Below are 60,948 nucleotides of genomic sequence, written 5' to 3'. Positions count from 1 at the left end.
ATACTGTCCCAATTTCCCATCGAAAACCCCCGGAAACTCCTTGCATATGGCGTCCACGTCCACTTGTAAGCTCATGTGGTTCACCCCGGTGATGGCTAGTCCCAGTGGTCCAAACCATGCCAACCCCAGTAAGCTAATGTAGGGGCCCTTGACCACAAGCAAGTCCAGTTGCCGCGTCCGCCCTCGGTATTGCACCCTGAAGGTCCCCACCCCCATTGTGGGGACCTTACGTTTCTGGAAGTCCCGGAGGGTGAATGGGGCCGGCCTGAGTTTGGGACCCCCAGTAGGACACAGTTTCCTTAAGGTCCTTGCCGAGATTATGGATAGAGTTGAACCCGTGTCAAGCTCCATGCGGCATGGGGCCCCCTCTATCTGTACCTCTACATAAATTTTCTCTACGTTGGGGTGGGGCAACTGGTATACCTGGAAGTCTGTGAGCTCCGTCGAGTTGCCTTGGTGCGTTGGGCCCCGGGACCTGGGGCTCTTGGATTGGTCATCTGATGCCTGGCTTCGGGTGGGCCGAGCCCGACACACCCGGGCGATGTGTCCCAATTTTCTGCACTGCCTGCACTCTGCGTTGCGGAAACGGCAGGTCCTCCTCTCGTGACTTTCTCCACAGCTTGCGCAGTTCCCTCCTTCTCGTCGAGGCAGCTGTGGTATGTGGGCTGCTTGAGTGCGCTGCTGTACTCGGTGCACCTCCTCCCTGTCGGATCCCGAGTCGTTGGTGAGGTCTTCGTGGTGGACCCTCGGTTGGGACGGCTGGCTCAGCCGTGCCTCTTGCGTCGACCTCTCAGCAGCTTCCGTTGCCAGGGCCTCCTCCAGAGCGACCTGGAACGTTAGGTTCTTCTTAGCGTAGAGGCGTCGTTGCAGCTTCTCATCCTTCAGGCCACCGACGAGGCGGTCACGAAGCATGTTCTCCAGCTCTGAGAAGTTGCAGAACCGGGCAGCTTGGCGGAGAGAGGTCACAAACCCAGTTATGGTTTCCCCAGGGGCTTGCCGCTTTGCGTAGAAGGCATTTCGACGAGCCACCACTGAGGGCTGTGGCGAAAAGTGCCCCTTCAGCTGTTCCATTATTGTTTTGTATGGAACAGTAGCGACGTCTTCAGGCGCAAGGAGAGCCCGGGCGATTTCAAATGTCTCCTCTCCGCAGACGCTGAAGAATATTGCCCTCTTCTTGGCGTCTTCTTCATCGGTGACCCCTTTGGCTTCTAGGAGGAAGGTGAAACGGGAGGCGTACGCTTCCCAGTCTCCAGATGCTGAGTTGAATGGCGAGAAGCTGCTGTCAGTTGCCATTCTGAGTTCCTTGTGTCCCGGAGCTGAAGCCTGGATACACGGTGCGAGGCAGCGGTGCGGCAGGTGGCGGTGCTGCGGTGCTGTGTGTGGCAGTCAGCTCAGCGGGATCCCACCTTCGTCGCCAGTGAAATATACTCAGAGTCGCAAAGTGATTTCATGCTCTTTATTCAGCTCATAGTGGTGAGGAGGAATGAATGAATGTCCCCTCAAAGTATCTGCTTTATATACATTATTTACACAATGGGCTGCACATGATTGGCTAATTCCAGGATTCTACTGTAGGCCAATCAGGTTGTGGATTCACTTCTATCTGGAGCATGATTGGGTGGTTCCTGCTAACCAATCATACTGCTGCATTGTTCTAGGACCAATCAGACTGCTGCATTCTGAATCCTATTGTTCTAGGACCAATCAGACTGCTGCCTTTTGGAGCCTATTGTTCTAGGACCAATCAGACTGCTGCAGTTTGGATCCTATTCAACTCAGTACATAACAATACTATTGTACTTTTAAAGCACATCCCACCACAACCGCTAAGACTCCTGGAAACTGGAGTTGGGAAGCGTTCTGGGAATTGTAGCTCAGTGAGTTCCCAGAACTCTTGGAGGTGGGAAATGTGTTTTAAATGTGCTTTAGATGTATAGTGTGTGTGTGTGTGTGTGTGTGTGTGTGTGTGTGTGTGTGTGTGTGTAGCCTTAAAGTGAATTGTGAGCCTTGTCATTCTTTTTCATTGCACATCTCCCCCTTCAGGGGAAGTAAGCAGGATGCAGGGGGTGCATATTTTCTCTCTACCTCATACCTGTTTGCTGTACACAGACAAGCTATTTTGCCTGCTGCATCTGCTGCAGAATAATGGGGAGGAGAACTTGAGCTCTGTTTGGGCCGTCAATTGTGCAGGAGGCATGGAGGGCGGGGAGGGAGGGTGCCCCCTGCACCAGAACGTCCTTGCACCTGCCGGCGTCACAGGGCAGGTAGAGTTTCAACAGGGACGGCCGTGCCCAATCACAGCATCTCACTGTGGAATGTTTGCCGCAGGAGCTCTGCCAGGAAGCTCGGCCACACCGGCATTAGGACTGGGGAGCGGGGAGATCTCAGGTAATTGGGAGAGAGCCAGGAGTTTTACTGAGCGGCCGAGAGGAAGGATTCAGGGAAGCCGGGCTTCTAAGTTGCATCTCCACCCCCAGAACTCAGGGGGGCTCCTGTGAGCTCAGGGAAGAGGAAAATGCCTCCAGCCCTGCCCTTTCACCTTTGGACATGAAATTGTATAGCACAGGTGACCGAAACTGAAGCAAAACAGCTTTCACCAGGAACTGGTTGGAGCAGAACTATCTCGAGGACATGGCAAAAGAAGGACCACTGAAGCAAGCAGAGAAAGTGGGGAGCCAATGGCAGTTGTGCCCTCCTCACTGCTGCTGGGGCTGCTGCAACTGACTGTGCTGAAAGGTGATTGATGGGAAGATGGGGCGAGGGGGGGCGGGAATGAATGTGGGAGTCAGTCTCTTAAGTTTCCTGCATCTTTAAGAGAAGTAAGATGGAGGACGGTGTAGAAGGGAGTCTTTGAGTAATCAATGACACAGGTGAAACAAAGATACAGGGTTTGTGGCAAGTCAAGGGTGAACGCAGGCGCTATACAAACCACGCAATAAAAGTGTGCACACGCACACGCACACACAAATCCTGGGAACTGTAGTTGTTAAAGATGCTCTGTAAAGGGTAAACTACAGTTCTCAGGATTCTTTAGCTTTAGCTTTTTGATTTGTAGGCAGAGGACTCCTCTTCCTCATTACCATCTTTGATATGTAAAAGAAAATGAGACCACTAGAGAGTCATATATTCAGCCTTCTCCTTTATGGGGAGCTGGTTCAGCTAGAGACACTCTGCACACTCTCAGATGCACTCTGAAAACAAAGGGTGAAGAGATGTGGGCAGTATGTGGGGTTAAGGAGATTTTGACATGCATTCACTGTATTCTAAAACATTTGTTTTCAGGACAGAGAATCTGTTTTCAAAAGCCATTTCGAGGCACTTAGGATCTATGTCTATCTTCTTCACTCCAAAATGTGATGAGACCTTGGGTGCATTCACACCTGGGGAATATTGCATTAGTTTTCCTTTTTTTATAATGCTAGAGATTCTGTCCTGTTTCCTAATGTTCCTTTCCCACTGAAGTACATGCTGTGTTATGGAACTGTAGCTTTTTGACCATGTCTTGCCCAATTGCATTCACACCAGTGGGTGTGTACAACACAACAAGCAATGTTGTCAGGCAGTGCTTCTACTCCCCCACCCCTTCTGCACATGGGTGCTTCTGTTCCCCCATTATTCTCCCACAAAAACAGCAGGGCATCACTGTATGCTGATATATTGCCCCAAATTCCATCACTTTACGTCTGTGATTTTCAGAGTTAAGGAGGCTACAAACAGATTTTTTTTTCTACAATCAAATAACCCAGAAATGAACACTAAACATGTGCTATATTCCATTGTTTTTCTGAAAATGGCTTTTACACCATATTAAAGCTCAGATGTGGATATTAACAGTTAAGAAAACATCAGGAAAATGGAACAAACTACCTTGTGAATGCAACCCTTGTTCAAATTCATATCGTTTTCAGTCATCTCAGCAATTGGGGGAGGGGTATAATTTCTGCATTGTCTTAGTCTGTTTATTAATATATTCATGTCTGTGATAAATTAAAAGAGGAGGATGTGGAATGCACTTCTGTTTTCAGGATTATTTAGCTATTACGGTAATTTTCCTTCCCATTAGCCATGGAACTGAAGGTCACACGAGCAGGATTAACCGGTGGTCTCTCATCCAAGCACTGATCCCACACAGTCCAGCTTAGCTTCCGCAAAGTTTCTGTATCCTGTGCCTTTTTCAAGCCATGCCCTTGGCAATAGCAGTCACAGAGGCGGAGCAGAAGCATTTAGCTTGTGTCCTGTCAACTGTGTTGCCTTACCCTCCCCCCCCACACACACACCCAATACATCGCAGTGACATTGTTGATGGCCAGTCAGATAAGTGCCACCTCCCTGGCCCTCCAACTTCTACTACCTGGGATGGGCAGGGTCATCGTGACAATTTTCCTCTTATGCACACATCAACTTGTTCCTTTGACAAAGAAGGAAAACACATCCACTGAAGTGCAAAACTTGGAGTGTTTCCAGATGAACCTTTTATACCATTACCCAAACAGTTTCATTGCTGTGTTTGCACCATGTCCGCATGACATCACCATCATTTTTTTACAATCACCCTGCCCATATCTGACATTTATGGAAGATCTAGAGCAGTGTTTCCCAACCTTGGGCCTCCAGATGTTTTTGGCCTACAACTCCCATCATCCCTAGCTAGCAAGACCAGTGGTCAGGGATGATGGGAATTGTAGTTCAAAAACAGCTGGAGGCCCAAGGTTGGGAAACACTGATCTAGAGCATTAGCACTAAAATATTTAGATGTGGGTGTTTGTTAAAAATTGAATCTTTTTAAAATGGAAGCTGGGTGGTATGGTTCATCAAGGAGTAACTAACCCCACACCCAGACACCCATGGCTGCACATCCTCACCCCAGCTTGCTTCTTCTCTCTAAATTTCACCCAAGCTCTTTTTGTTTTGGCTCCTTGAGATAGCCAGACATGCTTTCACTTTCATTCGTACAAATATTGGTCCTGTAGAGCCCTTTGCTCAGGACCACTAAGTAGTCCTGAATGTGAACAAGTTCCTACAGCTTGCTGATTTAATGTTTAACTTTAACTGAAGACCTTCCAGCATTCTGCTATCTCTGAATAATGAACCACTGTAATATTGTTCTGACCTTTAGAACAAAGAGATATCTTCCAGTAATATTTCATATGTGTCATTTTATGGAATGCATAGGCTGGGTTTCTTGATCTCGTAATGCAAATTATGGTGTGCATGTATGCTTGCTAAACTTACCCTCTTTCGTGGCAAACCTGTTGGGAATCTGAGGTGAGATACCCCCACAGTAAAAGTTGTTCCCAGTACCAGTCACCGCACACAATCAAGAGAAAGTTTCAGATAGTTTACTCCTGCAGAAGATAAGGCTCAATAAGTTCTGGCTGTAGATATATACAGATTGTAGACTTTTGCAGATGTAGATATACAGTATACAGATACAGTACATACAAGTACAAAGTTACTCTGTTGCTCTAAATAAGTTCAGCAATTCACTGAACAAGTAACACCGACTAATAGGCAAATACACCTGAGATGACATGCATTAATCGCAGATATAGTCAGGGCCATCACAGATATAGTCCAGGTTAGTGGCCATCGCTGCCTCCTGGGGAAGCAAATCCCGTAGTTTAACTATGTGCTGCATGAAGTCAGGAGTATTAATTTTCTAACAAAATTGGGCAGGGTCTTCCTTCTGCTCTTACCTACAAACTTGTTTTTGTGCATTGTCTCTTATTTGAAATATATTTACTCTTTTTTTCCCCAGATGCTTCTGGCTCCGAAGCAGGTATGTAATATATTGGAAACTATTTCTGTACAGGAATTTCACAGGCCTGGGGGAGAGTGAATGGTTAAACAAAAATAAGCACTCTCAGAATTATAGTGGTGATACAAACCTAACAGCCATCCAGTCCAACTTCTGATCCCAGCCTATCACAACCTAGTGTCCTCTAGATGTTGTTAGATTCCAGTTCCCATCAACCTAAGCCAGCCTGGCCAATGGTCAAAGATGATAGAAGTCACAGTCCAAAAACATCTGGAGGGCCACAGGTTGTGTGAGGCTGCTGTAGATCCAATTCACCCATGTTGTACTGAATCTAGACCACTACAAATAGACAGCCAGAGCAAACAAGGTGTCCCACAGACATAACCATTTTTCCAGAAAGACTGCTTACCGCCAGACTGCTTACTGGTGCAGTCTGGTGCAGCCGAGGCACTTTGTGGCAGCCTTCTGGCTTCGACATGGCCAGGGGAGGACATCACTTCCTCCTCCATCAGCCGCACTAAGTGGTGGGGGTCACCCACACTTGCAGCCAATTACAGGCAACCTCGGGGGCATTGGCAGGGAGTGGACCAGAGGGGAAACTTCTTCCCTCTGGTTCACTCCCTGGCCATAAAAGCCAGTTGCACTTAGGCCCCAGCCTCAGTCATGGGCAGCTTCCTCCACCCACCCTTCAGTTGCCATATTTGGGACCAGGGATGAATTTGCCTTCAGACTAATTGGGCCTTTCAGGGAATTAGCCAACCTCATAGCAATTGTCACAACTTGATGTCAGATATGGCATTGGGTTGGATCTTTAGTCTATTGGATGGGGGGTGCCCTCCCTACTCCAAGGGTTCAGGCTATCCCCTAAAGAAATCCTAGGAATTTTGCTACCGCCAGTGTAATAGTATCAATCTTATCCTCAAGGAGAACCTTGACATGAAAAGAGTCAGCAATTCCAGGTTGTTCTGTTAGTATTGGTTTGATTATATGCTGTCTAACCTGTTTATACAGACGGCTATGTAATAATACGTGTTTCATACATTCAACATTGCAAGATAATGTGCATAGGATTGTGTTTTTCAGGGGAAACAAAATCATAAGGCTGCAATCCTTTCACACCTAGGAGTAAGTACCAAATGACTCCAGGGGGACTTACTTTTGGATAGGACACATATAAGACCGCACTATAAATTTTAAGTATTTACTTGCCGGGGGGAAATATTCCTCAATACCCAAAAGGAGCAGTCATTGGAAATGTTACTTAGAAATTATTATACAAATAAATTTGCCAAGGCAAATTGAGACGTTTCATTTCACATCTTGCCTTATAAGAATTCAGTTTTTGTGATCATTACAATCTACCTTTCTTTCTTCTCTCTTTTTCACAGTCTGTGGACAGTCTGTGATATCTCCACGTATTGTGGGAGGGAATCCAGCCCCCGAAGGCGCATGGCCATGGCAAGTCAGCTTTATGGAGAATAACCAGCCTATATGTGGAGGCTCCCTCATCAACGAGAAGTGGGTGGTGTCTGCAGCTCACTGCTTCACTAAGTGAGTATCCAACACCTGCATGTCACTGGGGAGCCATTATGCAGCTTTGTCCCAGAATAAGCTGTAAGGCCAGGCAGATGGAGGGAGGGAGGTCTTTAAGAGACCAGTTGCAAAAACGATGGAACATTTGAGAACCAAAAACCTGCTGTTCCATGAGGTGAGCCATGGTGTCAGGGCGGGCCCAACAATATTTTTCTGACTGAAGTGAAGAGGAAGATGGTATCCTCTCCAGACTATGTACCCAAGTGACTTAGACAGGTAGCTGAATCTTCCTACAACACAGGCAGTGGGACAGCTTCCTCCACCACACCTAAGGGAAGCAGGTTAGCTTAGGGGTCTGAGGCAAGCTACATGCTGCACACAGCCATGTCCACCCAACACCTGACAGACTCAGGAAGAACAGCTGCTGCCATTGCACCTTTCGCCCAAGGTGGCCACCTCCCTCTGTCCAATGATAGAGCAGTTCTTTCACAGTGTATATCCCACCAAGCCTATGACAAGGACTAGTGGAAAGTAGAGGCATGGGGTGACTTGCCCATAGAGGCAAGTGGCGCAGGGCGCCAGGGCGCCAAGTTCTGGAGGGCGCCAGGGAAGGGGTGGAGGCTGGATGCAGAGCCTCCTGGCATCAGGTCGCTGCCCTCGCCTATCTCCGCCATGCCACGCTGAAGCAGCGCCGTGCCCGGAGCCTCCACCTGCCGTGCCCACCATGGCATGGGCACCAGGGAAGAGGCGGAGGCTAGGCGCAGTGATTCCTGGTATCAGCTTGGCGCCCTCACCCGCCTCACTAAAGCAGCACCACGCCCGGAGCCTCCGCCTCTTCCCTGCTGGAGGAGCCACCCTCCAGCCGCTGCCTGCCTCCTCCAGCCCCACAAAGCTGCCGGTAGCGCCATGAAAAGGTTGGCAACTCTGGGAAACGGGGGGGGGGGCGGCAGAGGGATCTTTGCACCATGGCGCCGGATATACTTAAAACGGCCCTGAGTAGAGGTGAATGTTATGAATAGTGGCATGTTTAAAGATGTGTCGTGTTATAAGGCATGGTCAACAAAGCATAGCCACTCAAAGGAAGCAGTCTTGCTTGCGGACTCAGCAAGACAGGATCTCAGGTTGCACAAAAACCAAAATCCCTGCTTCACTTGCTTTTCACTCTTGTTTTCCCTCTTCCAGGGGTTACGAACAGTATGATGTGCTGCTGGGGGCCTATCAACTCTCAATCCCCCCTTCCAGCCTTGTGGTAACAACTGTGCAACAGGTTATTTCTCACCCGAATTATAACGGCAGTGATGGCTCTCCTGGGGATATCGCTTTAGTGGAGTTGAAGGTCTCACTGGATTTGAATGACTACATCCTCCCAGTCTGTCTGCCAGACTCTTCTGCACAGTTCTCTATGGACACATCCTGCTGGGTCACAGGCTGGGGGCAGGTTAAAGACGGAGGTGAGGAAAAGAGACAGGGCATGCTCTCATGCAGACCAGCCTTCCCCAACATGGTGCCCTCTAGATGGTTTGGACTACAGTTCCCATCATCCCTAGCCAGCATGGCCAATGGACAGGGACAATGGGGGGTTGCAATCTAAGTATCCAGGGAGAACCTGGTTGAAGAAATCTGTTTTAATTTTTGAGGGCCAAACTAAATATTATGTTGTTCATGCTTGCTTAGAATGACTACTTTTATTTTGGAGGGAAAGTATGCAACTGGGTTCGTGATCCACATTTGCAGGGAAGCGTTTCCAAACTCAATTACTGCTGAAAAATCAACCTTTCACAGCTGCTGTATTCCAAGCCAAGTACTGTTTACTTCTAAAAAGCAGTAGAACAGGCTTCCCCAGTGCAGGTTACCAGGGGTGGGGGTTTGTCTGAGTGTTCAAAGTGTGATGTGTTCTTCCACAATGTGCTCACTGTTAAAAGTATGTATGAGGCACCCAGAACTCAGTTACATTGGCAAATAAAAAGTGCTTTATATGCGTTATAACACTGTGACACCAGATGGCGCTGTGGGGTCCCGTCTTTCTTCAACGTGATTTCCCTTTATGAAGTTTAGAACGCATTTTCCTGAAACTTTTTTTTGGATTTGTCTAGATCCAGCCCCAGAGACCCTCTATTCCATTTCCATTCAGCTGTCCAATTTTTGTCTTCTGCAGAGGCCTTGCCACCCCCACAAACGCTTCAGGAACTGGAGGTGCCCCTCATTGACCGAGACACATGCAACTCTCTCTTCAACAGTGCCCCAGCGCCAGACCTGCCTCAGAATCCTGTCCTAGATGATATGATCTGCGCTGGTTACCCAGAAGGCGGGAAGGATGCCTGTCATGTAAGATACTCTCTATCCTACATGTCATAAAACCATTGCCAGTCTTGGGCCTAGTGTTATTAGTGAAAACAAACTGTTCAGAAGTGTTGTAAGTTTACTCAGTGGGAAGTTCTATCCCTGACTCTAGAGTATCCTGAGAAAAGACAGGGAACTAAATGCACTGTAAAAAGACGTGTGCCTATAGAACCCCAAGCCATGTCTTCCTGACCTGGACCTAGTCCACGGATCAGCCATACCCATCAACTGTCCCAGACACCCATGATTTACAGAAGCCACCTCAGCTTCTGATGAGCTCCTGGGATGTCCCAGTTTGGCTCCCACAAAAGCACAGCCCCAAAAGATGAACGTTGGAGGGGGCATGCTCTCAGAAGAGTCTCTTAACTTATGCAGGACCTCCGCTCCAAAAGGCGCATGTCCCAATTTCACTCAGAGGCATGTTGGAGGTTTGGGACCAGCAAGCTTTTTTTAGGGGATCAAGGAGCTAATCTTTCAATAGCAAACAGTACCGCCACTGGGTAGGGTCTGGGTCAACGTGGTGGGGCAGAGCCAAGAGCAAATGATTGCTCAGAGAAATGATTTAGAGGTGTATAAAATGATGCCTGATATAAAGAAAAAGTTACAGATAGGTAGCCGTGTTGGTCTGCCATGGTCAAAACAAAATAAAAAAATTCCTTCCAGTAGCACCTTAAAGACCAACTGAGTTAGTTCTAGGTATGAGCTTTCGTGTGCATGCACACTTCTTCAGATACCTGAAGAAGTATCTGAAGAAGAGGTATCTGAAGAAGAGGTATCTGAAGAAGTGTGCATGCACACGAAAGCTCATACCTAGAACTAACTCAGTTGGTCTTTAAGGTGCTACTGGAAGGAATTTTTTTATTTTATAAAGAAAAAGGATAGAGAGACAATTCGCCTCCCTGCCTCTCTCATAATACTAGAACCCAGGACCATCAAATTAAGTGGAATGCTGAGGGATGCAGGGTGGATGAAAGGAAATACGACTTCATGCATTGCATAGTTAAAACTGAAATTCGTTCTCACAAGTTGGAGCGACAGCCATCATCGTTGGTGGCTTTAAAGGGGGAATTAAACAAATTCCTTGAGGAGAAGGCCATGAGTAGGAATGAGAGTTCAGTTATTGGGGCTTGCAAGCACCTGTCTTGCAAGTGAGACCTGAGCTTTACTCCAACTTATTAACCCAAATCTGGTCTCAGGAGGCTTCCCATAGTCACGTTCTAGCTGCCATCTCCCCCTCTCTCTTTCTCTCCACAGGGTGACTCTGGAGGACCCTTGGTTTGCAGGTGTGATGCAGGTTGGACCCTGGCTGGGGTTGTGAGTTGGGGAGAGGGCTGTGCCGAACCCAAACACCCTGGTGTCTACACCTTAGTGCCTTACTATGCCAACTGGATCTCCGACAACGTACCCACCATAAGCTTTGTGGCGTGCAACCATGCTGGATGGCACAGTGCCCCCATTATGACACTCTTCCTTGCACCTCTTGCTCTGGCCCTCCCTTGAGGTGCCATCTCTCTGTTGGCCCGCAACCCAGACGGTACTGCCAACTGGACTCTGTTAAGAAATATCCAAAAGGACTGTGTGAAGTAGGGTAGAGTTTCTGGGAATCTTCTCCCACTTCTGTCAAATTAATTGGGGCACATCTGCATTACCCATTTTTAAAAGAAAAAATAAACTCTTTGATAGTGCTGGTGTTTAATGTCAATCACTCAGTTTTAAAGGGGAAATCCCCGAAGAGAGTTTAAATTACGCAAATCAATTCCGCAGCTGAGGTGGGTGAAAAATGTTGAATTTAATTTCTTTGAATTATGTGGATGTTTTTGATGCAGTCCAGGTTTGTCTGTGGTATGTTTGTTTACATCATCAATCTACTGCTATATTTACAAATGTTTTGGCTCTTGCACTCTTTGAATGCTCACGGACTCTTTTCCTCTCGTCACTCAGCTGCATACCTGGGATTACCAAAGGCAGTTTTGCAATCCAAACAGTCAAAACAAAACAAATTCCTTCCAGTAGCACCTTAAAGACCAACTAAGTCAGTTCTTGGTATGAGCTTTCGTGTGCATGCACACTTCTTCAGATACACTGAAACAGAAGTTTCCAGACCCTTCTATATAGTGAGAAGGTGGGGAGGGGTATTACTCAGAAGGGTGGTGGGAATGGGTGATTGGCAGATAGCTGTGATGAGCCTGTTGACGACTCTTAACGACTGCAATAGGTCTTACAGGAAAAAGCAAGGGGTGAAAAGGTGAAAAATGGCTTTGTCATGTATAATGAGATAAGAATCCAAGGTCTTTGTTCAGACCAGGTTTCTCCATGGTTTTGAGTTTGGTGATAAGTTGTAATTCAGCAGCTTCTCTTTCCAGTCTATTTCTGAAATTCCTTTGTAGTAAAACAGCTACTTTGAGATCTTGTATAGAATGTCCTGGGAGATTGAAATGTTCTCCTACTGGTTTCTCTGTCTTGTGATTCCTGATGTCCGATTTATGTCCGTTTATTCTTTGGCGTAAGGTCTGGCCTGTTTGTCCAATATAGAGAGCTGAAGGACACTGTTGGCATTTTATGGCATACACAATGTTAGACGATGAGCAATTAAATAGTCCCGAGATGGTATGTGTGATGTTGTTGGGGCCAGTAATGGTGTTGTCCGGGTGTATGTGGCAGCAAAGTTGGCATCTGGGTTTATTGCAGGCTCTGGTGCCAGTGTCCGTGTTAGGTCTGGTTGTAGTATTATTGTGGGTTAGGAGTTGTTTAAGACTGGGTGGCTGTCTGTAGGCAATGAAAGGTCTTCCTCCCAGAGCTTGAGAAAGAGAACTGTCATTGTCCAGGAGAGGTTGTAGATCTCTGATGATGCGTTGTACTGTTTTAACTTGGGAGCTGTATGTGATGACTAGAGGTGTTCTGTTATTTTCTTTTTTGGGTCTGTCTTGCAGCAAGTTCTCTCTGGGTATCAGTCTGGCTCTGTTGATCTGTTGTCTAACTTCATCTGTTGGATATTTTAGTTCTAAAAAGGTTTGCTGTAGATCTCTTAGGTGAGAGTCTCTGTCTGTAGAATTGGAACAGATGCGGCTGTAACGTAGTGCCTGGCTATATACAATGGACTGTTTGGTATGTTTGGGATGGTAGCTAGAGGCATGTAGATATGTTTGTCGGTCAGTTGGTTTACGGTATAAGGTGGTGTCTATGTGCCCATCCTGTATTTTTATAGTAGTGTCCAAAAAATGTATTTCTTGCATAGATTGATTCATTGTTAGGTTGATTGTGGGGTGAAAATCATTGAATTTCTGGTGGAAGGTGTCCAGGGTCTGTTGACCATGTGTCCAGATGATAAAAATATCGTCAATGTATCACAGGTACAAGAGAGGTTTGAGTGGGTAGGAGTTTAGGAAACGTTGTTCTAAATCTGCCATGAAGATGTTGGCATACTGTGGGGCCATGCGGGTGCCCATTGCTGTGCCGCTGATCTGAAGGAACAGGTCATCGCCGAATTTGAAGTTGTTGTGGGTAAGGACAAATTGGCAGAGTTTGGTGGCAAAGTCCGCTGTGGTTTTATGTAGGGGTAAGAAACAGAGAATTACAGCTGTAAATGTTTAAGTTAAGAAAACCTGAGGGAAGTTAAATATAAAAATGGAATGAAGGATTGCTAAAAAATTGGAAACAAGGGTGCAGTGAAGGGGAGGTATGGGGAAGTCATGTGTTGTTTGTGTATGTCTTTTTGTGTGTTTTTGTTTATGAAAATTAATTTAAAAAAAATTTTTTAAAAAACAAAATATCTGGGGAGCACCAGGTTGGCAAAAGCTGCCCTAACATCTGCCGCCTGGTCACTTTTGGACAAAAGCCACCAGGATATTCTCCCACGAAGGCTCCACCCCCTATGTCTAAATTACTTGTGAACTGGGAAAATGGTTCATTGTTACACAGAAAAGTACCCTTTTAATTTCAACCAGTTGAATTAACATTTATCTTTTACCAATCTGTATTTCATTTCATTTCTTTGTTATTCCTCTGGATTCTTTCTACTGCCATCCGCTAATCCTATGTACTAATATTGACCTCCTGCTCTGAGAGCTATGATCCTTATGTAACCAAAATGGCATTATCCACCCACAGCAGGGGTGGTACTTGCAGGTTTGAAGGCACACAAAGTTTTGCAGAACCAAAAAAAGTACAGTAGCCACAGAATGCTGATTGGCTGTTGGGTGGGGAAGGACAGAAGACAGATGGAATGGAGTAGCCTGAAAGAAGGCGTGCCTGGCTGGCTGGCACATTGAAGAAGAGCACCCCTTGCAGATCCATGTGCTCTGATCTTATTTTAATGGCTCTTGTCCCTACTTCTGTTTCTGTTTCCTCTTTCAGTTACACATTGTTTCTCTTCACCTATTGAACAAAAACAGGGCGATCTTTCAAATGGTGGCAAAGCTGTTTAAAATATTCAGAGGTGATATGCTTCTGAACACTAGTTGTTGGGAATCATAGGTAGGAAGAGCTGCTGTTGCAAGCTTCCCCTGGGCATCGGTTGGCCCTGATGAGAATGAGATGTTGGTCTAGATGGGTCCAGCAGGGCTCTTCTTCTGTCCTTGATGTCCTCTGCTTCAGGCTCAGCCTACAAAACCCCAGGGTCCGGTCACTCTGAGCTGGTTGATCCAACCTATCAACACAAGATGGCCATTCTGAAGCACCAAGTGTGCAGGCAGCATGGGTCACCAAAGGCTGTGGGTCAAGACCAGGAGAAGAAGTAGAAGCAAGGGAGTGGCAGAACTGGCACTCAAGAGTTGGGCATCGCCGCCACCATGGGCTGCTTTCTCTGCCATGGTGCGCTGAATCCAGTCCATGTAGGAAGTCACCCGTGTGTGGATTCCCGGCCGCTTGGGCTTTGCACAGTCCACCCCAAAACTCACCACTCCAGCCAGGAACCAGGTGCCATTCTGCTTGCAAGCTAAAGGGCCCCCAGAGTCACCCTAGAGAGAGGGAGAGAGAAAGACAAGGAAATATAACAGATTGCCTTATAAAAGGCCAGCCTTTTTGTGCATTCATTCATTCATTCATTTTCCAGTATTTGTAGATCTCTTTTCACTACTGTGTGATCTAGCCCAGTATTGTCTAACTGGCTGGCAGCAGCACCTCTCCAGGGTCTCAAGCAAGGGACTTTCTTATCACTTGCTGCCTGATCCTTAAAGTGGACATTGTTGTTGTTTAGTCATTTAGTTGTGTCTGACTCTTTGTGACCCCATGGACCAGAGCACGCCAGGCACTTCTGTCTTCCACTGCCTCCCGCAGTTTGGTCAAACTCATCCTGGTAGCTTCGAGAACACTATCCAATCATCTCGTCCTCTGTTGTCCCCTTCTCTTTGTGCCCTCCATCTGACCCAACATCAGAGGTTTTTTCCAGAGAGTCTTCTCTTCTCATGAAGTGGCCAAAGTATTGGATCCTCTGTCCTTCCAGTGAGCACTCAGAGTTGATTTCCTTCAGAATGGATAAGTTTGATCTTTTTGCAGTCCATGGGACTCTCAAGAGTCTCCTCCAGCACCACAATTCAAAAGCATCAATTCTCCAGCGATCAAAGTGGAGATACCAAGGGCAATTTTGTGTGTGATTTTCACTAACATATGCATCTATAGGCACGTTTTACCCTAGTATATGCATTTTTGCACATATTGCTTGGCTGGAGAACTACATTTCAGTCGACATATTGTTTCAGATGATGCAAATGTGGCAACTTAGCCTTTGAATACCAGTGGAATCAAATTTCTCCCCCATCTCTAGCTCCAATGGCCCATTTGCAATATCTGAATTTGCAATATTAAGCACTCATCTGGAAGCACCCACTGCCCCTCTTGCATTGGAAGGCTCCAAGATCTTGAGATAAACCTCTTGCAGAAACCAGGGGCGCTTCCAGACAACCTCTTTATTGCGCATTCTCATCCTGCTTTCTCTGCAGGGAGATTAGACAATGTTGGGTATTTAATGAGCATCCATTCTGATTTGTCTGCAGGGAGGCTAGACAAGGTTGCTTTGATACAAGTGTTATATCCCACACTTTCCAGTGCTTTCTTGATCGCAACAGTCTGATAGTGTTTTGGGAAAACTCCCAATCAATAATAATTGTACCACCTGAATTTGCCAGTATGTGACTTGAATTCCCACCTAAAAGCAGTGGCTTATCTGGAAGTGCCCCAAAGATCCACTTTTCTCGGAATCTGTATTTTTAACTGTATTTTGAACTGTTGTACTGAAGCCAGATTCTGGCTCTGCCCTGATCTATCCTAATCCACAGTCCCCCTCTCATCCTAGCTGCCAGTTGCTTCCTCCCTGACCCCTCCCCAGTTTCCATTGCCCTTAATCTGCTGCTCTGATCCACAATTACTTGGCAAGTGTCTTTATTTCCATCTGGGTACCCAGCACAGATCATGTCTTTGTAGATCAACCGGTGGCCCAGAGGCACAGTCTCGGTGCCATTGGAGTCCTCGTGGAACATCTGGTCACATTCCTCAGTGCCTAGGATTGGCACTTCCAGCTCCTGCAATGTCCGAGCCATGAAGTAGCCTAAGACAAGGAAAGCAAAGGATCAAGATCAGCCACAGACTCAATGTCCCTTAACAGGACATACCATTTAGATCAGACATAGTGAACCCTTTTTTTCAGCCCAAATGCATTTCCCCTTTTGGTAACTTCTAGTCACAGTCAGAGTTAAAAAAAGGTAAAGGACCCCTGACAGTTAAGTCCAGTCGCAGACAACTCTGGGGTTGCGGCACTCATGTCACTTTACAGGCCGAGGGAGCTGGCATTTGTCCGCAGACAGTTTTTCCAGGTCATGTGGCCAGCATGACTAAGCCACTTCTGTCACAACAGAACACTGAAACCAGAGCAGCACACGGAAACGCCGTTTACCTTCCTGCCGGAATGGTACCTATTTATCTACTTGCTCTGGCGTGCTTTCGAATTGCTAGGTTGGCAGGAACTGGGACCAAACAACGGGAGCTCACCCTGTCGCAGGGATTCAAACCGCCAACCTTCTGGTCAGCAAGCCCAAGAGGCTCAGTGGTTAAAACCACAGCGCCACCCTCATCCCTTTGCCAGTCAGAGTAGACCCATTTAAATTAAAGGACATGACCAACTCAGGGCCATTCATGTGAATGAAGCAGATGGCACTACAACCCGTTCTTACCGTCTGCTGAGATGAGGCCCCAGCCAGTAACCCAACAGGCCATCCCTACAGGGAAGGTGTCAGGATCCGAAGAGCTCGGAAGGCAGATAGGGGAGATGGTTCGGGAAAAATTGACTGCCTCCTTCAGCTGCATCAGGGCAATATCAGCACTAAGTCCTTCTCCAGCATAAGACGGGTGCACTATGATCCGGCTGACAGCAGAGGAGACCATGCTGGGCACAGGCTTGGGGAGCTCATGTTCTCCCAAGTTTACTCGGAATTCAGGTAGGTTCAGTGGCCTGTGAGAGACAAGGAACAATAAGCATCTTGTGCGGTAGGAAGGCCTGGATTCAAATCCCATCTCAGCCCTGATGAAAGACATTCTCTAATCCTACTCTGCCTCACAGGTTTGCCTGGTGGGTACTCGGGGTTATTAACCGTCAAGCACTTTGCACCCTAAGGCTGCAATCTTATAGCTACCTGGCAGGGAGGAAGCCCAGAGCCAGTCCTACCATTTGGTACAGTGAGGCAGCTGCCTCAGGCAGATTATTTCAGCTGTAATTAAAGAGCAGCAATTGATAGGACATTTGTTCTTGTGGCATTTTTACGCCCACACAGAGTACTTTTTAGGCCATATTTACAACATACATGTAAAGTGCTATGTTATCACTTTAAATAGTCGTGGCTTCCCCCTCACAGAGCTACAATTCTCAGAATGGTTTAACCATTGATCCCTCTGAGAGCCAGTGTGGTGTAGTGGTTAAGAGCGGTAGTCTCGTAATCTGGGGAACCGGGTTCGCATCTCCGCTCCTCCACATGCAGCTGCTGGGTGACCTTGGGCCAGTCACACTTCTCTGAAGTCTCTCAGCCCCACTCACCTCACAGAGTGTTTGTTATGGGGGAGGAAGGGAAAGGAGAATGTTAGCCGCTTTGAGACTCCTTCGGGTAGTGATAAAGCGGGATATCAAATCCAAACTCTTCTTCTTCTCTTCTTCTTCCCAGAAGGGAACTGTAGCTCCATGAAAGAAATAGAGGCCTCTTACCAGTGCTATTTTTCTAGAAAAGGAGGTGCCAGAACTGAGCTGCAGTGAGCTCTGACGGGGGGGGGTGGCAGGATGCCCTGCTCCTAACTTTTCTCAGCACACTTAATAAACTACAGCTTCCAAAATTTTGTGGGGGGGGGGACAGAGAAGCCATGACTGTTTAAAGTGGTATAATCGTGTTTGTCTGTATTGTGTCGATGTGGTCTAAAATGCTGCCCAGGGCTCCTTTGCAAGGAAAGGTGGGATATAATCAATCAATAAAAAAATAAAATAACTGAACTGAACTGACTTGGCTTGACTTGACTTGACTTGGGGAAGGAGGGAGTTGCCATTTGCTGCTCTACACCAGGCACCAAATTGTCTTGCGTCATCCCTGGGGTAACCCAACGGAACTTACTTCTGAGGAGCCGTTTATTGGATTCCATGTATGTTGGGTGGACAGGCAGAGAAAACTAATTACAGTTTTGTTCTCATCGTCCTCTTCCCTGCTGAGTTCCCTTAAGGGCATCACTGAGAGTGAGGCAAAGAAAGCCGACAGGCAGAGCAACCCCCATTACTGGCTGGAAAAAGGAAGGCAAGCAGGCAGGGGGCGCTGAATGAAGTCAGTGGGGCAATAATACACACATTCTCAGTAACTGAGATAAAAGAAGACCATCAGAGCCAGTCCCGTAAATATAGTCCTAAATCATTGCAAGCATCAGATCCGTCCCTTCCTGAACTAATATTGCTCCTTCTCCCTGACACCGTCCTTTGACCGCCCTCTAGTGGAGCACTGCAAAGCCGCGTCCTTTCCCTCTCACCCTTCAAAGCAATGAGCAGCCGTCACCACCCACTGGGACGAGACCAGGCTTCCTCCACAAATGTGCAGCCGGTTCCTTCGTATGCTGGCTTGCCACGGCCATTCCCCTTCGTCGGCCTTCTTCCCCCCGATGATCCGAGGGGCGAACAGGTGGGGCCGTCCGCAGGCTGCAAAGGAACGAGGGAGAGGCGTCAGGCATGGGGCAGAGAGCGGAGGAGAAGCGGGCGAGCATCACCCTCGATGCGGTTTCATTGCAGTTCTGCAGCAAATGTAAGCCACGCTAAATGTTGCGGCTAATAGTTTTGTCTTCCCAGGGCAGAGCTGTATCAGCTCTGGCTTGGGATGCTGCTGTGCAGAACTTGCCTGCAGGTGGAGGACTGAGATGGCAATAAAACGACACAAGGGTGTGCCAGATCACTGTCCTCCTGTGTTTTTCCAGTGGCCTTAGAAATATGTCCATCTTCAAACTGGTGGACCCACCAAAATTTTCTCTTGGTTGTTGTTTTTTTAAAAGGAGAGAGGTAGAAAGAGTTGGGGGGGGGAGAGGGGACCCGGGATATTAAACAAGAAGGGGTCTATCTCTCTGAGTCCAGGGAAATGGAAGCAACTTTTCCAGAGGCACCTTGGAGCCTGATCCCACTGATTTCTTGGAGGAGGGGGGTATAGGTGTCCCTTCCCAGAAATCCCCTCTCACCTCTTTGTGTGGAAGCATTTTCAGCACCTGCAAGAGAAAATGAGACAGGGTCAAAATAATGGGAGATGATTGGTATTAGAAGGCAGAGATCGGACCGAACACTTTTGTCCTATTCCTGACAGCCCCACCCCCTCCCCCATTCCAAAATCTGGTCCGTGGTGAAATGCCACTAAGCCTGAGGTGTGGCAGAACACCAAAGGGTTGTTTCTTCTCCAGCACTGGATTTCATTTATTCATTTATTCATTCATAATTAAATTTCTATCCCATCTTTCCTCCAAGGAGCTCAAGGTAGCATACGTACATGCTTCTCCCCACTCCATTTTATCCTCACAACAACCCTGAGAGGTAGGTTAGGCTGAGAGATACTGACTAGCAGCGCCGGTTTTACGTATAAGCTAAACAAGCTATAGCTTAGGGCCCTACTCTCTTGGAGGCCCCCCAAAAAAATTAAAGGGGGGGGACTGGATGCACATTTCCAAAATATAGGATTAAAAAAACAAATAAAATAAATCCTACATCATTTTAAGTTAGAGCTTAATAATTATTTCACTATTAATATAATTCTTCTTAATTGTATTTCACTATTAATATACTTCTTCTTAGTTGTATTTCAGTTCAACAATTACTTTGATAAAATACATATTTTGTTATGTGCAAATGGCTTTGGATACCTATTAGGTCATGGGTTGGCAAACTAAGGTCCGTGAGCCGGATCAGGCCCAATTGCCTTCTAGATCCAGCCCGCTGACAATCCCGGAATCCAGGCAGCCAGCACAGCACCCGTGTGCGATGATTTTTGTGACTCAGTCAGGCTTGGGGGTCAAAAGTGAGGAGGGCAACTGCTTGATACAAGCCCCTTCTCCATCTGCCGCACGCGTGCAGCAATCTTTTCCTCCAGGATGAGGGGTGGGGAAGAGGGAAAAGGAGCCACAGTTCGGATTTCCACCATGGAGCTGCCTGCGACTGACCTCAGGAAGGGCAGTTGCGGCGGCAGGGGCTCAGAGGCGCCTCGGGAGCGATGCCCACAGATGTCTGTGGCGGTGGTGCTCCCCGCCAAAGGAAGCGGGGAGCGCCTGGGCGGCTATGCACTTGGAAGCAGTTCTGCGCTCTGCTGGGGAGGCCGCTCATTAGCTACAAGGTGCAAGCCATGGAAAGGTAAATAGCCAACGCCTTGTCTTCCTTCACATGGGGAAAAGAACTTTTTTGCTTGAGCAGCACCGGCCTGACTTAACGTGGCCAATGGCTTTTCCCTTCACCCACGCATTTGCACATGCTCTCCAGGGCTGACAAGAATGGCGCACTTATCTCAGCCCCCCACCCCACCTTACGAGAAAATAATAACTGTCAATGCGTAAAATGCAAAGGAAGCAGCATAGGTATATGAAGGAACACCCCCCCCCCAAAAAAAGGATCACATTTGGGCAACATTGGGGTTAGTCCCAATAAGGGTTTTTGCCAGAAATGTGGGTCATAATCATGGCAACATATAGTCCCCCCCACACACACAAAGTCTGAGGGACAGTGGACCGGCCCCCTGCTGAAAAAGTTTGCTGACCCCTGTATTAGGTCCATAAATTACCATATAGCATATATTCAACAACAAAAAACAGTGGCAATTTGTAAAGGGCCCCATTACCTTCAATAGCCTCATCAAACCTAAATCTGGCCCTGCTGACTGGTGAAGTGAGCTTCATGACGAGTGGGTTCTAGTCTAACGTTCTACACCACACTGACAACAAACAACTCCTTCTCTCTATGATTGCATCACCTAACACAGAACACAGAAGAAACCCAAAGCTTTCATGAGGGGTTTGGAGGCAGAAACCATTTTGTTCCATTTGAGGCAAATCATCATACGCAAGCATCCCAGTATATCATTTGGGAATTTTATAGCTTCTAGGGTTCCCTGCTGTGGCCCATTCCCTTCTCATAAGAAGACCCCCGCTGGATCAGGCCAATGGCCCACCTAGTACAGCATCCTGTTTTCACAGGGGGCAGCTCTCTGTGGGAAGCCTGAAAGCAAAAGCTCACTTGAGATTCCCAGCAACTGGTACTCAGAGGCATCCTGCCTCCAACAATGGAGGGAGAGCATAGACATTGTGGCTGGCTCAGTTGGTAGAGCATGAGAGTCTTCATCTCAGGGTCATGGGTTTGAGCCCCACATAGGGTAAAAGGGTCCTGCATTGCAGGGGGTTGGACTAGATGACCTTTGTGGTCCCTTCCAACTCTACAGTTCTATGATTCCGTGCTCCATGAAATTGGTCTGATCTTTTAAAGCCATCCAAGTCAGCGGCCAATACTACTTCTGGAGTTTATGTGCCGTGTGGAGAAGTCCTTTCTTCTGTGTGTCCCAAATCTTCCAATATACTTCTTGTAGTAGCCTTGCTCCCAGATCCTTCCACCTCACAACCTACCAGAGCCCCCCAACTCCTCTCCCATAGAATTGGATCATCCAAAGAAAAGCAGAATGGACAGCCCAGGTGAGATGCGGAAGAACTGCTCCCCTCTGGGAAAGAACAGGGGTTGTTCTCACCTCCCCAGGTTGGTTAAAGGTTAAAAAAGGTAAAGGACCCCTGGACGGTTAAGTCCAGTCAAAGGTGACTATGGGGTTGTGGTGCTCATCTCACTTTCAGGCAGAGGGAGCCTGCACTTGTCCACAGACAGCTTTCCGGGTCATGTGGCCAGCATGACTAAACTGCTTCTGGCACAACGGAAAACAGTGACGGAAACCAGAGCGCATGGAAATGCCATTTACCTTCCTGCCGCAGCGGTACCTATTTATCTACTTGAACTGCTAGGCTGGCAGGAGCTGGGACAGAGCAATGGGAGCTCACCCCGTCACGGGGATTCGAACCGCCAACCTTCTGATTGGCAAGCCCAAGAGGCTCAGTGGTTTAGACCACAGCGCCAGCCCCCCCCCCCCGCCTAGTGGCTCACCTCTCAGCAACAGCAACAGCAGCACAATCTGGGAACAGCAGAAACTCAGCATGGTAATCCTGCTCCGAGGTCAACGAGGGAAGGAGAGAGCGCTGGGCTTGGTTGCTGAAGCACCCTTGGCACAAAGCCCAGAGCAGCCTCTTGGTGTCACTGGCTGCCAAGTAGCTAAATCCAAGCTGTTGGGTGCTGCCGTCCACCACCCGCCTACAGCCACCCAGTGAAGCCAGCTCAGCTGCCTACTTTTCACCACTGGGAGAGCAAGGCTCCCTAGCTCTTTCCATCTCCACCGCTGTCTCTCTGGCTGGGGAGCAAGGGCTAGTGAGCTCTTAGTTCATGAAACATGTGCACACCTACCTGTTTGCATGCATAGATGTGTGCCTGTTGTAGGATTACCATAGGCTACGGAGGATGGGGCTCCTATTTCTTTAAAGTCACGTGGAACAGAGAATTTCAGTTGGCGTAGTTCATTATTCAACAGAGAGGGGAAAGCTGCTCTGCACGCCCACCGAAATTCTTCCTTCAACATCGTACAAAGCTACACATTTGTTCCTGGGCTCCATTCAAGTTGCTGCGACTGACCTTTGAATGGTTTGCGATATGGGCACTCAAAGGAACAATCATTCCTGGAACCCTATGCCCAGGACCCAAATTTCAAAGTGATGGTTTGGAGGCACCCCCAATAAACAAAGGAAGGACTTCTCCAGCAAATGTTGCAACTCCCCACCCCTGGAAGAGGGTCTGCCCCAAGCTAGTCGATCCCTTTTTCTCTAGAAGAACAGAAAATCACCACAAGTACAGTATAGAATTTCAGTACTAATATTGGCTTATTGCAGGGAGCCAAGGTTGTCCCCATATTCAGCCATCAGGTTTTATTGGTATTACCTATGTTCTTTCTCTGGATGCTTTCTCCTATACAGCTAACCAACATGGTGCCCTTGTGACGATGTTGGACTACAACTCCCATCAACCCAAGCCAGCATTGCCAATGGTCAGAGATGATAGGAGTTGTAGTCCATAAAACATTTGGAAGGCACATTGGCTACCTTGTTTTGATTTGTGTTTGTGCCTTTAAAACTCTGGTTCCTCCTTACATTTCCAGACATTTTATTTTTCAAATCTAGCTCAGTCACTTCTCATCAGTTGAGCAAAACTAGGTAAGGGAGAAGGAAATACACAGATTGGTCCCCCAGTAGAAGCTCAGTCTTCAAGTGTCAGCATTCAGACCTTCCAAGCTTTCTCTGAGGACAGGCCAACTTGCACGCCAAAGCAAGATGGCCACAGTGAAACACATTGGGAGAAGGTAGGGTGGGTCACAAAAGGACATTGGTTAAGGCCAGGAGAAGGAGTGGAATCAAGAGGGTAGCCAAACTGGTATGGACATCAGTGGCTGCCAATTTCTCATGTGTGGTGTCTTCAATCCAGTCCATGAAGGAGGTGACTAGGGTGTAGATGCCGGGTTGAGAGCTCTCCACACAACCAAATGTTATGCTCACTCCCGTCAGGAACCAGACATCGTTCTGCTGACAGACTAGAGGTCCCCCTGAGTCGCCCTGGCAAGAAAAGGAGACAGGGTCTCCATTACTCTCTTGAGAAGAGGCACCAAAATGCACAGAGGGTTTGATAACCTGAAACAAATTGCATGAATGTGTTTATTTATCACACTGGTGTCCATTCCTGTTTCTCATTTTCCAAGTTTGAAGTTCAGTTCTCCATATTTCCACATCAGCTTGCAATTGTTTTTAATAAAAAAAAAGTCCTCATGAAATTTAATCAGCGTTTGAGAGCAAATTTCTCCTGATATGAATATTTTTGTACACCATTTTGCCTAATATGCACATTTTTTGCAAAGCAATTGCCTCTGATATAATTCAATTTTACATGTTATTTTGACTAACGTATGTATTAACGCGCACACTTTGCTTTGGTACATGCATTTTTGTACATATTACTTGACTGGGGAACTACACTGCCAAAAAAAGCCCCCCAAAAACATATTTCAAAGGATGGCTGTGTTTGTTTTGCAAAGTGCAAATAAGGTAGCTTTGCCTTAAATGCAAACCGAAAAAAAAAATTCCCTTCTCTATCCTAACAAACTGGCATTATATTATGTGACATGTTGCTGCTATTCTTTGAGATAATATAAGATCAACACAACTGCCTGTATTTCTGGACTCTCTTGGAGTGTGGTGGGATGGCACGGTCATGACACATACCACAAAATTTACCACTACACCACCGTCTATATTTTCCAGGGCTGGACACTGCTACTGAAAACAAGTTTTGGTTCAGCTGCGATGACCACAAATTCACAATATTTCTGCCATCGTAGCCTCACAGGCTGCTCCTGTCCCCGCCCTGCAATATCCTACATCATTACTATAATACTCTGGTTCATGATTCTTACAAAGCAGGCATGCTTCCCAACTTCTGAATACCCAGCACATATCATGTCATCATAGATGAACCTGTAGCCCTTGGGGATGGTCTTGTCACTACTTATGTTGTGATAGACTCCGTTGCAGTCTTCAGCTTCTAGGATCAGCACTTCCACCTTCTGTAGGGTCTGAGTGACTAGGGAGCCTTGGGCAAAAGAAAGGAAGCATAAGGCACAGTCTCAAATTTCACCAGACAACATTCATTACAGCCTTACTGGTTTTTAAGAGCTGACCAGCACGTAGTTTGCTGGTTTGGAACACAAAGTTGCCCAGCTTGTACAGTGGTGCCCCGCAAGACGAATGCCTCGCAAGACGAAAAACTCGCTAGACGAAAGAGTTTTCCATTTTTGAGGTGCTTCGCAAGACGAATTTCCCTATGGGCTTGCTTCGCAAGATGAAAACGTCTTGCGAGTTCTTGTGAGTTTCCCCCCTTTTTTTTCCTTTTTCTAAGCCACTAATAGCCGCTAAGCCGCTAAGCCGCTAATAGCCGTGCTTCGCAAGACGAAAAAACCGCAAGACGAAGAGACTCGCGGAACGAATTAATTTCGTCTTGCGAGGCACCACTGTAAAGGATGGGCATGTTCTGAATCAGGCTTCATTCCCCACAAAAAAATTCTGCAGCTCAGTGATACAGACCACGCTAGCTCTTTCATCAAATCACAACAAAGTGATTAACAGTGATACCTGCATTGCAAGGGAATGGACTAGGACTCTTTGGGTCCCTTCCAACTCTACTATTTTATGATTCTATTGGGAACCAACTTGTGGTCAATAGCACTTCCACCAGGCTGGAAGGCCAGCTCACTAGCTGTGCAACTACGCCCCTGAGAAGTGAGGGAAGGGCCAGAAGAGGAGGTGGTCTGTATCCACCTGCGTTCTTTGGGTCATGCTCTCTGCCAAGGCCAGGTGGAACTTAGACTAGCTTCAGGGCGAGGTTCAAGCTGGGCACCAGGCAGCATCAAAGCTGAATGCAGGGACCCAGGCTATGCTCCACAACCACAAAGCTGCTATGTTGATTCAGCAGGGAGCAAGCTAAGTCTCAGCCCTCTAGAATAGCAGCACAGCTGAGTCTTCATGGTGAACCCCACCCATCCTGGAAGATGCTACCTTGCTTAAAGGAGGCCAGCTCTCTCCACTAGCCTCATGCTGTGATGGGGTTGGGTGAGTCTCTGGTCACGCTTGGCCCTCCATGGAGTCTTCCCAGTCCAAAGATGGCAGTACCACCTCCTTTGGCTGGGGTCATGCTGGCCCTACAGGTTCCTCTGGTAGAACTGCTTCTGGGGACACTGAAACCTGGTCCCTGGCCATGCTTTCCCCTACTTGTGATCATTGTTATGGGGCGCTCCTGCCATCTTCCCAACTTCTTATCAACACAGATTCCTGTCTTCCTAGTCAATATGATTCCCAGCCTCCTGCCTAAACCCTTCTTCTCCCCTAAAGCCACAAAGCAGTGCCACCATCTCCAATAAGCAGCATGACTTAGCGAGACCCCAAGCTTGTTCTTACCTCCTTTAAAGGGGGCGCCCCAGCCAGCAATCCAGCACATCATCCCTCCGTAGAAGACAAAAGGTTGAAAAGTATTTGGGAGGCAGACAGGCAAAATCATTTTGGAGAAATGCACTGCATTTGCCAGCTGCACCAGAGCAATATCGGCACTAAGGCCAAAACCAGCATAAAACGGGTGTATTATGATCTTGTTGACATTGGATGAGAACATGGCAGCTGTGGGTGCAGTGAGCTCATATTCCCCCAGGTTTACTCTGTACTCACGTACATTCAGTGGCCTGTGGGAGACAAGGAGCAATCAGTGACTTGCGCAGTGGGAAGGCTTGTGTTCAAATCCTTACTCAGCTCTGAAGTTCTCTAGGAATCCTTTGGAAAGGAGCCCACTCTGTCTTCAAGGGGTTGTTGGGAGGCTAATCATCAAGTAGTTTCCTCAGAAGAAAACCCATCCCCCCCCCACACCCACATAGGATTTACTTCCATAGAAACATGTTTAGATATTCAGAGAAAAATGGATGAAGTAGCCAAGCACTGTTCCTGGCTTCTGACACATGCTCTAAACCATTATAATACACCAAATAAGGATTTAAATCAAGCAGACACTGTGCACTCTCCTTCCTCGGAGGTTTTTAAGCAGAGGTTGGATGGCCATCTGCCATGGATGTTTTAGCTGAGATTCCTACATTGCCGGGGGTTTGACCAGATGATCCTGTGTGTCCCTTCCAACTCTACAATTCTATGAATCAGTTGCCAGCATAATAGTGTTAATTCTGCATTTGACATGATGAACTCTTAACTATGTGTAACTATTATAACTATTATTAATGTTGTATTTTATTAAAGTGAATTAATATTACACTTTAGAAAGTCACATTTCAAGTTATTAACTCTAAACATAGTTTCCAAATTTTGCCATTTTTGGTATCAGCAACATGGATTTCTTGCACTGAAGAATTTCAGTGGTGATGTTGGATCACATGGTGTTGATGATGATTTGTAATCAGGCCCTTCATCCCAAAGGAGCTCAGGGTGGCAAACAGCAAAATGTTAAAACAGTGCAAATTTAAAATCAAGTAAAAGCATTTAAACACAATTTAAAACCGTCTGAAAGAATTTAGAGCCTCTAAGAATCATTTAAAAGCAATTACATACCCTCATCAAATTCAGGGTTGCCATGTCTTGTACCTCTCGGCCATCAAATGCCTGAGTCAACAGGAATGTTATTAAATTTCAAGTGAAAACCAATACAGAGGGAAACAGGAGCATCTCACCAGGGAGGGCATTCCATAAACGAGGAACCACCAGTGAGAAGTCCCTGTCACACCGTGTCATAGGTCAGTGCTAACTGGGCAGCAGCCAGAAGTGGCACCACCAACAGACAATAATAATAATAATAATTTATTATTTATACCCCGCCTATCTGGCTGGGCTTCCCCAGTCACTCTGGGCAGCTCCCAACCGAATATTAAAAACACAATACAGCATTAAACATTAAAAACTTCCCTAAACAGGGCTGCCTTCAGATGTTTTTTAAATGTAAGGTAGTTGCTTATTGCCTTGACATCTGATGGGAGGGCGTTTCACAGGGCAGGCGCCACTACCAATAAGGCCCTCTGCCTGGTTCCATGTAACCTCTCTTCTTGCAATGAGGGAACCACCAGAAGGCCCTCTGTGCTGGACCTCAGTGTCTGGGCTGAACAATGGGGGTGGAGATGCTCCTTCAGGTATACAGGACTGAGGCTGTTTAGGGCTTTAAAGGTCAGCACTAACACTTTGAATTGTGCTCAGAAATGTACTGGGAGCCAATGCAGATCTCACAGGATCAGTGTTATATGATCTCGGCGGCCATTCCCAGTCACCAGTCTAGCTGCTGCATTCTGGATTAATTGCAGTTTCCGAGTCACCTTCAAAGGTAGCCCCACGTAGAGCGCACTGCAGTAGTCCAAGCAGGAGATAACAAGAGCATGCACCACTCTGGCGAGACAGTCTACAGGCAGGTAGGGTCTCAGCTTGCATACCAGATGAAGCTGGTAGACAGCTGCCCTGGACACAGAATTAACCTGTGCCTCCATGGACAGCTGTGAGTCCAAAATGACTCCCAGGCTGCACACCTGGTCCTTCAGGGGCACAGGTACCCCATAATAATGGTTGGCTGCACGGATCTTCCCAACAGGTTGCTTTCGACTCACCCGTCAAAGCAATGGGCAGCTGTCACCACCCACTGGGATGAGATCAGGCTTCCACCGCACACATGTACCCTGTTCCTTCGGATGCTGACGGTCCACGGCCATTCCCCTTCATCAGCTTCCTGCCACCCAGTTAAACGAGTGGTATGCTTCACTTCAGGCTGGCCGCAGGCTGCAGAGAGGAACCAGGAGCAGTCAGAGGGGCAGGGAGCAAAGCTAAGATTGGTGAACACCTGCCTCTTGTAGCTATGGACTCACATATCTTCCTCACCTGGTTGAGCAGAATTTTTATTGGTACCTGCAAAAGGAAAGGAGACAGGAGTCAAGAAGGCAGGGTGGGAAATTGTGAGCATTAAGGTGGAGCAGTGGTGGCTGGTCCCCATTGGGACTGATAGGGTGGGAGGCAAGGAGGCCAACAGTAGGTGGCGCTAGAGCTGGCAGAGCCAACTAATTTTCATTTTTCCCCCATCCTCCTCCCTACTGAGTTCTACAAGGGGCAACACCAAGACTAAAGAGGAGAAAGCTGCCAGTTAGTGCTACCTTCAGGACTAGAAGCAAGGAAGGGGAATGAGACTTTGTGCTGACCACCAGGAAGGGCTTTTTCCACCTTGCTTGCCCCACTCTCCAGCTCAGGGGACCCTGGGAGCTTTCAGAATGGAGGTGCTGCCACAGGCATTATGTGTGTCTTGTGATGAACGGAGTGGAAGACCATGGGTCACGGGGGTGGGAAGAGAGTGTGAGTGAATTCAAACATGCTTAGCTCATTTTGGTTCTTTGTTTGCTAACGTTGTTAATATTGCTTTACAGATGTAGTGCTTTGAATTTTATAATATGACTTTTATTGTGGTTGTGCTGTTTAGCTTCTTTTTTAGTTGTTTTGTTAATTGTGTTTTACAGAAGGCAGTTGTTTTGCTGATTATTTGTCATTACTCACTGATGACTTGTTAATTATTTTATATGATTTATGTTGTAATTGGGATGTTCTATTATGTTTTTGTTAATTAATTAAAAGACGCCTTCTTCTCGGGAGAAAAGTGATGACAAACTTAGACAGCTTCTCAAAAAGCAGAGACATTACCTTGTCAACAAAAATCTGTATATTTTAAGCTATGGTTTTCCCTGTAATTATGTATGAAGTGAGAGCTGGACCACAAAGAAGGCTGATCGCCAGAGAATTGATGCTTTTGAACTGTGGTGCTGGAGGAAACTCTTGAGAGTCCCATGGAATGAAAAAAGATCAAACCTATCCATTCTGGTGGAAATCAACCCTGAGTGCTCACTGGAAAGACAGATTCTGAAGCTGAGGTTCAAATACTTTGGTCACCTCATGAGAAGAGAAGACTCCCTGGAAAAGACCCTGATGTTGGATAAGATTGAGGGCACAAAGAGAAGGGGACGACAGAGGATGAGATGGTTGGACAGTGGTATAGAAGCAACCAACATGAATTTGACGAAACTCCAGGAGGCAGTGGAAGACAGAAGCGCCTGGCATGCTCTGGTCCATGAGGTCACAAAGAGTCAGACACAACTAACTGACTAAACAACAACATTATGTTATTGATATTTATTGTTTATAAGCCACTTTGTGACTCGTGTGAATGAAAAGTGGCATAGGAAGGAAGGACCGTCTTCTGGACCGTCTTGAGGGGCTGGGAGCTGGGGGCACTGTCATACAGTGGTTCCGCTCCTTCCTCCTGGGCCGTGTTCAGAAAGTGGTGGTGGGGGATGAGTGTTCAGACCCCTGGGCTCTCACTTGTGGGGTGCCTCAGGGTTCTGTCCTCTCCCCCATGCTTTTCAACATCTACATGCAGCCGCTGGGAGGGATCATCAGGGGGTTTGGGCTGGGTGTTCATCAGTATGCAGATGATATCCAGCTCTACCTCTCTTTCAAATCAGAACCAGTGAAGGCGGTGACGGTCCTGTGTGAGTGTCTGGAGGCGGTTGGAGGATGGATGGTGGCTAACAGATTGAGATTGAATCCTGACAAGACAGAAGTACTGTTTCTGGGGGACAGGAGGCGGGCAGGTGTGGAGGACTCCCTGGTCCTGAATGGGGTACCTGTGCCCCTGAAGGACCAGGTGCGCAGCCTGGGAGTCATTTTGTTTTTATATATATATATATAAATATTTATTAAAGTTTTTGTTTTGTTTTTTAAAATAATTTTTATTGATTTTACAACATAAACAAAAAACAAATAAACATAACACGACTTCCCCGAACCTCCCCTTCACTGCATCCATATTTTAAAATTTTTAGCAATTCTTCATCCCGTTTTTATATTTAATTCTCTTTAAAAAAAAAAAATTCTATTTTATAAATTTCGATTTATAGCTGTAATTCTTTGTATCCAATCCCTTGACATCTTAACATTCCGAAATTTTACAACAATTTTTAAGATAGATTTTAAATTTTTTCCAGTCCTCCTCCACTGTCTCTTTCCTCTGGTCACGGATTCTGCCGGTCATCTCTGCCAGTCCCATAAATTCAGTCACCTTGGTCTGCCATTCTTCCAGAGTAGGTAATTCTTTAGTCTTCCAATACTTCGCCAAAAGAATTCTTGCTGCTGTTGTTGCATACATAAAAAAGGTCCTATCTTTCTTTGGTACCAATTGGCCGACCATGCCCAGGAGAAAAGCCTCCGGTTTCTTTACAAATGTCAAATTAAGGATTTTCTTAATTTCGTTATAGATCATTTCCCAGTAGGCCTTAATCTTTGGGCAGGTCCACCAAAGGTGATAAAAAGTTCCTTCACATTCATTACACTTCCAACAATTGTTATTGGGCAAATGATATATCTTTGCAAGCTTGACTGGGGTCATGTACCACCTATAGATCATTTTCATTATGTTCTCTTTCAGGGCACTGCATGCCGTAAATTTAATACCTGTGGTCCATAACTGCTCCCAGTCAGCAAACATAATATCATGACCAATATCCTGTGCCCACTTAATCATAGCTGATTTAACCGTTTCATCCTGTGTATTCCATTTTAGCAGCAGATTATACATTCTAGACAAATTCTTAGTATTGGGTTCTAGCAATTCTGTTTCTAACTTTGACCTCTCCTTCTGAAATCCTAGTTTTCTGTCCTGCTTAAAAGTTTCATTGATCTGGAAATAATGTAACCAATCTCGGACTTTAGGTTTCAATTTCTCGAAACTCTGTAGTTTCAACTTTTCACCATCATATTCTATAATTTCACAATATTTTGGCCAATCTGTATCCATGTTCAGTCTTTTTACCGCCTTGGCTTCCATTGGTGACAACCACCTAGGGGTTTTACTTTCAAACAAATCTTTATATCGATTCCATACATTATACAATGCTTTCCTAACAATATGGTTTTTAAAATTTCTATGTACCTTTACCTTATCGTACCATAAATATGCATGCCAACCAAAGTTATTATCATAACCTTCCAGGTCTAGAATGTCTGTATTCTCAAGAAGTAGCCATGGTTTCAGCCAGCAGAAAGCTGCTGCTTCATAGTAAAGTTTTAAGTCCGGCAGGGCAAAGCCCCCTCTATCCTTTGCATCAGTTAGAATCTTAAATTTTATTCTGGGTTTTTTGCCCTGCCAGACAAATTTAGATATGTCTTTCTGCCACTTCTTGAAACAATCCATCTTATCTAGGATTTGCAATGTCTGGAACAGAAACAACAATCTCGGCAATACATTCATCTTGATAACAGCAATTCGGCCTAACAAGGAAAGTCTCAATCTTGACCATATATCAAAATCTTTCTTCACTTCAGCCCAACATTTCTCATAATTATCTTTAAATAGGTTCACATTCTTAGATGTTAAATTCACCCCCAGATATTTTACCTTTTTAGTAATTTCCAAACCAGTTTCTCTTTGAAAACTGTCTTTTTCCCCCACCGTAAGATTTTTTTCCAACACCTTTGTCTTATGTTTATTTAATTTAAAACCTGCTACCTGACCAAATATTTCAATAAGTTCCAAAACTCTTTTTGTACTGGTTTCTGGCTGTTGTAATGTCAAAACTAGATCATCTGCAAATGCTCTTAACTTATAATGTTTAGTTCCGACCTGTATACCTTTAACCAGCTGGTCTCTTCTAATCATATTTAGGAAAACCTCCAGTACCGATATAAACAATAGAGGAGAGATTGGGCATCCCTGTCGTGTCCCTTTCTCTATTGGAATTTCGTCCATAACCATACCATTTACAATTAGTTTGGCCTTTTGCTCAGAGTAAATTGCACTTATACCATTTTCAAAGTTCTTGCCTACCCCCATCCCTTGGAGATTCCTCTTCATAAAGCTCCAACAAATATTGTCAAAGGCTTTCTCTGCATCCACAAAAATCAAAACAGCTTTTCTATTTATGTCAGTTTCCAGAAGTTCTAGAATATCTATAATATTCCTCACATTATCTGACAATTGCCTGCCTGGTAGAAAGCCTGTTTGGTCCCTGTGAATCTCCTCTAACAACACTTTTTTGAATCTTTTTGCTAAAATGTCTGCAAAAATTTTATAATCCACATTCAAAAGTGATATAGGGCGATAATTCTTAACTTGATGTTTCTCAGTTTCTGTCTTCGGTATAAGTGAAATGAATGCTTCCTTCCACGATTCGGGAGCCTTTTTCCCTTCCAAAATTTGATTGCAGACTTCTTTCAATGGTTGTATTAACCAATCCTTCAGTACTTTATAATATCTCGCGGTTAGTCCGTCTGGTCCTGGTGATTTTCCCAGCTGCATATCCTGAATGGCGCTCTCTATTTCTTGATCTGTAATTTTCTCATTCAAACTCCTTCTATTATTTTCAGAGATTTTTGGTAGGCCGTATTTTCCGATAAATTCTTCTATCTCCTGTTCGTTTTTTGGCCCTTGTTTGTATAATTTCTTGAAGAAACTTTGAAAACAATTGCTTATCTCATTTGGTTTATTAATAAACTTCCCATCTACTTCAAGTGATGTCACTGTATTCAATTTTTGCCTCTTTTTCAGTTGCCAAGACAGTAGCTTCCCACATTTATCTACGGACTCAAAAGTCTTTTGTCTCATTTGTTTAATTTTCCATTCTATTTCCTGATTCATCAATTCCATATATTGTGTTTGATAGAATTTTATTTCTCTTAATATCTCATGAGATTTAGGCTTAGATCTCAATTTCTTCTCCCCTTCTTTTATTAGGTTCCAAATTTTCTCTTTCTTCTCATTCTGTTTTTTCCTCTTTATTGAATTCTGTTGTATTAGGAAGCCACGCATCACGGCTTTACTTGCATCCCAAATAACTCTTTTTTCGGTGTCTGATCTCATGTTAATCTCGAAGTAGTCTTTAAGTGTTTTTTGGGCCTTTTTACAAATTTCCTCATCTCCAAAGAGGGTGTCATTCATTCTCCATCTAAAGGTTCCAGCTGTTGTCAGTTTCATTTCCATCTTGACAGCATTGTGGTCAGAACAGGTCTTTGGGCAGATTTCTATTTTTTTAACCTTCGATGCCAGATTACTAGAAGTCCATATTTGATCAATTCTAGTCCATGTCATTTTTGCTTCAGAGAAAAAGGTCCCCTCCCTTTCCAGAGGGTTCCTAGTTCTCCAAATGTCAATCAGGTCCATAGTGTCAGTCAGTTCAAAGAAAGTCTTTGGTAGTCTTCCATCATTAGATATTGTTTGTCTTTGGGCCTTGTCCATGTTTGTGGAGACGACTCCATTCATATCACCCATCATTATGATTTTAAAATCCAAAAAGTCCATTAAAGTCTCGTGCAACTTCTTGAAAAATTCAGCCTTCCCCTCGTTTGGTGCATAAACTCCAACAATCAACATCTTTTCTCCATAAATTTGAATTTCCACTGCCAGGTATCTTCCTTGGTCATCCTTAAAAATCAGTTTTGGTTCAAATTTTTCCTTAACATAAATCACAACTCCTCTTTTCTTAACTCTATCTGATGAAATAAATTCTTGTCCTAATCTCTTGTTTATTAAAAGTTTTCTATGTATCCTGGCAATGTGGGTTTCTTGTAGGCAGATTACATCTAGATGTTCTTTCTTTAATAGATGAAATACTTGGCCCCTTTTTCGAGGGTGGTTCAAACCATTACAATTCCAGCTGTAGAGTTGCAGAGACATTTTTGTTATTGGGTAGCTCTTCCACCGACTGCACCAAGTTGTTGTTCCTCCTCGGTCGGTGCTCGGTTCAGTCCAAATGATAGATTTGAAATGTCCGGTACTTCCCCCTCACTAACAGTTCCTTTCTGAAGATCCTCTTGATTTCTTTCCAAAAAGAGTTCTTTATCCTGGTTTGATTTTATTTTAATTTTCTTCCCTTTAAAGTTAAAGGACAGCCCTTGTGGAAATTCCCACCTGAATGGGATATTATTCTGTTTAAGTAGATCAACTAATTCTTTAAATTAAACTAATTCTTTAAGTTTTTGAATATGAATGCACAAATAATAAACAATCTTACTTCTGTCACAAACATAGTTTCATCACTTCTTTGGACTCCCTCGCATCTCCCGCTCCCATTTACATCATTAAAAGGTTTTTCCAAACAAATTATCAACTTGTTTACAATCTCGTGTCCACTCATTCAAATATAATCTAGCAATTCTTCCAAAAAATTTTATATTTTCTTTAGTCTCACTTATCATCAAATAAATCTAATTTAGTGGTGGCCAATTTTTTATAATCTAGCATCCTTCTTAACATTCAACCAAATTACAATGTTTTTGTAGATACATCTTAAATTTCTTCCAGTCTTCCTCAATCTTCTCTTCTCCCAGGTCTCGGATTCTGCCAGTCATCTCGGCCAGTTGCATATAGTCCATCAGCTGCATCTGCCACTCTTCCAGTGTGGGTAGATCTTGAGTTTTCCAGTTTTTTGCGATGAGTATCCTTGCTGCCGTTGTTGCATACATAAAGAATGTTCGGTCCTTCTTTAGCACCTTCTGGCCGACAATACCCAGAAGGAAGGCCTCTGGTTTCTTAGTGAAGGTATACTTAAATACCTTTTTCAGCTCATTATATATCATTTCCCAGAAGGCCTTCACCTTAGGGCATGTCCACCAGAGGTGAAAGAATGTTCCTTCATTTTCCTTACATTTCCAACATTTATTATCAGACGAATGGTATATTTTGGCAAGTTTAACTGGGGTCATATACCATCTATATATCATTTTCATTACATTTTCCTTCAGAGCATTACATGCGGTGAAGTTCAGCCCAGTGGTCCACAACCTTTCCCAATCCTCAAACATAATGTTATGCCCAATGTCCTGTGCCCACTTTATCATAGCCGATTTAACCATTTCGTCTTGTGTATTCCATTTTAACAGCAAGTTATACATTCTAGATAGTACCTTAGTCTTTGGTTCTAACAATTCTGTTTCTAACTTCGATTTCTCCACCTGGAACCCTAACTTTTTGTCATTTTTAAAAACTTCTTTCATCTGAGCGTAATGTAACCAGTCTCGCACTTTATCCTTCATTTTCTCCAAACTCTGCAATTTCCAATTGTCTCCATCTTTTTCTAATATTTCCCAATATTTTGGCCATTTGGCCTCCATATTGGGTCTTTTTCGGGCCTTAGCTTCCAGAGGTGAAAGCCACCTTGGAGTTTTATTTTCCAGTAAGTCTTTATATTTTGTCCAGACGTTAAACACTGCTTTCCTGACAATATGGTTCTTAAAGGCCTTATTGATCTTAACTTTGTCATACCATAAGTATGCATGCCAACCAAAAGCATTGTTAAAACCTTCCAGGTCCAGTACGTCAGTGTCTTCGAGAAGTAGCCAGTCTTTTAGCCAGCAGAAAGCTGCGGCTTCATAGTACAACTTTAAGTCTGGCAGGGCAAAGCCCCCTCTTTCTTTCGCATCTGTTAATATCTTAAACTTAATTCTGGGCTTTTTGCCCTGCCAGACAAATTTAGATATATCTTTCTGCCACTTCCGGAAGCACTCCGTTTTGTCCACAATCTGTAGTGTTTGAAACAAAAATAACATTTTTGGCAATATGTCAGGGAACTGCCATCGGAGAGACAGGTGGTGGACAGGCTACAGGAGAAAAGGAGAGAATCTGCAGTAGAAGAGGGAACCAGCAGGGGGAGTGCAGGAGTCACAGCGGAGGGGAGGCTCTGGGATGCTTCCAGTGAGAGTAGTGGAGAGGTAACGGGACCCCCGTTGGGAACGCCCACCCTTCGCCGGAAACTGTCACGCAGAGAGTCTCGAAAGCGCATGTCTGTCAAAGAGCTTTTATGTTGGCGTAAATTCCGTAGACGCCCACTGTCAGATTCTACCAGCGACTGACGGAGTCATGCTTTGGGGGCTCCGTTAGTGCATCGGTTTGGATGACCAGCCAAACCCCAGAGGGATCAAGCTTTTACGCACAAGCAGCTCACTATCCCATCACAGCAATCTGACAGTCTTTGAAAGCAGCTTGTGCAAGCAGAAGGCATCATGAGCGAACCATCCGGAACCGGAGGAGCAGGAGCGGGAGCTGGCGCAGATCCAAGCCTGGAACAAAGGTACAGGGCGTTGGAGGTCCAGCTGGCACTGCAAACGGCGAGGCTCGAGGAGAGGAGGGCTCAAGATGCAGATAAGGGGAAGACCACCCCACTTGCCAGACGGGTGCCTGGACTGGTGCAGAAATTTGGGGGGGATCCCCGGAACTATCAAGCCTTTAGGACAGAGATGCAATATGCTCTCAATCTACTGTTTGATGACTTCCCCGACGAGAACTCTAGAGTGGCGTACGTGATTGGCCATCTAGAGGGAGGGGCGAGGGACTGGGTTCGGCCCCTGATGGCAGCCAATAATGAAATCTTAAAGGACACAATGAAGTTTTTCCGCGCCATGGACTTGATGTTTTCCAGCGAGATCGAGCAGGGAGTGGTGCGCAGGCAGTTAATGGCGTGTAAACAGGGGAGCCGATCTGTACGTGAGTACTGGACTGAGTTCACCATGCTGATTCATAGACTTGGGTGGGACCTTGCTAGTGAACCTATTCAAATGCTGTTTGAAGAAGGTCTCTCTCCGGCAGTGAAAGATGAACTTTCCCGGGCGCCTAGGGCGGAGTCTATGGATCAGCTGACTAAATCAGCGCTGTCCATTGGGGCACGCCAGGAAGCTAGAGCTATGGAAAAGCGGGAAGGAAAGGGGGAACGTTGGAAGGACTTCCGCATTCCAGAGATTCCGGAGCAGCCTTTCCCGCCAGCAGAGCCGATGGAACTTGGAACAGCGCGCGCGCGCGCAGTTTCAAACACCAGTGAAGGGCGGAAGAAGGAGGGAAAGAGCGGCAAGAGATGCTATCTCTGCCAACAGCCAGGTCACTTTGCCAGAGTCTGTCCGCAAAGGAAGGAATGGCAAGGGATGGCGGGAACTGTTGGGGGGAAGGAGGAAGAAGAAATCACGGAGCCAGTAAAAGCCAACGCCTGGTTGCCAACATCAGGGCACAGCAGCCAGGCCAGGGAGTAATGAATGTGCCCACGCCGGAACCTCCAAGACCAGCGCTTGTGATAGAGGTGTTGCTGGAACTGGCAAACGGACACCCACTGAAGATAAAGGCGCTATTGGATTCAGGTAGCTCATGTAATTTCATGAGCAAAGAGTTTGCAGCTGCACACCAAATACAGACTATCCCATTGAGTAAGCCTTTGCAGGTTACCACGATTGATGGGAGGGAGCTGTTGGGAGGAGAAGTGAGCCAACAGACTGTACCAATGATAATGAGGGTGGCACGACACACCGAACTGATAGCGTTTAACGTAGCCACCTTGGGAGGAGCTCCTATTATCTTGGGTATGAGCTGGCTGGCGCTACACGATCCGCTAGTAGGCTGGCATCAGAGAGTGGTTTCCTTTGGATCAGCACATTGCCTAGAACACTGCAAGGAGGGAGAGGCTCAGGCAGGCGCCAGGGGCACTCTAGCAGGGATGGAAGTGATGGACAAAGGGAGGGTGCCACCACAATACGCTGACTTGCTTGACGTATTCAGCGAAAAAGAAGCAGATAAACTGCCCCCGCACAGACCCTTTGATTGTCAAATTACCTTACTCCCAGGAGCACAATTGCCAGTGGGCAAGCTGTATGCAATGTCAGACAGTGAGATGCAGGAGTTAAGGGAGTTCATTGACAAGAATCTCAAGCGAGGTTTCATCAGAGAGTCACGAGCGGTGGGGGGCAGCCCAGTGTTCTTTGTGGACAAAAAAAACACGGGCAAGCCTAGGCTTGTATGTGATTTCAGGGCCCTAAATGCAGTGTCAGAACCAGTGACTTTCCCTATGCCCAGAATTGATGACATTCTAACACGGGTGAGAAAAGGGAAAAATTTTACCAAGCTGGACCTTAGGGGGGCATATAACTTGATACGTGTGAGAAAGGGGGATGAGTGGAAGACCACTATGTTCACCCCCTTGGGGGCCTTTGAGTACACCGTTATGCCTTTCGGATTACAAGGGGGCTCCGCCTGTTTTCAATCATTCATGAATCACGTCCTGGGGCCACTGCTCTACAAGAACTGCGTAGCGTTCTTAGATGACGTTCTGGTGTACTCAGACAATGAGGAGCAGCATGTGCGAGATGTAAGAGAGGTACTGAGCAAGCTGCGAGAAAACCGGCTGTGGGTGAAACTGGAGAAGTGTCAGTTTCATACCAAGGAGGTGGAATTCCTGGGGTACCGGTTGTCTGACAAGGGATTGGCCATGGATCCCAGCAAGGTTCAAGCGGTACTGGAATGGAAAACACCAAAGACCAAGAAGGACGTGCAAAGGTTCCTGGGCTTCGGAAACTTCTATAGGAAGTTCATCAAAAACTTTGCCCATTTAACAGCGCCCATCACGGATTGTCTTAGTAGCAAAAAGAAATTTGTTTGGACGGGAGAAGCGCAACAAGCGTTCAAACGCTTAAAGCAGGCGTTTGCGTCGGAAGAGCAACTCTTGCACGTGGATCTACAACAACCAATGAGAGTGGAGACGGACGCGTCAGACCGAGCGGTGGGGGCCGTTCTTCTCCAGCCGGGAAAAGATACGTCTGAATGGAGACCGTGTGCATTCTTCTCGCGGAAGTTGAACAAATCAGAGAGGAACTACACAGTGTACGACCGAGAACTGCTCGCCATTCATGAAGCATTCCGGAAATGGCGGCACTTGCTGATTGGGGCGCAGCACAAGGTTCAAGTCCGAACTGACCACAAAAATCTGGAATACTGGAGAACAGCCCGAGTGCTGAACCAGAGACAAGTGAGATGGGCCCAGGAGTTCTCCAAATTCCACTTTGAGATTCGTTACGTGCCCGGCTCCGAGAACGTGAGGGCGGACGCTCTTTCCAGGAAACCTGAGTACTTAGAGGGGGAGGGAGCGCCTGAGGCAAGGCATGTAATCCCTGAAGACCGCTGGGTGTGTGGGGCGGCATTGGTGGGGCAGAGGGAACTGATAGAGGGTACGGAGAACGATGAATACGCCCAAGAGAAACTCAGAGAGCTCCGGAGGACAGAGGGAAACAATTTACTTCCAGGTTCTGGAGGAAACTTATGAGCTTACTGCACGTAGAACTCAATTTCTCAACTGCCCGGCACCCAGAAACCAATGGGCAAGCGGAAAGGGCAAATGGGGTTTTACAACAATACCTGAGGTGTTATGTAAAAGACAGAGAAAATGATTGGGTGGATAAGTTACCTCTAGCAGAATTTGCCTACAACAACGCGGAGAACGTGTCCACAGGGATGAGTCCCTTCCTGGCAAATTATGGGTGTCACCCCCGGGCATTCCCAGGAGAGGGAGGGGAGAGGTGGAGCGTGCCGGCGGCGGAATATTTTTTTGAAGAGATGGAGGCGATCCACCGTCAGCTTCAACTTAACTTAGAGAAAGCCAAGGAAGAATATAAGAAGCAAGCAGACAGAAATAGGAGGGAAGGTGAAACTATAAGGGTGGGGGACCGGGTGTGGTTGTCCACCCAAGGGCTACCGTTCAAGGGCGGGAGTAAGAAATTGAGGCCCAAAAGATTGGGACCCTTTGAGGTCATACAGCAGGTCAACCCAGTGGCATTCAAACTCAGGCTGCCCAGTCACATGAAATTACACCCAGTATTTCACAGGTCATTACTGTCGCCGTACCGAGAGGGACGCGAGTGGGGGGAGCGTGAGAGAGAGGCCACCCAAACGCCCGTGATAGAAGAGAGAGAGCGCGACATGAACGTGGCAGGAATCATTGATTCCAGGTGGAAGGGGAATCAGGTGGAATATCTGGTAGAATGGGAGGGGGAAGCAGAGTCGGAAAACACTTGGGTACCAGCAGAGGTAGTCAATGACGAGGTTTTAATAGAAACATTTCATCAGCGTTTCCCAAGAAAACCGCAACCCGTGGCTCGATTTAGAAGGGAACACTTTGGGACCACCGATGAGGAAGGAGAGTTTGAAGGGTTCCCAGAGTCAGGGGTGGGTGAAGAAGCCGACTCCGACGAAGAAGAGGAAGACGGGGAGAGAGACGGTACGCCGTGGCTGGAAGTGTTAGAATCCTCGGGCGACGAGGAGAGTTCCTTCAGGGGCTTTCCGCCCTCACCGCCAGTGGGAGAGGAGGCGGGAGGGGGTGAAGGGGGCCCTGGGGGGGAGGTGGATGTCAGGGAACTGCCATCGGAGAGACAGGTGGTGGACAGGCTACAGGAGAAAAGGAGAGAATCTGCAGTAGATGAGGGAACCAGCAGGGGGAGTGCAGGAGTCACAGCGGAGGGGAGGCTCTGGGATGCTTCCAGTGAGAGTAGTGGAGAGGTAACGGGACCCCCGTTGGGAACGCCCACCCTTCGCCGGAAACTGTCACGCAGAGAGTCTCGAAAGCGCATGTCTGTCAAAGAGCTTTTATGTTGGCGTAAATTCCGTAGACGCCCACTGTCAGATTCTACCAGCGACTGACGGAGTCATGCTTTGGGGGCTCCGTTAGTGCATCGGTTTGGATGACCAGCCAAACCCCAGAGGGATCAAGCTTTTACGCACAAGCAGCTCACTATCCCATCACACAATACATTCATCTTAATAGCAGCAATTCGGCCTAACAAAGAAAGCTTCAGTTTTGTCCCACTATCCAAGTCTCTCTTAATTTCAGACCAACATTTTTCATAGTTATCCTTAAATAGACTCAGATTTTTTGCTGTTATATTTACCCCTAGGTACTTTACCTTCTTAACCATAGTTAGTTCTGTTTCTCTCTGAAACCGTTCTGACTCTGTATCTGTCAAATTTTTTCCCAGCACCTTGGTTTTCTGTTTGTTTAATTTAAATCCCGCCACCCGACCAAAGTCCTGAATCAATTGTAATACTCTTTTCGTACTAGATTCTGGCTCCTGCAGGGTCAAAACTAGGTCATCTGCAAAAGCTTTAAGTTTGTATTGTTTCGCTCCGACCTGAATCCCTTCCACCAACCGGTCCCCTCTGATCATGTTCAAGAGTACCTCCAGAACCGAGATAAATAACAGAGGGGAAATCGGGCAGCCTTGTCGTGTTCCTTTTTCAATTTTGAACTCTTCTGTAACCACATTGTTAACTATCAATTTGGCCTTTTGTTCTGAATATATTGCATCAATCCCATTCTCAAACCCCCGTCCCACTCCCATTTCTTTTAAGTTTCCCTTCATAAATTTCCAAGAAATATTATCAAAGGCCTTCTCCGCGTCTATAAAAATTAGCACTGCTTTTGTATTTATATCTGTTTGCAAAAGTTCCAAAATGTCAATAATGTTCCTTGTATTAGCAAACATGTGTCTACCTGGGAGAAAGCCTGCTTGGTCTTTATGAATTACCTCGTTTAAAACTCTTTTAAATCTACTTGCCAAAACATCTGCAAATATTTTGTAATCCACATTTAAAAGGGAGATGGGACGGTAGTTCTTAAGTTGTGTCTTTTCAGTTTCCAGTTTAGGTATCAATGTGATAAAGGCTTCCTTCCACGATTCCGGCGCCCTCTTCCCCTCCATAATTTCGTTACAGACCTCCATCATTGGTTGGATCAAGTAGTCTTTTAATATCTTATAATACTTGGAAGTCAAGCCGTCTGGCCCTGGAGATTTGCCCAGTTGCATGTTCTGAATGGCTTGTTCAATCTCTTGTTGTGTTATTTTGTTGTTCAGGATTAATCTGTTTTTTTGTGACAACTTTGTTAGTCCATTTCTTTCCAAAAATTGTTTAATCTCAACCTCGTCTTGCAGCCCTTGAGTATATAATTTTTTGAAGTATCTCTGGAAGCACTTTCTAATTTCCATGGGGTTCTGAATATTTCTTCCTTCAATTTCTAGATGTGTAACTGTATTTAATTTTTGTCTCTTCTTCAACTGCCATGCAAGCAGTTTCCCACATTTATTCGCCGATTCAAAAGTTTTTTGTTTCATTAATTTAATCTTCCACTCTATTTCCTGGTTTATCAATTTAGAATATTGTGCTTGGTATAGTTTAATTTCTCTCAGAATCGGCTGTGACTTCGGATTTGATCTTAATTTCTTCTCCAATTCTTTAATTTTCTGCAAGATCTTATCTTTCCTTTCATTTTGTGTCCTTTTCTTTACGGCGTTCTGTTGTATCAAGAACCCCCTCATCACAGCTTTGCTTGCGTCCCAGATAGTTCTTTTTTCCACCGTAGTGTTCATATTTATCTCGAAGTAATCCTTCAGAGTTTTTTGGGCCTTCTTAATAATCTCCTGGTCTCTAAACAAGTTGTCATTCATCTTCCATCTAAAGGAACCGGTTGGCAATAGTGTCATGTCCATCTTCAGCGCATTATGGTCAGAGCAGGTCTTTGGGCAGATTTCCACTTTTCTAACCTTGGGTGTCAGACCTCTAGTTATCCATATTTGGTCGATTCTTGTCCAAGTCAGCTGGGCTTCAGAGAAGAATGTTCCCTCTCTTCCCAGGGGGTTCTTAGTTCTCCAAATGTCAATCCAGTCCATATTGTCTGTCATTTCAAAAAAAGTCTTTGGTAGTCTGCCGTCTTTTGTAACATTTTGGTTTTGTGACTTATCCATGTTAGTCGATACGACCCCATTCATATCTCCCATCATGATGATGTTGTTGTAGTCCAGATAGTCCAGCATAATCTCATGCAACTTCTTATGAAATTCCGATTTCCCGTCATTTGGTGCATAAATTCCTAGTATCAGAATCTTTTCTCCTTGATTTTGTATCTCAATTGCTAATATTCTTCCATGTTCATCTTTGAATAAAAATTTAGGTGACAGGCTCTCTTTTGCATATATCACCACCCCTCGCTACTTTACTCTGTCCGAAGATATAAATTCTTGGCCAAGTCTTTTGTTTATTAACACCTTTCTATGGAGCCTAGTCACATGTGTTTCTTGTAAGCAAACAATGTCCAATTGTTCTTTTTTTAATATATGAAAAATTTTCCTCCTTTTTTCCGGGATGTTACAACCATTAATGTTCCAACTCAAAAGTTGCAGAGACATCCTGAATAAATCTGGTTATTTTTCGGGGGGTGGTACCTTATTCAAAGGATCTTCGGGATCCAAGGGTGCAGGTACCTCTGGTGTTTCAGGCCCTGGAAGTTGATCAATTCCTTTGTGAAGGTCCTCTCCGTATGCGTTCAGAAATTTATCTCTATCTTCCAATGTTCTGATTTTGATCTTCTTCCCTCTAAAGGTGAAAGATAATCCTTGGGGGAATTCCCACCTAAAGATGATTGAGTTGTTCCTTAGCAATCTTGTCAGCTCCAATCTTGTCATTTTGGACTCACAGCTGTCCATGGAGGCACAGGTTAAATCCGTGTCCAGGGCAGCTGTGTACCAGCTCCATCTGGTACGCAGGCTGAGACCCTATCTGCCTGTGGACTGCCTCGCCAGAGTGGTGCATGCTCTGGTTATCTCCCGCTTGGACTACTGCAATGCACTCTACGTGGGGCTACCTTTGAAGGTGACCCGGAAACTACAACTAATCCAGAACGCAGCAGCCAGACTGGTGACAGGGAGCGGCCGCCGAGACCATATAACACCGGTCTTGAAAGACCTACATTGGCTCCCAGTACGTTTCCGAGCACAATTCAAAGTGTTGGTGCTGACCTTTAAAGCCCTAAACGGCCTCGGTCCAGTATACCTGAAGGAGCGTCTCCACCCCCATCGTTCTATCCGGACACTGAAGTCCAGCGCTGAGGGCCTTCTGGCGGTTCCCTCACTGCGAGAAGCCAAGTTACAGGGAACCAGGCAGAGGGCCTTCTCGGTAGTGGCGCCCTCCCTGTGGAATGCCCTCCCACCAGATGTCAAAGAGAACAACAACTACCAGACTTTTAGAAGACATCTGAAGGCAGCCCTGTTTAGGGATGCTTTTAATGTTTGATGTATCATAGTATTTTAATATTCTTTTGGAAGCCGCCCAGAGTGGCTGGGGAGGCCCAGCCAGATGGGCGGGGTATAAATAATAAATTATTATATTATTATTATTATAAGGAAGGAAGGAAGGAAGGAAGGAAGGAGGCAGGCAGCTGGGGTTTGCCTGAGGGCAGACTGATGTCATGGATAGCCTCCATGGAGATGAGCCCACAAGAACACCAAGCTCGTCTATGGTGAAGTATGGCCATGTCAAGAGCATGACAGAGCAAGCCACTAAAAAGCCAGCAATGGCTCCAATAAACACAGCAATTAATCTGCCTCTGGGGTGTTGATAAGAAACATTTTCTGAGTTCGGTAGCACAGAAATAGGTGCACGGAGGAAATCCAAACCTCCTAAAAGTCGTTGAAAGGCAGACCATGTTTTGGTCCAGCTAAGAATTAGCCACAAGTCTGATCATACAGTACCAGAAAACAGAATTCAAGTCCTCCCACGTTCCAGACTCTGGGCTCCGAATACACAAAGACATCTCTTCTCAATCACACATTTCCCCACATTAGAGTTGCCATCCGGATTCTGGCAGGGTCCCAGTGCATTTGATTTCTGCTTGCAAGGGGTCGACAAGTGAAATCTTCCCCAATATTGCATCTCCAAAAGAAAAGCAACCCATTTGAATGTTTGCATAAGATGCACTGGGTCTGGCAAGGGCAAAAAGTGCTCCCAGAACAGAGGATATAGTTTAGGTATTTAGGGCCCTGGATCTCATTTCTCAAGCCCCCTTAATTCCCACCAAACTTTCACCCCATCTACTAACACAACTGCTTTAACAGCTAGAGTCCGCACCTAGGAATCTGCATATCCCCTGGCTTCTAGGGCCTCTTGCTATGACCCACTGTCCTCTCAGTTAAAGTATCCTTGCCCTTTTGCTTCTTCCACTTTGTATCCCATCCCCAATTCCTCTCCCCCCCCCCCAAGAGAATCCAGGAGTCCTGGATCATTCCTTCCCAAAGAACGAGCAAAATTGGCAGCTCAGATGGGACACAGAATGGCTGCCATGCGTGGAAGAGAACAGGGGTAGTTCTCACATTCCCAGGAGACCACACAGACAAATATACACCACTCCTGATGCCTCACCTCTCAGCAACAGGAGGAGGAGCACAATCTGGGAAGAGCAGAAACTCAGCATAGTCCGGGCAGCCCTGGATCATCCAACTCTGATGCCAACCAGAGAAGAGACTGCTGGGCTCGGCTGCTTAGTCCAAGCAACCTTTGCAGGATCAGTGCACCAGGGAAAGGGCACAACCCAAGAGCTGGTGGTTATTGTCCTGGTGGAGTCTGCTTAGCTGTTCCTTCAACATCTACCATTCCATTCACGATATTTATTTGCAGAAATTTCTACACCACCAATAATGAGAAAAAGGATAATGTTGGTGAACAGCATAAAACAAACAATAAAATAAAATATGACAGTAATAATACTGACCTATCTCATAGGTGGGGGGGTTAGGAGAAATGAGGTAATATAGAATTTGGGGGAATAATATAAGGTAACAGCAGCAGGCAACGGGGTAGATGAATCTGTCATTTCAGCTTTTCCTAGTCATTACACATTCCCTCCTCAAAAATGAACATTTCTCCTAATATTTGTATAGTTGTGCACAATTGTTCCTAGTAGAGGCATGTTTTGCAAGCAAAACCTCCTTAACAGAATGCATTTTTGTACATTATTTTCACTAATACACACATTTTTGGATGCACATTCTTTTGAAGAGCTGCATCTGACTATTCAGGCAAGTGCAATTTTCAAAGGAGACAGCTGTGTTCCTATTCACATATTGGTTCAGAAACTTCAATTCATTCATTTTTAACCTAACCTTGCTACAGAGTGCATACCAGATTGCTGTTGAAACTCTTATTCCCATTCCAAGATAAAAAACAGCAACTGACACACACGGGATATGAGGGAAACTTATGCCAGTTCCTTTTGGAGGGTTTACCACTGCTACTGACCCACTCATGGGGGCTATGAGGTCAATTTAGTATCTGCAAGCTGCCTTGAGTCCCATCAGTGAAAAAGGTGGGGTACTAATAAATTTATTATTACTATTATTATTATTATTACTATTATTAGTTATGCCAAGTTACTGCTCAAAGTGAATTGAGCATGCATAAGAGGAGTTTGGACTAGATGACCCACAAAGCCCCTTCCAACTCTGCAAATCTATGATTCTTTGATCCCTTCCTGCCTATTTTCTTCTCTCACACAGGCAATACACTTCTTTTTGTCACCATTTCCAAGCTACTTGAATCAGGAGTGCCAACTTGGTCCCGCAACTGTGGGTGCCCAGGGCCGTGGGTGCCATGCAGCGTGCATGGCCTTGGCCCCGAAATTTGTGGGTGCCAGGTCCCTTCATGGGGAATTTTATGGGTGCTTGGGCACCCAGGGCCCCAGGGAGTTGGCACTTATGACTTGAACCTCTCCCAAGTCCAATCTTTATTTCTAACACACAAAACAATACGACTGCTTCAAACCAAAGTGGATGGAGTGTGGGTGGAGGAATGGAATGGAGTGGAGTGGAGTGGTGGGGTAGGACAGGGCATGGTGGACTGAACACCCCACTCCACCTCCCACTGGTCAAATAAAATATTGATTGGACAACATAGTGCCTGCTGGCCCCTGGTGGCGAGATGTGGAGGCACATGCAGATATGCTTAGCAGCCATTTGGTTCCATTGCCCAACTTCACTGTATACTTCAAAAGAGTCAATAATTTGTACTATTTTTGGATTCTGGAAGGTGGCTTCATGGCTATGACATCAGCCTGATGAACTCCCCCCACCCACCCCATTTTGCCTCATCCCCTTGCTTCATATAACATTTTGCCTGATGAAGAGCTCTGCGGAATCCGAAAGCTTGCCACACTTCTGTGGCATTTAATAATGTATTAAGATTTTAGAGGAGCGTGGTTCCTCATGGGGCAACATGGCTACATTTGTTTTGTTTTTTTTACAGAACTTGGTTGTATTTGTATGCAGATTAATATTTTCAAAAGGCACTCCCAACATTTCTCCGGATGTTTTCAAATGTACACTTTGTTGAACCTTGAGCCCTAAATTTAGGCTCAATACTGTGATTGGGAGCTTAAACTGGTTTGTTAAGCAGGGTCCTGTGCAGCTCCCTGGCTGGGGTTTCTCCTAGGCTAGAGGAAAAGAGAATGTTGATCCATACAACACAATAGAAATAGCAATTTCCCAGTCACCAGGACAATAGGCAGAAGCAAGTGCAAATCTCACGTGGGATCACAAAGCGTACATGTCAGGAGATGGCCTTTTCCTGACATGCAAGGTTTACACACGCAAGCTTGTGGCAAAGGGAGAGGTTGTGCACAGGTGTTAGGGAATCCTCACCTCCCTGCAGTCTTAACTGACCACACATTGGAATAATCCCTTATCATTGTGACTCCAGTAATTTTGTAAAAAGCTGGCCCTTTCTACCTGTAGTTGTCAGATTATGGCTACATGTAAATGAAGCGATGCATTTTGTCACGCATAAAAATCGCACAGGGACTCCACAGGTCTCCTCCACAAGCAGTAATGAATGAGTAAAAGATTGGTGCAAAGAGAAGAGCCTCTTTTCTCCAGCCAGCATCCAAACTGTCAGTTGGCTGCCGTTATGAGGGAGCTATGGACTCTATAGAGTCCATGAAACACAATGCTACAAAATGGTGGTCCTTCCACGAAGTGAAGGGGAGGGAGTCCTTCTCAAGATGGCAGCAGCCTCAGTCCACAGTTACATAACGATCTTGCGCTTGACCACCTCATCCCAGTGGTCGTTGGGCAGCCTCCCTTGGCTCGGGGATGCGGAAACGCCCTTCCTAAGATGGCTCCCGGCGATCGCCGTTTCTCTCCTTCCTTGCAAGGTTAAATAGGGTTAAAACACCAGAGATAAGGATTAAATGCTACCCGGAGACCAGAGAGACGCCGGAGCTTTGACAGACGGGTAGCATGACGGCAACCTTTGACCTCCCCCAAACTGGCGGAAGCAAGCCTCATAAAATGGGGCTTGGGAAGAGGAGAATTATGTGCGGAGGAGACCTTCTCAGCATGGCTGGGTTTGAGCGCGCCCTTCGCAAGATGGCGGCGATTCCTGTCATAACCCGCCTGCCTTCCTCGCCCCGCCCGCACCACCACCACTCTCCGCTCTCTCTTTTATCTCTATGGTTCCTTCTCGAGCGTCCCTTTGACTTAGTTGTCTATGGTCTTCCGCACCCAATCGAAAGCAGCCGAGCGCTACCGAAGCGCATGCGCCGCTCCGCTCCTTCCGTCAAACCCGGCTGGGCCGTCCCGAGGTTGCGGTGCATGTTGGGATACTGGGGGTTCTGCTGCTTTTTCCTCTCTGGGGGGTCTGGGCTGAGGTTGCGGCTGCAGAGATGGTGAGTAGGGGAGGGGGAGCAGGAGAGGAGGGAGGGGGGCCGTCGGCAATAATAGCAATAGTGCTGGTAGTAATAATAGTGGCAGGGCTAGGATACTCTCCCTCCCACTTCCTCCGCCGGCCCCCGTCCCTCCGCCGGCTCCCTTCACCTTTTTCTACACCCCCCATACCCCAGGTTTAAGCATCTCCCTCCCGACCCCCAGCGCCTCCCCTGTGGCTCCCCCCACCCCGCCCCATCTTCTTCATATATTCATTTCTTTTTGCCCTCTTACCCTCCAGTCCCCCTGTTCTCTGCCACCCCCTACAATCTTATTTCGTGGCAACCATCCCTTTCCCCTTTTTGGGTGGCAACCCTTTCCAGCCCCCCTAGTCAAAACGGGAGGAGGTCCCTCCGCGTCTCGTCCTCTTCTTCCCTTTCCTGTTTCCCTCTCTGCCCAGCATTGGGTGTGTGCGCTCCCTTGTTGTTGTTCACACTAATAATAGCGTCCAGGCGGTGTTTTTTTTTATCCTTCCCTTCCTCCATAGAGCCCAGGGCCATGTTTGTAGTTCTGCTCCGGCCCCCGAAATTTAATGCTTACAACAGCCCTGTGTGGTAGGTTGGGCTGGGAAGAGATGATTGGCACACGGTCGAGCAGGAAGTTTCACAGTCCCCACCCCTTTTTTCTGGGAGAATCTGAACTCAAGCCCCACTCTAGAATGTACCCATGACACCCAATGACCTGGTTATAGTCCTTTCTGTCTTTCTGCAAAGCATTCCTCATTTCTACCGTCACCCACCCACCAACATCTATCCTGTGTTGGTAATTATGGCATGCCACAAATGCACGTTAACACACAGAGACTATCGTTGTGTTGTGTTGTGTTGTGTTGTGGAGCATCACTACCAAATAGGGAAGAGAATGAGATTCCTGTTAGGTGACCTCTTATCTAAGATTTCCACCCACTCCCTAGTAAGGTTAAATGAGCTGTTTGACGCTTCTCAAGCAAGGTTGTCCATGCTGCTTTATGTTGACAGAAAAGCCAAGAAGAAGTTGAGGGGAGTGGAAAATGCATTCAATGATATTTCAGGATTACAGGAGTGGCAAGGAAAGGTTGAAGAGCCTGAGTGCTCTTAGTTTGTGGAGCAGGGTGGGGGGGATAAGACTTTTCAATATAAGAGGTTGCTTGAAGCAGGATGCCAACCTACAGCCACTGAGAGTTAGGTGAGAGAAAGCTGTATTTGTTTTATTATTGTTTTTGTTGTTATTTTACTCCATCCTTCCTTGGGCTTCAAGGGGTGGGGTGGGACTTGGGTCTCATCCTGTCCTATGGTGGGTCAAGACACCAATCTTTTCTTGTTTCCTAATTAAACTTGAGAGAAGGGGGGAAGTGTTTGAAGGTGGCTTCTGTGTCTGAAAATGCAGGAGACAATTGCTCTAAGGAGCTGAGGAAGCATACACAGTCATTCTCACCCAACCCCACGCAATGTTATCGTCAAAACCACCCTGTGAGGTATGGTAGACTAAAGGAAAGTGACTAACCTAAGATCACCCAGTCAGCAGGGGTGTCATACAGATTTTCTGACTCCAGGAGATGTAACCAGCAAAGGATTGGTTTGTGTAGAATGGGTTGATTAAGCATCAGATAAGAGGCTTCCTTTCATGGTGAAGGAGAAGCTAAATGGCCTTTCAGAGACCCTCAAATTCTTAATGGAAAGGTATCCAAGACAGTCCTAAGATTTTCAGCAGAGGAGAAAAGACTGTGGATTACACCTCAAAGAAAATGAGCTGGAAAATGATGCCCACATATGTGAGAACAAAGGCTAATGTGGATACTTGAAATTATGTATCTGCATTATATGCAGTGTCAAAACTGCTGCACTACCTATTGTGGGGTATTATTGTTTTAGAATTTGTCAGCCCTAAAGAGGAAAGATGTTGTCTTCCCCTGAAACAAGATCCAGTGAACAGATTTAGAAATCAAAATACTGGGCCAATGGGGAGGAAACAGTCTGCATTTGGAGCTCTTTATCACTGTTGTTACTGTATTTCAGTGCATGAACATCTGACCTTGCAATAATGAGACAAGTTGGGGTTCTTTCAGTTCCAACATGAATGGAGACTGTTCCATCCTAGTTTAACTTCTTAAAGGATATTTATTTATTTATTTTATTTATGAATTGTTTCCTGTGAAACATCTGAAAGTGATTTAATTAAAATACAATAAAAACATATTAAACCATTGCATATGTAAAAAATAATTTTGGATCCCATATCCCATTAGAATAAAAAAAACCTTCACTTAGAAGGCTTGTTGAGAGAAGTAAGTCTTCCACGGGTGCTGAAAAGCCAATATAAACACCACATGATGTGCAGCAGTTGCTGTCCATTGAGCACTTTGACTTGCATACCTGCAAAATGCTGGTTAGTACCATGAGAACATGGTATTAACCTTGTTTACCCAAATTCAAAAGAAATAAGTTACACCTGGATGCTGCCATTGTGCCCGGGGCATGTTGCACCTTGTGCCAAAAGAATTTTAAGGACTAGTCTACACATGCAGCAGAATGAGTTGGTTGGATACTGAGGTGGTAGAGCAGACTTTACCACATCAGGACGCAGGTGGGACACCACACTTTGGACTGATCCTCCAGGTAAAAATGCCCTGCAAGCAGAAAACTAGAACACTAGAAAGAGAGGTTCTAGGCTAGATGCTGATGTGCTAGTTCTCTAACAAAAGTGGAGGAGGTTTTTGTTTTTAAGCTTTGGGGAAGATTTTGAAAATGTTGCTTTTTCCCCACCTACAGTCTGAAGTGGTTCAGTGCTTTCCACCAACTTGTACAGCTTTCAGGGTGTCTTTGTTTGGTTCAAACAACTGTTAAGGAGAAAATCGCCTTAATTGCATGCAAAAAAAATCCCGGGTTAGTGCCTCCAGTTGAAAGGATTGGGGAGATGGTGGTGGGAAAAGCTGAAGCCATAGAAAGCCAGTGTCAATCAGAGCTGAGCTATTTGGTCAGATAGTCAGACATACTATAATGCAGGTTTCTATGAGTTGCTCCAACCTGTAAATAGCCACTCACATGGACACTTGTGAAAGGTCATAACTGCCTTTATGGAAGTGAGTAAGAACGCTCTTGAGAACTTAGAGGTTCTCTCTCTTCTTTCTTTTTAAAGTTATAAATGGCTTCCATGGCTCAAGCTCCTGAAAAGGTGTTGTGCAGCGAATATTTGCTCACCCCCCATTGCCACTTTTCCATTTGACAGGACGTCTTTTTAATGATCCGACGTCACAAGACGACCATCTTCACAGACGCCAAGGAGTCCAGTACGGTGTATGAGCTGAAAAGAATTGTTGAGGGGATACTTAAGAGACCCCCAGAAGAACAAAGGCTATACAAGGTAATGGGGGGTGCTTTTGCTCACTGCGGAGCATACCCCAATATCCCCTCCCTGTGGATTGCAGCAATTATAATAACGGCTGGTCTAGTCAACTTTTGTATACGGTGTGGGTGGAGAGAGAGACAACGTCCTTTGCCTAGGGGAGCAAAATTATCTCGGCAGCGGTGATGCCCCTGGGATTCCCCCTCGTCCTTAGTCCCTGCCCTCTCAGGGTAATGCCACTGCCCACAAATGGAGTGGAGCAGAGCTCAAGGCTGTGGGGCCCCTCCCCATTGTGAAAAGTATAGGGTTACGGATTTACCAAACACATTGGCTTAATTTTTAACTCCGCTTCTCTCTCAGCCTGCTGGAATGCCCCAGAACAAGTCTTGAAATATCAGCTCTACCCTCGATCCTACTGTTGCTCATTAAACACCCATCCCCATCACTCCCCCCCAGGATGCATGTTGTTGTGACAATGGTGTGTGCCTTTGCACGCTCCAATCTGCTGGTGTTATGGGGCCATATTGCGGCCTGTTCTCACAGAGGCAATCTCTGCTGATCTTTACCCACCCCACTGCAGCAGAAGTTGTGTTGTGCTACCAGGTTAGTTTTTTTGGTTTTTTTGTGCATTGCTAAGATTTAATTTGTTGTGCAATTTCCACTTCACCCTCCAGGATGACCAACTGTTGGATGACAGCAAAACCCTCGGAGACTGTGGCTTCACCAGCCAGACGGCACGACCTCAGGCCCCAGCAACAGTTGGCTTGGCCTTCAGAGCCAGTGGTGAGTTGGGGTGTCTTGCTTTCTAGATTTGGGAAGGGGAAGGAATAAAATTTATTTGTTCCATGCATCTGTTGTCTGCCCTACAATTTGGGTACTTTTAGGCTGACTAGCCATTAAATCACCTGTTGCCATTCACGTTGGTAGAAATTATCAGGGCACCCGTTGCCTTGTGCAGGAATGAGTCGGTGGGAAGAATCTGGGTGCTGCCGGATCCTTGGCTTTTTCTCTTGACCCTTTTTGACAAGGCAAATAGTGTGTAGCTGCTGCTTTGGGGCAGAAAGCTGTCTTGCAGTGCAAAGGAATATAGGGGAAGCCGATAGGTAGTTTCTTTCCCCTTAGTTTGCAGGAGGCAAAGCAGAGAAATGCTACAATAATTTCACCCAATTCAAAGCATCTGTGCGAAACAGTATAGAAGTAAAAGCCTCTTTTTAAGAAAGACATGTGTTGGGGCTGATGTGGGAGTAAGCAGCTGCTATTTTGCATTGCACTCTGCTCACCCGTGCCTTTACAAAAGCTTTCAGTTAAGGGGTTGGAAACCTCAGGCCTGGGATACAAATGCGGTCCTCTCTGCCTGGTCTTCAGAACTCTTCCCCAGGACACCAGCCATGCTTTGCATCCTCCTTGTGTCTTTTTGACTGTCTGAAACCTGTCCTTGAACTTGTGACGATGCCTCTTGTTTGCCTAGATAGAAAGGGGTGTGCGAGTGTGTGTTGAAAATTAGCCTACTGTGCAAATGGGAAAATTGCATTTGTTGCTCTGACCGCAGGCCTTGTCCACCACTGGCATGTGGCTTGTGGAATTGTTTGGTTCCAGCCTTGCTAGTTACCAGCTTGCTCAAATTCAAACTGTGTCGTCTTCTCCTCTTCCTCCTCTCATGCAGAAGATGCCTTTGAGCCCCTCCGCATTGATCCCTTCTCCAGCCCCCCGGAGCTCCCAGACGTGATGAAGCCCCAGGACTCTGGCAGCAGCGCCAACGAGCAAGCGGTGCAGTGAGAGGCCAGAGGGCGACAGAGCGAGCTGCACAACCCGTGGCGCCCCTTCCCCTCCACCCACTCCCCCCCTCAACCCTCCAGCGTGGAGAGAGACATGGCACTGTCCCACCCCTCCAATCCAGATCCCCCTTTTACTCCACCCCTCTCTATACAAGACCACACCTCCTTCCAAGCCCCTCCCCACTCATCAAACAGAGCAATGTTTTCATTTTTGGTTTTGGAAACAATAAAAGTTCAGCTGGTTTTTTTTTCCCCTTGTCTTGTGTTGTGGGCCTGTGCTATGAAACACAAAAAGAACCCTGCTTTCGGGGACTGGGATCATGTCGTGACAACTAGCGAAAGTTTATGCCACACTGAATTTGTGGTGGTCTTTGAGATTCCAGCAAGCAGAGTCTTACGAGACCTTAAAGACTAGGACAGGCTCCCACTCTGGAATTGTTGTGTGCTAAAAATGTTCTTCTAAGCCCCAGGGTAGGTATATTGTCACCGAACAAATGTTAATAGCCATCTCCCATCATGCTGGTGGGAACTTGAGTCCAACAACTTTTTTATTATTGGATTATCACGTTGCAGAGCCAGTGTGGTGTAGTGGTTAAGAGTGATAGACTCGTAATCTGGGGAACCGGGTTCGCATCTCCGCTCCTCCACATGCAGCTGCTGGGTGACCTTGGGCCAGTCACACTTCTTTGAAGTCTCTCAGCCCCACTCACCTCACAGAGTGTTTGTTGTGGGGGAGGAAGGGAAAGGAGAATGTTAGCCGCTTTGAGACTCCTTTGGGTAGTGATAAAGCGGGATATCAAATCCAAACTCTTCTTTTCTTCTTAAAGATGACTCAGAAATTCAACGAGTCCAAAATACAGCAGCCAGATACTGACTTGGGTTCTGTTGGATCTCATAGAACTCCTTTAAAAACAGCTGCACTGGTTGCCAGTTCATTTCTGGGGCCAATTCAAGGTGCTCACATTCATGTGTGAAGCCCTAAATGACTCGGGCCCCAGCTACATGAAAGACCACCTCCTTCCCTACAGACCCTCTCAAGTGCTGAGAGGCAGAGGGACCATCTTGGTAGTTCCTCTGCCCTCAGAGGCTTGTGAGGCAGTAGCCCAGGAGAAAGCATTTTCTATGGCAGCCCTTTAGTTGTGGAACTCCTGACACAGGCATTTATGGCGCCTTTATTTTTGTTTCTGGTAACTGCCGAAGATGCACCTCTTTACCCTGGCTTTTGACATTTAAGGTGTATATTTTTAGAACCCACCTTAATTCTGTGGTGGCAATTTGTTTTAAACGGTTTGCAGAAATGTGTTTTGATGTTGTAACCCACCTTGTGGCCCTGAGGTAAATAAAGGGTGGGTAATAAATTATAACATCTTGGCCACAGGTTCCCCATCCTTCATCTATAGTGAAACCATAAACTGGGTCAATTGCCACAGTTCCATCATTCTCAAAGGACCTGGGAATGATGTTTTTGCAAGGGAGCTAGGCATAGCTAAGGGCTTACCTGTAATCTATCTAGTATAGCATTTAAAATTACAGTAAGCCTGCAACACACGGAGGTTGCGTTCCAATGATCCCGCCTAAACCCAAAATCGCGTATAGCCAAAACACATGGGTACAATGGTGGGTAAGATTGCCAAAGTTCACCCACCCCTATTCTGCTCCCTTTTTACTTTTTTTTTGCCAAGTGTACAAAGCTGATTGTACACAATATAAATGTGAGTAAGTTGCAGGCTGACTGTACTTGGAGAAACCCTTGTTTTAAGATCTTTCAGCGTGGCTAGTTCCCAGAATTTTCAAGGATATTCTTCATGGTCTTCAAGCAGCACATTTTGTTCCCCAGCCGCTGGGCCTTTTTAAAAAAATTGAAATAAAACACAACTTAAGGCACTTTTGAAAGTGGAGGTGGTCCTCTAGATGGCACTAGATTCCCATCAGCCATCCAGCATAGTCAATGGTCAGGGATGAGGAGAGTTGTCATTCAACATCTGGAGGGCCCCAGATTTTTCTTCTATAAGGGTATTGGTTTTTAATTTATTGGTCTTTTAAGATTTCACAAGGCTTTGCTGATTTTGATGGAGCAGACTAACGCAGCAAAACCCTTTGCAGCTCGTTAAAGGGTTCCTACCACAGAGCGTCATTGTTATTTTTTCACAAGTCCATGGGGTTCCTTGTCAGTATTTCATACAGCCTCAAATTCCCATTTATATATATATTTATATATATGTGTGCTAAAATAGTTGCAAGGTAAGAAACGAGGCTATTAAAATTGCCCATCTAACGCATGGCCAGAAAGCAATCCCATCTGTGTCAGACTCTCTCATTTCAGAAACCAGAAGATTTGCAAGAACAGATTCCTATTAAAATATATGCCATTCAATGTGCTTAAAAGAACAGCTCTTGCTCGATATGGCACCCACAACCTTGAGATTAAGAGTCTCATGCTCTACTAACTGAGCTATATTTGCACATAGACTCCACATCTGGCACTGAACATCTGGAGAGAGGGATTCAGGATAATATTCAGAGGGGGCTCTTTTGTGGAGCAATTTCGTGACAAATCTATTCCTAAACAAACATGTTAATGTGGCTCGGTAGATCGGTGGCAGCCTGAACCAACTGTCCTGTTGTCACGGAAGGTGCATATCAGGGATGGGGAAGAAGAAGAAGAGGAGGAGTTTGGATTTGATATCCCGCTTTATCACTACCCTGAGGAGTCTCAAAGCGGCTCACATTCTCCTTTCCCTTCCTCCCCCACAACAAACACTCTGTGAGGTGAGTGGGGCTTTGAGACTTCAGAGAAGTGTGACTGGCCCAAGGTCACCCAGCAGCTGCATGTGGAGGAGCGGAGACGCGAACCCAGTCCCCCAGATTACGAGTCTATCGCTCTTAACCACTACACCACACTGGCTCTCCCCCTGCCCCCTGCCCCGGATTGTTGGACTACAGATTCCATCATCCCTGGCCATGATCAAGCTGGGTGGGAGCTGATGGGGCATATCTTCCCTACCCCTAGATTATGTGAAAGGGCAAGGTGGTGGGAGGCAGAGAAGAGAAGGATCACAGGTTTTTACAGCCCTCGCTTTCACTTCCAAGGGGTAGAAGTCTAAACTCATATATAGGAGGAACAAACCACCAGGTGGTGTTAAAACAGTTTTAAAAGCAAAAGATAGTTGGAGAGTCATTTTGAGGCGTGCTGGTCTAGAAGCTGGATTCAAACCGCCTAGCCTTGTCAAGAACGTCAAGTTGTTATCTCTCACCTCAACCAACCATCCTAAAACACCTCACAGACTTGTTGGAGATTAAAAAATAACAACTATGTATGCTGGCTGCATTAAAACAGGGGGCTCAAGCAGAGGGGATAGGAGTGGTTCAAAGCAGGGGACGTTGGTGAGAAATAGAAACATAAACTTTGTTTTTAGATTATATGTGTTGTCGTACACTAGCTTAAGAGAGACATTAACTGCTATGTGAATGAAGGGAGAGTTGCCCCTTTCAAGGTGGCGTTAACCAGATCCAAGTTTTGTAACTTGTTTTTTTAATTAAAAATTGCCCAATTAAACAGGGCCATGTTGTCTCTGAATTGGCAGTGTTCGTTTTTTATCAGTTGTGGCTGCAATCCTGTGCATGCTCACCTGGGAGGAAGTCCCACAGAAATCAATGATGCTTCCTTCGGAGTAGATTTATATAGAATTGCACTGCAAACCTTGAAGCCCCAATTCACCCTTCCTCTGAGGAGCTTAGTGTGGTGTGCACGACTCCTCCCTCTGCCATTTTAATCCTCATAACAATCCTTTGAGGTAGGTGAGGCTAAGAGACGACCCCTGGCCTATTTCTGTGAGCTTTAGGATTGACTGGGGATTTGAACTCTGGTCTCCCCAGTCTTAAGTCAATCAATAGTTCCTCAAGGGGCTAATGAACTACTGCTCCCATCTGCAATTATCACTGGCACTTGCCAGTGGGAGTCTGTCAAAATCTTCTTTTTTAAAAATAATAGTAAAAAAGCATTTTTTTCTTTTAAAAAGAAAAAGAAAAGGGGTGGATTTAATGCTTGCAACTGCAGAAGTGAAAGGTAGCATTTACTCCACATGAACTGACACAAAATTAACAACTGCATTTTTATATTTCAAATGCTAAGTTTCTGGTTTGTAGTATCTCCGCCCGAGTTAACAAGTTCCCTTGCAGCGCTGCCGTCGGTTGGAGACCACGTGGTTGACTTCATGCAATGAGGCATGTGGGTAGAAGACGTTGGTTTGGTTTCGAATCAACCATGTCACGGAACAGCTAAGAAGGGAGAACAACGTCCCAGTTGGGTGGCAGCAGTTTACTGTAACAGTCGGTGTCTGTGCGAAGGGGAGACTCACCACAAATGGTTAGCATGGTCTGGGCCCCTGTGCAAATGTTTTTTAAACGCACAGCTGTGTGTTGTGTGCTGTCTGTAGCCTTTTCTCTGAAAAGAAACTGCAGTCCTTGTGTAAGCTTTTGCGACTCTGAAATCCTTCCAGTATACATTACTGAGTTATGTATCCAAGCTTACTTGGGAGAAGGGTTGCCATACGTCCGGGATTTCCCGAAAATATCCAGAATACTGCAGTCGGCAGCAGTGTCCTGGTGGAAATCGGTAACAAATGTCTTGGAAAAAATGGACGTATGGCAGCCCATGTCATCAGTGCTGTTTTTGCCGGTTTCCCATAAAAATAGCTCAAGAAAAGCTCAACACCTTTTTTTGTCCATAGTTTCACTATTTGTAATATGGCAACCCCACTTGGGAGTAAACCTCATTTAACACAGTGGACCTGTTTGAATAAACCAGGTACAGGATTGGAGTGTACAACTGCAATAGGTTTTCAAGCTGAATTTATCCTGTGTATGCACAGTAGCGTTGTGGAAGCACGGGATTTCGTTCTGGGAATCTCTGCTTTTGGGGTTTCCCCCCACCCCCAACAAAAGCAAACATCAGGTCCTTAAGGTTACAAAAGTAAATGATGAAAAGTCATGAGTGATGCTTGCTGAAATATTTTACCAATAAATATTTCCAGTTGTTATGGAGCTAGATGTCTGTACTGGGTGTTGCTCCTTGACCTTCCTCAGGCCTAGCAGATAAAATTAGGTCTAAAAAAATGCATGCAAATGTAGTTAATGAATTTAAGTTGCATAATTCACCTATTCTTGAGCAGAAGTAAATCCATGTGGCCACAGCAGAGTGGAATTTAGCAAAGTTCGGGCAATAAGCTACACTAAAATGAATCCTATACAGAGTGTCACTGCTCCAACCCCCTAATGGCAAGGCAGAATGACTCAAGAGGAAAAAAACCCAAGTGTGTGTTGCACAGGGCTGTAAGGTCCCCACATATCCAGTTCACAAAAATAATATGCTTTTCAGACTCTTTTCCAATTCCTACGTATCAAAAGTTTGGTGGAAAATATTTTTCATCTACAACATATCTTCCCCACCCTCAGTGACATTTTGATCTGGGGGACGTTAGCATATCCTCAGTACTAAAATGCTCTTAGGGTCCAGTATCACCACCCACAACCATTTTGTGGAGGAATCTGCATTTTTAGGACTTCTAGCTTGCTGAACCTAATGCCTTGACACCACCTCAAGTACATCTTTTATCTTCTGCGCCCACTGGTCCTCTCCATTCTACTAGGTTTCTATGATGCCCACTATATCAATGCCACCCTGTAAGACTCCAGTTCATCTATCTTGGCGCAGAGGCTTCTAGTATTATCATGAAAAAAACCACTTGTATACAGTATCTTTCTCCATAGAATCATAGAATTGTAGAGTTGGAAGGTAACTTAGTCCAACCGCCTGCTATGCAGGAATATAAACTAAAACATCTATGACAGATGACCATTCGACCTCTGCTTTAAAAACCCCAAGGAAGGAGAGCTCCCAACCTCCCAAGGGAGATCGTTCCACTGTTGAACAGCTCCTACCATCACAAAGTTCTTCCTGATGTTTAGTTGGAATCTCCTTTCTTGTAACTTGAAGCCATCGTTTCGGGTCCTACCCTCAGGAGCAGGAGAAAACAAGCTTGCTCAATCTTCCATGTAACAGCCCTTTAGATATTAGAAGATGGCTGTACCTCATCTCAGTCTCCTCTTTTCCAGACTAAACATACCAAGCTCCCTCAACCTTTCGTCATTAGCCTTGGTTGTCCTCCTCTGCACATATTCCTGCTTGTTAATTTCCTTCTTACGTTGTGGTGCCCAGAAATGAATACAGGAGCTCAAGTGTGGTCTGACCAAGGCAAAATGGACCAGAACTTCCCTTGATTGGGACACTAGACTTCTGTTGATGTTGCCTAGAATTGCATTAGCCTTTTTTGCTGCTGCATCACACTGTTGACTCATGTTCCGCTTGTGGTCTACTCAGACCCCTAGATCCTTTTCACATGTACTGCTGGACAGCCGGGTGTCCCCCATCTTTTTGCAGCTGGTTATTTCTGCCTATGTGCAGAACCTTATATTTGTCTCTATTGGAATTCATTTTGTTAGTAGTCATAGTGAATCCCTATTCTGTTTTCTGCCACCGCTCCCAGGTTGGTGTCATCTGCAAATCTGATGAGTATCCCCTCAATTCCTTCATCCAAGTCATTTATAAAGACATTGAACAACAACAGGACCAGGACAGAACCTTGTGGCACCCCACGTGTCACTTTTTCTAGGACAAGGCACCATTAGTGAGGACTCTTTGGGCTCAATCGACCAGCTACAAATCAACTT

At 45.9% G+C, this 60,948-nt stretch overlaps 4 protein-coding genes across 15 annotated transcripts; 2 read left to right on the top strand and 2 right to left on the bottom strand.

Annotated features, from left to right (window-relative positions):
- Window positions 1-2,315: 2,315 nt before the first annotated feature.
- Window positions 2,316-11,316, top strand: LOC309327716 (prostasin-like). 2 transcript variants are annotated; one of them, XM_081837146.1, is made up of 6 exons: window positions 2,316-2,736; window positions 5,759-5,779; window positions 7,147-7,309; window positions 8,474-8,742; window positions 9,447-9,616; window positions 10,886-11,316. In XM_081837146.1, exons 1-6 carry the CDS (start codon window positions 2,679-2,681, stop codon window positions 11,129-11,131), a joined length of 927 nt encoding a protein of 308 aa, XP_081693272.1. In that variant the 5' UTR covers window positions 2,316-2,678; the 3' UTR covers window positions 11,132-11,316. The 2 variants fall into 2 exon arrangements, with proteins under 2 accessions (XP_081693272.1, XP_081693273.1); XM_081837147.1 differs by lacking the exons at window positions 2,316-2,736; window positions 5,759-5,779 and adding an exon at window positions 6,195-6,883.
- A 2,084-nt stretch (window positions 11,317-13,400) lies between these two features.
- On the bottom strand, window positions 13,401-23,283 carry LOC309327708 (serine protease 33-like; the record flags this gene model as incomplete). Of its 4 annotated transcripts, none has more annotated exons than XM_081837113.1 (6): window positions 13,401-14,586; window positions 15,994-16,172; window positions 16,795-17,072; window positions 18,617-18,782; window positions 19,310-19,336; window positions 22,248-22,730. In XM_081837113.1, the coding sequence occupies 6 exons, from the start codon at window positions 22,297-22,299 to the stop codon at window positions 14,329-14,331; spliced, it is 960 nt and encodes a 319-aa protein (XP_081693239.1). In that variant the 3' UTR covers window positions 13,401-14,328. The 4 variants fall into 4 exon arrangements, with proteins under 4 accessions (XP_081693239.1, XP_081693238.1, XP_081693236.1 ...); XM_081837112.1 differs by lacking the exon at window positions 22,248-22,730 and adding an exon at window positions 20,947-22,048; XM_081837110.1 differs by having other exon boundaries at window positions 13,426-14,586; window positions 22,602-23,226.
- Window positions 23,284-23,334: 51 nt separating this feature from the next.
- On the bottom strand, window positions 23,335-48,836 carry LOC309327709 (serine protease 27-like). 8 transcript variants are annotated; one of them, XM_081837120.1, is made up of 7 exons: window positions 48,749-48,836; window positions 45,789-46,049; window positions 28,643-28,669; window positions 28,375-28,543; window positions 26,189-26,466; window positions 24,652-24,827; window positions 23,335-23,797 (listed from the first exon to the last, which is right to left on the bottom strand). In XM_081837120.1, the coding sequence occupies exons 2-7, from the start codon at window positions 45,838-45,840 to the stop codon at window positions 23,558-23,560; spliced, it is 942 nt and encodes a 313-aa protein (XP_081693246.1). In that variant the 5' UTR covers window positions 45,841-46,049; window positions 48,749-48,836; the 3' UTR covers window positions 23,335-23,557. The 8 variants fall into 8 exon arrangements, with proteins under 8 accessions (XP_081693246.1, XP_081693243.1, XP_081693241.1 ...); XM_081837117.1 differs by lacking the exon at window positions 48,749-48,836 and adding an exon at window positions 48,471-48,710; XM_081837115.1 differs by lacking the exon at window positions 48,749-48,836 and adding an exon at window positions 48,149-48,289.
- Window positions 48,837-48,927: 91 nt separating this feature from the next.
- ELOB (elongin B) lies at window positions 48,928-54,470 on the top strand. The gene is made up of 4 exons (XM_081837153.1): window positions 48,928-49,086; window positions 52,328-52,462; window positions 53,119-53,227; window positions 54,108-54,470. Exons 1-4 carry the CDS (start codon window positions 49,084-49,086, stop codon window positions 54,218-54,220), a joined length of 360 nt encoding a protein of 119 aa, XP_081693279.1. The 5' UTR covers window positions 48,928-49,083; the 3' UTR covers window positions 54,221-54,470.
- The last annotated feature ends 6,478 nt before the right edge of the window (window positions 54,471-60,948 follow it).

This window comes from Podarcis erhardii, assembly GCF_964252035.2.
Source record: "Podarcis erhardii genome assembly, chromosome: 13".
Classification (NCBI taxonomy): domain Eukaryota; kingdom Metazoa; phylum Chordata; class Lepidosauria; order Squamata; family Lacertidae; genus Podarcis; species Podarcis erhardii.
Note: the sequence above shows the minus strand (reverse complement) of the source record. Positions and strands in the feature narration are given on the sequence as shown.

What these genes read in the sequence shown, in the direction of transcription:
- ELOB (XM_081837153.1), top strand. An exon ending in AAGAACAAAGGCTATACAAG is followed by an intron (nt 52,463 to 53,118) that starts GTAATGGGGGGT and finishes TTCACCCTCCAG; the next exon opens with GATGACCAACTGTTGGATGA. An exon ending in CTTGGCCTTCAGAGCCAGTG is followed by an intron (nt 53,228 to 54,107) that starts GTGAGTTGGGGT and finishes CCTCTCATGCAG; the next exon opens with AAGATGCCTTTGAGCCCCTC.
- LOC309327716 (XM_081837146.1), top strand. Translation starts at nt 2,679, where the DNA reads ATGGCAGTTGTGCCCTCCTCACTGCTGCTGGGGCTGCTGCAACTGACT. An exon ending in TGCTTCTGGCTCCGAAGCAG is followed by an intron (nt 5,780 to 7,146) that starts GTATGTAATATA and finishes TCTTTTTCACAG; the next exon opens with TCTGTGGACAGTCTGTGATA. An exon ending in GGGGCAGGTTAAAGACGGAG is followed by an intron (nt 8,743 to 9,446) that starts GTGAGGAAAAGA and finishes TGTCTTCTGCAG; the next exon opens with AGGCCTTGCCACCCCCACAA.
- LOC309327709 (XM_081837114.1), bottom strand. Translation starts at nt 48,302, where the DNA reads ATGCTGGCTGGAGAAAAGAGGCTCTTCTCTTTGCACCAATCTTTTACT. An exon ending in CCATAATCTGACAACTACAG is followed by an intron (nt 28,670 to 48,148) that starts GTAGAAAGGGCC and finishes TTCCTTTTGCAG; the next exon opens with GTACCAATAAAAATTCTGCT. An exon ending in GGGCGCCCCCTTTAAAGGAG is followed by an intron (nt 24,828 to 26,188) that starts GTAAGAACAAGC and finishes CTTTTGCCCAAG; the next exon opens with GCTCCCTAGTCACTCAGACC.